Genomic DNA, 72,089 nt, shown 5'->3' on the forward strand with positions numbered 1-72,089 from the left:
CATTCCACCGGTGATGGACATCTGGGTTGTTTCCAGGTTCTGGCTATTACAAATAGAGCTGCTATAAACATGGTTGAGCAAGTGTCCTTTTTGTGTACTTGAACAAACTTTGGGTATATACCTAGCAGTGGTATAGCTGGGTCTGGAGGAAGCACTATTCCTATTTGTCTTAGAAAGCGCCAGATAGCTTTCCAGAGTGGTTGTACCAGTTTACATTCCCACCAGCAGTGGAGCAGGGTTCCCCTTTCTCCACAACCTCTCCAGCATGTGTTATTGCTTGAGTTTTTCATCTTGGCCATTCTGATGGGTGTAAGGTGATATCTCAGGGTCGTTTTTATTTGCATTTCCCTGATGGCTAATGAGGATGAGCATTTCTTTAAGTGTTTTTCTGCCATTCGATATTCCTCTGTCGAGAATTCTCTGTTTAGCTCTGTTCCCCATTTTTTAAGTGGATTACTTGGATTGCTGCTTTTCAGCTTCTTTAGTTCTTTGTATATACTGGATATTAGTCCTCTGTCAGATAAAGGGTTAGTGAAGATTCTTTCCCAATCTGTAGGCAGTCGTTTTGTTTTGATGACGGTATCCTTTGCTTTACAGAAACTTTTCAGTTTCATGAGTTCCCATTTATTGATTGTTGCTCTTAGAGCCTGTGCTGTTGGTGTTCTGTTCAGGAAGTTGTCTCCTGTTCCAATGAGTTCTAGGCTGTTCCCTACTTTTTTTTCTAATTGATTTAGGGTATCTGATTTTATGTTGAGGTCCTTGATCCACTTTGACTTTAGTTTTGTGCAGGGTGATAAATATGGATCTATTTTCATTTTTCTGCATGTAGACATCCAGTTGGTCCAGCACCATTTGTTGAAGATGCTGTCTTTTTTCCATTGAATGGATTTGGCTTCTTTGTCAAATATCGAGTATTCATAGGTGTGTGGATTTATTTCTGGGTCTTCTATGCGGTTCCATTGATCCTCCTTTCTGTTTCTATGCCAGTACCATGCAGTTTTTATTACTGTTGCCCTGTAGTACAGCTTGAGATCAGGAATGGAGATACCTCCAGATGATCTGTTGTTGTACAGGATCGTTTTGGAGATTCTGGGTTTTTTGTTTCTCCATATGAAGCTGAGAATCTTTTTTTCAAGGTCTGTAAAGAATTGAGTTGGTATTTTGATGGGAATTGCATTGAATCTGTAGATTGCTTTTGGCAGTATGGCCATTTTCACAATGTTAATCCTACCAATCCATGAGCACGGGAGATCTTTCCATCTTCTGATATCTTCTTCGATTTCTTTCTTCAGAGACTTGAAGTTTTTCTCAAACAGGTCTTTCACTTGCTTGGTTAGGGTCACACCAAGGTACATTATGTTATTAGTGGCTATTGTGAAGGGTGTTGTTTCCCTAATTTCTTTCTCAGCCTTTTTGTCTTTGGTATATAGGAGGGCTTCTGATTTTTTTGAGTTGATTTTGTATCCTGCCACTTTGCTGAAGGTGTTTATCAGCTGAAGGAGTTCTCTGGTTGAATTTTTGGGGTCGCTCATGTATACTATCATATCATCTGCAAATAGTGACATTTGACCTCTTCCTTTCCGATTTGTATCCCCTTGATCTCCTTTAGTTGTCTTATTGCTCTGGCTAGGACTTCAAGTACTATGTTGAAGAGATATGGGGACAATGGACAGCCTTGTCTTGTCCCTGATTTCAGTGGGATTGATTTAAGTTTCTCTCCATTAGGTTTGATGTTAGCTATAGGCTTGCTATATATTGCCTTTACTATGTTTAGGTATGTGCCTTGTATCCCTGATCTCTCCAAGACTTTAAACATGAATGGGTGTTGGACTTTGTCAAATGCTTTTTCGGCGTCTAAGGAGATGATCATGTGGTTTTTCTCCTTAAGTTTGTTTATGTAGTGGATTACATTGATGGATTTTCGTATGTTGAACCACCCTTGCATGCCTGGGATGAAGCCTACTTGGTCATGGTGGATGATATCTTTGATGTGTTCTTGGATTCGGTTTGCAAGTATTTTATTGAGTATTTTTGAGTCAATGTTCATAAGAGAGATAGGCCTAAAGTTCTCTTTTTTTGTTGGGTCTTTGTGTGGTTTAGGTATTAAGGTGACTGTGGCTTCATAGAATGAGTTTGGTAGTGTTCCTTCTGTTTCTATTTTGTGGAATAGCTTGAGGAGAATTGGAGTTAGCACTTCTTTGAAGGTCTTGTAGAATTCTGCGCTGAAGCCATCTGGTCCAGGGCTTTTTTCTGGAGGGGAGACTGTTAATGACTGCTTCGATTTCCTTGGGAGATATAGGGCTATTCAGTCTTTCTACCTGATCTTGACTTAGTTTTGGTAGATGGAATCTTTCAAGAAAATTATCCATTTCATTTAGATTTTCAAATTTTGTGGCATATAGGCTTTTGTAGTATGACCTAATAATTGTTTGGATTTCCTCAATGTCTGTGGTTATTTCCCCATTTTCATTTCTGATTTTGCTGATCTGGATAGTTTCTCTCTGCTTTTTAGTTAGTTTGGCTAAGGGTTTGTCTATCTTGTTGATTTTCTCAAAGAACCAGCTTTTTGTTTCATTGATTCTTTGGATAGTTTTATTTGTTTCTAGTTGATTGATTTCAGCCCTTAGTTTGATTATTTCCAGCCGTCTGCTCCTTTTGGGTGTATCTGCTTCTTTTTGTTCTAGGGTTTTCAGTTGGGCCATTAAGTTGTTTGTATGTGATGTTACGAATTTCTTCTTGCAGGCACTTAGTGCTATAAATTTTCCTCTGAGCACTGCTTTCAGTGTGTCCCATAAATTTGGGTATGTTGTGCCTTCCTTTTCATTAAATTTTAGGAAGTCTTTAATTTCTTTCTTTATTTCTTCCTTAACCCAGCTGTCATTGAGTAGTAAGTTGTTCAGTTTCCATGTGCGTGTCGGCTTTTTGTTGTTTCTGTTGTTGTTGAGGTCGAGCTTTAGTCCATGGTGGTCAGATAGTATACAAGGGATTATTTCAATCCTTTTGTATCTGTTGAGGCTTGCTTTGTGGCCCACTATATGGTCTATTTTGGAAAAGGTTCCATGGGGTGCTGAAAAGAAGGTGTACTCTTTTGAGTTTGGGTGAAATGATCTGTAGACGTCTATTAGGTCCATTTGATTTAGGGATTCTGTGAGTGCTTTTATTTCCCTATTTGGTGTCTGTCTAGTTGATCTGTCCCTTGGTGAGAGTGGAGTGTTGAAGTCTCCCACTATTAAGGTATTAGGATCAATGTATGATTTAAGCTTTAATAATGTTTCATTTACGAATGTCGGTGCTCTTGTATTTGGGGCATAGATATTCAAGATTGTGATGTCCTCTTGGTGGATTTTTCCTTTGATGAGAATATAGTGGCCCTCCTTATCTTTTTTGATTAACTTGGGTTGAAAGTCTATTTTATTAGATATTAGGATGGCTACTCCAGCTTGTTTTCTGGAACCGTTTGCTTGAAAAACAGTTTTCCAGCCCTTTACTCTGAGGTAGTGTTTGTCTTTGTTGCATAGGTGTGTTTCTTGGATGCAACAGAATGTTGGATCCTGTTTCCTTAACCATTCTGTTAGCCTGTGTCTTTTTATTGGTGAGTTGAGTCCATTGATATTGATAGATAATAGTGACCAATGCATGTTAATTCCTTTTGTAATGGAGTCGATGATCTAACCCTGATTCATTGCTTGTTTTCTTTTCATTTTTGTTGGGACATTATCTGTATGCCCTGTTTTCTTGGGTGAATTTGTTTTCATTGGATTGGAGTTTTCCTTCTAGTATCTTCTGTAGGGATGGTTTGCTGTGTAGATATTGTATAAATTTAGTTTTGTCATGGAATATTTTGTTTTCTCCATCTATGTTGATTGAAAGCTTTGCAGGGTATAGTAGTCTGGGTTGACATTTGTGATATCTTAGAGTCTCCATGATACTTGCCCAGGCCCTTCTGGCTTTCATAGTTTCTGATGAGAAGTCTGGCGTGATTCTGATAGGTCTACCTTCATATGTTACTTGGCCTTTTTCCCTTGCTGCTTTTAATATCTTTTCTTTGTTCTGTAGATTTAGTGTTTTGACTATGATGTGACGTAATGTGTTTCTTTTCTGGTCTAGTCTATTTGGAGTTCTGGAGGCCTCTTGTATATTTATGGACATCTCTTTCTTTAAGTTCGGAAAATTTTCTTCTATGATTTTCTTGAAAATATTTTCTGGACCTTGGAGTCTGGAGTCTTCTTTTTCATGAATTCCTATTATGCTTAGATTTTGTCTTTTCATAGCATCCTTGATTTCTTAGATATTTTGTGATTGGAACTTTTCTGATTTTACTTTTTCTTTGAGAGAAGTATCCATTTCTGCAAGTGTGTCTTCACCTCCAGAGATTCTCTCTTCCATCTCTTGTATTCTGTTGGTGATGCTTACTTTTGTGGTTCCTGATCTTTTCTCCAAGTTCTCCAGCTCAAGGGTTTTCTCATTTTGTGTTTTCTTTATTGATTCTAATTCTGTTTTAATGCCTTGCACCATTTCTTTCATGTGTTTGAATTTAGATTCCCGTCTCTCTACGATGGCCTCTATTTCTTTTTTCATTTCCTTCTTATATGCCACTAATTTATCCTCTACTTGTGTATCTATTTGTTTGGCTATGTTTGCCTGTGTTTCTTTAAGGATATTGTCTATTTCTTCTTTCTTTGCCTCCAATTGACTGGCCATCTCTTTGAAAGACTTGTTCATTTCCTCCTTATGAGCCTCAAATAATTGGGCAAGCATGGCTTTAAAATCATTTTCCTGTGCTTCTGCTGAATTGGTGTATCCATCGATTTGGGGGTTTGCTGGTGAAGTCATGATGTCCTGATTTATGTTGGAAGTGTTCTTTCGCCTACCTCTGGCCATTGGCTTATCTGAAACCTTTCCTGTTTGTTTTTGGATTCTGCAGATCAGACTGGTGCTGTCTCTCTCTGGTGTCTGGAGAGTTCTTCAGGAAGCTGAGCACTCTCAGCGTGTGCTGAGGACTAGCTGTACCTGTGGGAGGAAAGTACACAGGCGCAAACGGGGCAAATGCAAGCGTGTGTGTGTGTGCGCGCGTGTGTGTCTGTGTGTGGATGAGTTTCTCGAGGGACAGAGTGATGGCTAATGTTGAACCCTTGAGTGTGTGGGAGGGGCTCTGTACTGTATATGTCGCAGGCGCTAATGATGATCGCAGCGCAATTTCTGGTATTAACTGTCTTAGCTCCTCAATCAGGCCCACAGGGCAGGAACTTCAATGTCCCTAGTGCCACTCTGTTTTCCAAAGTGGGTATTTGGGTGGGAGGGGGGTTCGATGCCTGGCTTCTGATTTAGAAGGACCCAGGATCTGGGGAACTGCAGATTCTCAAGGGTGCACTCACAGGCAGGTCTCTTGGCCAAGATCGTGGTATCCGGGGCTCTCTGCTCTCTGGTTTGGCCCTGCTTCTTTGATGTGTTCCGCCAGTTCTGTGCTGCTGTCACTGCCAGGTTCTGAGGTCTTGCTGCAGCTGGAGATTTCAGGATGGTCACTTCAGCAGGGATGGGGTAATCAGGCTCTCTGTTCTCTGGTTTGGCCCTGGTTAGTCTTAAACTGGAGGGCTGTGGTGCCCAGCCAGTTCAGTACTGCTCCGCTGCCATGTCCTGCTGTAACTGGAGACTGGCTTGCTAGTCCCAATGCTTTCTGGGAAGTCCTGGGATCTCTTCGTTGTGCTCTCCAAGCTTGGGAGGCCCAGTGCCTGGTGTGTCCAGGTTGTATGACGTTTCTGCCTGGTTTTGGTGAGTATATAGCGTATTCTCTGTCACTGTGGGATTGGGCGGGTCGTACCGTCAGTGATGGCGATCCTGCGGAGCTAGTATGGTGTCTAGCAGATTCGCGCCCTGGGAGGATGGTGCAGCCGCTGCGCGAATCTGGGACTCTGGGGTACGTACTGCTGGCTTTTGTCTGCCGCTAAAGTGGTTGGGGCTCCGTCTCAGCGGTTGTATACCCCAGGCAGTTAGGTCTGCGCTGAGAAAGATGAGTCCGCTGTGCCGCTGTGCCCAGGAGGATGGAGGTCTGGGGGAAGGGAGTGCAGCAAGAACAAAGGATCTTTTCTCTCCCTCCCCAAGCAAGTTTCCGGGTGACCGGAGGCCAAAGTTTTCACCTCCTGCGATGTTCTCTGGTGTTCAGAAAGCCTCGCTGTGGTTTTCCTGGGTTGGGGGTCCTTCCATTCTCCAACTCAGAAGATCAGGTATCCCACTGCTCAGAAACTGTGTGTGCTAGTCGCCATCTTGGCTCCGCCCGAGAACATTATTTTTAAGAAAATCAAGGTAACAAGAACCTGGCTCTTTGAAAAAAAATCAAGAAGATGGACAAACCCTTATCCAAACTAACTAAAAGACAAAGGGAGAATATACAAATTAACAAAATCAAAAATGAAAAGACATAACAGACACTGAAGAAATCCATAAAATAATCAGATCATACTTTAAAAAATTGTATACCATAAAATTGAAAAAAATAAAAGAAATGGATAGATTTCCCAATAGATGCCATTTACCAAAGCTACGTCTCAATCAGACACACACACACACACACACACACACACATGCACACACACGCACACACACAAAATTTAAATAGATCTATAATCTGTAACAGAGGCAGTCATTAAAATCTGTACCCTTTGATTTTCCAAAACCCTAGTTTATTTAGGGTTTTTAAATTCTTCTACCTACCTTCTATCCCACTGATCATAGGAAGGGGAGAAAGAAAGTTCTTAGAATAAAGGATTTTGTGGACCTTTTTTAGCAGTATTTCCTTGGGGCAAATACACTCTATGCTTTCCAGATACCAGCATTCCTATCCAATAGACAACACCCAACAACAACATGAATTGGCACAATTCAGCAAAGAAAACAAGACTCCCAAAAAAAACAGAGTCATCAAAATCTGCAAGACTCAGCTGGATTGCTACAAGAAGTTGTCTGCTCTGCAGTGTTTCTCTTTGAAAAGTTTAGAAAAATGAAGACCAGCAATGAGTAGCAATACAAATGCATGTCTCCCTGTCTGTGGGCTTCTGTTTATCATAGCCCACACAAAGCTGTTTTACAACCTGAACATGCCATGCCCCTTGCACAGGACAGCTTCTAGCAAAACATCACTGGCTCTCTCATGTGTCGGTTTTCAGCTGGCCAAGACGATGTGTCCCTTCATGAGTTTGTTTTTAACTGAGGATAAACTACAAACATTTCAACACAAAAATTTCCAAACCCAGAGACTTGCACATTCACATGGTTTTAGTGCAGAATTTTATTAGACATTCAAAGAAGAGCCAATACCAACACTTCTCAAATTATTCCAAAATATTACAAATGTATATTTCCAAATTCTTTTATGAGGCCAGAGTCATCCTGATATTCAAACCACAAAGATTACACGAAGATTCCATAAAGATTACATAAAGACAGAGGATTATAAAAAAACTTCCCTTATAAATATACATAAAATATACTCAATAAAATAATTTCAAATCAATTTTACAAACACATCAAAAAAGATTATTCACCATATTCAAGTAGGCTTCATCCCAGAAATTCAGGGGTGGTACAAAATATAAAATCTGTCAGTGCAATCTACCATGTAAATATATTGAAAGAAAAAAGTACATTATCAAATCATTATATGCTGAAAAAGGCTTTGAGAAAGTCCAATGCCCCTTCATGATAAAAGTCTTGTGGAGAGTAGAAATACACAGAGTATACATAAACATAATTAGGGAAATTTACAGCAAGCCTATAGCCAACAGCAAATTAAATGGTGAGAAACTCAAAGCAATTCCTCTAAAATCAGGAACAAGACAAGTTTGTCTCCTCTGTCCATATCTATTTAATATTGTACTTGTAGTTCTAGCTTGGACAGTAAGAAAACTGCAAGAGATCAAAGAAATACAAATTGAAAAATAGTAATCAAAATATCAATAATTGCAAAAGATATGATAATATATATGAGAGATTCCAAAAATTCTGTCAGGGAACTCCTACAGTTGATAAATACCTTCTGCAAAATGGCTGGGTACAAAATTACCTAAAAACAAACAAAATAAAAACCAGTAGCTCTCCTATAAACAAATGAAAAATAGGCTGAGGAATATATCAGGAAAACAACACAGTTGTTCACAATAGCCACAATTAATATAAAATATCTTGGGGTAACTCTAACTAAGCAAGCAAAATAATTCTATGACAAAAATGTTACAGAACTTTTCTTTATCTTTAGCAAATGAAATTTAAAGAAATATCAGAAGACAGAAAGATCTCTCATGCTCATGAATGGATAGGATTAACATAGTAAAAATGGCCATCCTTTTAAAAGCAATGTATAGATTCAACATAGTTCCTATCAAAACTTCAACACAATTCTTTTCAAAACTTGGAAGGTCAATACTTAATTTCATATGGAAAAGCAAAAAACAAAACAAAACAAAACAAAAAAAACAGGATAGCTAAATGCATTCCTGAGCAATATTAAAATTTATGGAGTTATTGCCCTCCCTGATTTCAAATTGCACTACAAAGTCATAGTCATAAAAATCTCATGGCATTTGCATAAAAACAGCCATGTCAATTAAATAAAATTAAATCATCGACCCACACATAAATCCACACACCTAAGGACAGTTGCTTTTTTATTATGAAGCTAGAAAGAAACAATGAGAAAAGAAAGCATCTTCAAGAAATTTTGCTGATATAACTGGATATATATATATATATATATATATATATATATATATATGTATGTAGAAGAATTCAAAGAGATCAATATTTGCACAAACTTATGTCCAGGTGGAACAAAATCTCAACATATAAACAGACACATTGAACCTGACAGAAGAGCAAATACGGAACAGCCTTGAACACATTGACACAGGAGACAACTTCTTAAACAGAATACTGATCAGGCAGGCACTAAGATCAACAATTAATAAATGGTACCTAGAATACTGAAATGCAAAGGACACCATCAATTAGAAAACATGGCAGCCTACAAAAGATTTTCATCAAATGTGCATGCAATGAAGGGCTAATATACAAATTTTAAAAAAGAACTCAATAAATTAGACAACCAGTAACTAAACAATCCAATTAAAAATGGGGCAAAGAAATAAACAGGGAATTCTCAGAAGAGAAATCTAAATGGACAAGAAACATCCTTAGCCTTCAGGGAAATGCCAATCAAAACTAGTTGAAATTCCATCTTGCACCTGTCAGAACAGCCAAGATCAACAAAACAAGTGACAGGCAAGGATGTAGAAAAAGGCAAACACCTATTCATTTTTGTTGGGAAAGCAAACTTTACAACCACTATGTAAATCAATTTGGTGGTTCCTTAGAAATTTTGGTAATTGAGACCTCAAGATACAGCTATACCACTATTGGGCATATAGCCAAAAGACACTCCATCTTACCACAGGGACACTTGCTCAACCATATTCATAATGGCTTTAATTCATAATAGCCAGAATCTGGAAACATCCTAGATATTCCTCAATGGAAGAACGGATAAAGAAAATGTGGTATATTTTAAAAATGGAGTATTACTCAGGTTTTAGAAAAAAAATAGGATCATGAAATAGGCAGGAAAATATATGGAACTGAAAAAAATCTTCCTGAGTTATGAATTATATAAAGTTGATGGGCTGCTTGATCTTTCTGTGGGTTCTCTAGCAACTAGAGGTGGGGCATCTCTAAATTAGGCTCTGTTGCCTGCCTTTGAATCCTTTTCCCCTAGCAGGGCCTTGTCTTGCCTCAAGAGAAGAGGAGGCACTTAGTCCTGATGAGACTTGATGTGCCAATGCAGATTGGTATGCTGTGCAGGGAGACTCCATTCTCTGAGTAAGAAGGGGGAGGGGGATAGTGAAAGTGGATGGGAGGGTTGGAATGGGGAAGAGGTAGTAGACCTGTAATTGTGATGTACAATGAACAAATAAATTAGTGGAATAAAATAAGGACCATGAAATTCACACACAAATGAATTAAACTAGGAAAAAAATTATCCTGAATGTGGTAACCCATACACAGAAAGACAAACATGATATGTATTTAGAAGAAGATATTAGCTGTCAAGTGTAGGATAATCACACTGCAATCCACACAATAAGAGAAGCTGAGTAAAAGGAAGCGTTCTAGGTTGGATAGCATGGATATCTTTGGAAAGTGGAAATAAAATAAATATTGAGGGTAGACAGGTAATGGGGCGCATGGTGCGGATAGAAACAGAAAGTGAGAAAGAAGCAGAGGGAGAGAGTATAATGAGAGACAACTTGAGTCTCTGAACATTTAGGCGGTAACATAGAATCCTGGTGCAATGGGATCTTCTGGGAACCTATGAGGGTGAACCTAAAAAACCCTCCTAGTAATAGAGTATATAGAACCTGAACATAAACAGGTAAACAGGTTAAGTTCCCACTTGTGGGACTGGGACACTAACTCAGCCACAAAACCTTCTAGCCACAACCTATTCTCTGTAAGATGTGCTGCAGCAGTGGTGGCAGAGTTTGTGGTTATGGGTAACCAATGACTGGCCTAACTTGAGGACCAAGCCATAAGAGAGTGCCCATGCCTGAAACTTCCTGGATGACCAGGAACCCAAAGGTAGATGCCTCAAAGATCTAGTGTTAAACTATGTAATACTGATTTTTTAAAAAAAGTCAATGAGGTGTCCCGGAGTCCCAGATTCATGCAGCGGCTGCACCATCCTCCCAGGGCGCGAATCTGCTAGACACCATACTAGCTCTGCAGGATCGCCATCACTGACGGTACTGCCCGCCCAATCCCACAGTGACAGAGAATACACTATATACTCACCAAAACCAGGCAGAAACATCATACAACCTGGACACACCAGGCGCTGGGCCTCCCAGTCTTGGAGAGCACAGTGAAGAGACCCCAGGACTTCCCAGAAAGCATTGGGACTAGCTACCCAGTCTCCAGTTACAGCAGGACTTGGCAGTGGAGCAGCACTGAACTGGAGGGGCACCACAACCCTCCAGTTTAAGACTAACCAGGGCCAAACCAGAGAACAGAGAGCCTGGGTACCCCATCCCTGCTAAAGTGACCACCCTGAAATCTCCAGCTTCAGCAAGACCTCAGAACCTGGCAGTGACAGCAGCACAGAACAGGCGGAGCACATCAAAGAAGCAGGGCCAAACCAGAGAGCAGAGAGCCCAGGATACCAGGATCTATGCCAAGAGACCTGCCTGTAAGTGAGTGCACCCTTGAGAATCTGCAGTTCCCCAGATCCTGGGTCCTTCTAAATCAGAAGCCAGGCATCGAACCCCCCTCCCACCCACATACCCACTTTGGGAAACAGAGGGGCACTAGGGACATTGAAGTTCCTGCCCTGTGGGCCTCATTGAGGAGTTTAGGCAGTTAATGACAGAAATTGCGCCGCTATCATCTTTAGCACCTGCGACATATACAGTGCAGAGCCCCTCCCACACACTCAAGGGTTCAACATTAGCCATCACTCTGTCCCTCGAGAAACACTTCCACGCACACTTACACACACAGACACACACACGCGCGCGCACACACGCTTGCATTTGCCCTGTTTGTGCCTGCGTACTTTCCTCCCACAGGTACAGCTAGTCCTCAGCACACGCTGAGAGTGCTCAGCTTCCTGAAGAACTCTCCAGACACCAGAGAGAGACAGCACCAGTCTGATCTGCAGAATCCAAAAACAAACAGGGAAGGTTTCAGATAAGCCAATGGCCAGGGGTAGGCAAAGAACACTTCCAACATAAATCAGGACATCATGACTTCACCAGCAAACCCCCAAATCGATGGATACTCCAATTCGGCAGAAGCACAGGAAAATGATTTTAAAGCCATGTTTGCCCAATTATTTGAGGCTCATAAGGAGGAAATGAACAAGACTTTCAAAGAGATGGCCAGTCAATTGGAGGCAAAGAAAGAAGAAATAGACAATATCCTTAAAGAAACACAGGCAAACATAGTCAAACAAATAGATACACAAGTAGAGGAAAAATTAGTGGCATATAAGAAGGAAATGAAAAAAGAAATAGAGGCCATCGTAGAGAGACAGGAATCCAAATTCAAACACATGAAAGAAATGGTGCAAGGCCTGAAAACAGAATTAGAATCAATAAAGAAAACACAAAAATGAGAAAACCCTTCAGCTGGAGAACTTGGAGAAAAGATCAGGAACCACAAAAGTAAGCATCACCAACAGAATACAAGAGATAGAAGAGAGAATCTCTGGAGGTGAAGACACACTTGAAGAAATGGATACTTCTCTCAAAGAAAAAGTAAAATCAGAAAAGTTACAATCACAAAATATCCAAGAAATCAAGGATGCTATGAAAAGACAAAATCTAAGAATAATAGGAATTCACGAAAAAGAAGACTCCAGACTCCAAGGTCCAGAAAATATTTTCAAGAAAATCATAGACGAAAATTTTCCCAACTTAAAGAAATAGATGTCTATAAATATACAAGACACCTACAGAACTCCAAATAGACTAGACCAGAAAAGAAACACATCACGTCACATCATAGTCAAAACACTAAATCTACAGAACAAAGAAAAGATATTAAAAGCAGCAAGGAAAAAGGCCAAGTAACATATGAAGGTAGACCTATCAGAATCACACCAGACTTCTCATCAGAAACTATGAAAGCCAGAAGGGCCTGGGCAAGTATCATGGAGACTAAGAGATCACAAATGTCAACCCAGACTATTATACCCTGCAAAGCTTTCAATCAACATAGATGGAGAAAACAAAATATTCCATGAAAAACTAAATTTACACAATATCTACACAGCAAACCATCCCTACAGAAGATACTAGAAAGAAAACTCCAATCCAATGAAAACAAATTCACCCAAGAAAACAGGGCATACAGATAATATCCCAACAAAAATGAAAAGAAAACAAGCAATGAAACAGGGGTTAGATCACCGACTCCTTTACAAAAGGAACTAACATGCATTGGTCACTATTATCTATCAATATCAATGGACTCAACTCACCAATAAAAAGACACAGGCTAACAGAATGGTTAAGGAAACAGGATCCAACATTCTGTTGCATCCAAGAAACACACCTATGCAACAAAGACAAACACTACCTCAGAGTAAAGGGCTGGAAAACTGTTTTTCAAGCAAACGGTTCCAGAAAACAAGCTGGAGTAGCCATTCTAATATCTAATAAAATAGACTTTCAACCCAAGTTAATCAAAAAAGATAAGGAGGGCCACTATATTCTCATCAAAGGAAAAATCCACCAAGAGGACATCACAATCTTGAATATCTATGCCCCAAATACAAGAGCACCGACATTCATAAATGAAACATTATTAAAGCTTAAATCATACATTGATCCTAATACCTTAATAGTGGGAGACTGCAACACTCCACTCTCACCAAGGGACAGATCAACTAGACAGACACCAAATAGGGAAATAAAAGCACTCACAGAATCCCTAAATCAAATGGACCTAATAGACGTCTACAGATCGTTTCACCCAAACTCAAAAGAGTACACCTTCTTTTCAACACCGCATGGAACCTTTTCCAAAATAGACCATATAGTGGGTCACAACCTCAACAGATACAAAAGGATTGAAATAATCCCTTGTATACTATCTGACCACCATGGAATAAAGCTAGACATCAACAACAAGAGAAACAACAAAAAGCCGACACGCACATGGAAACTGAACAACTTACTACTCAATGACAGCTGGGTTAAGGAAGAAATAAAGAAAGAAATTAAAGACTTCCTAAAATTTAATGAAAAGGAAGGCACAACATACCCAAATTTATGGGACACATTGAAAGCAGTGCTCAGAGGAAAATTTTTAGCACTAAGTGCCTGCAAGAAGAAATTCGTAACATCACATACAAACAACTTAATGGCCCAACTGAAAACCCTCGAAAAAAAAAGAAGCAGATACACCCAAGAGGAGCAGACGGCTGGAAATAATCAAACTAAGGGATGAAATCAATCAACTAGAAACAAATAAAACTATCCAAAGAATCAATGAAACAAAAAGCTGGTTCTTTGAGAAAATCAACAAGATAGACAAACCCTTAGCCAAACTAACTAAAAAGCAGAAACTATCCAGATCAGCAAAATCAGAAATGAAAATGGGGACATAACCACAGACACTGAGGAAATCCAAACAATTATTAGGTCATACTACAAAAGCTAATATGCCACAAAATTTGAAATTCTAAATGAAATGGATAATTTTCTTGAAAGATTCCATCTGCCAAAACTAAGTCAAGATCAGGTAGAAAGACTGAATAGCCCTATATCTCCCAAGGAAATCGAAGCAGTCATTAACAGTCTCCCCTCCAAAAAAAGCCCTGGACCAGATGGCTTCAGCGCAGAATTCTACAAGACCTTCAAAGAAGTGCTAACTCCAATTCTCCTCAAGCTATTCCACAAAATAGAAACAGAAGGAACACTACCAAACTCATTCTATGAAGGCACAGTCACCTTAATACCTAAACCACACAAAGACCCAACAAAAAAGAGAACTCCGGGCCTATCTCTATAATGAACATTGACGCAAAAATACTCAATAAAATACTTGCAAACCGAATCCAAGAACATATCAAAGATATCATCCACCATGACCTAGTAGGCTTCATCCCAGGCATGCAAGGGTGGTTCAACATACAGAAATCCATCAATGTAATCCACTACATAAACAAACTGAAGGAGAAAAAAACACATACTCATCTCCTTTGATGTCGAAAAAGCATTTGAAAAACTCCAACACCCATTCATGTTTAAAGTCTTGGAGAGATCAGCGATACAAGGCACATACCTAAACATAGTAAAGGCAATATACAGCAAGCCTCTAGTCAACATCAAACTCAATGGAGAGAAAATTAAATCAATCCCACTGAAATCGGGGACAAGAAAAGGCTGTCCGTTTTCCCCATATCTCTTCAACATAGTACTTGAAATCCTAGCCAGAGCAATAAGACGACTAAAGGAGATCAACGGGATACAAATCAGAAAGGAAGAGGGCAAAGTGTCACTATTTGCAGATGATAGGATAGTATACATGAGCGACCCCAATAATTCAATGAGAGAACTCCTTCAGCTGATAAACACCTTCAGCAAAGTGGCAGGATACAAAATCAACTCAAAAAAATCAGAAGCCCTCCTATATACCAAAAACAAAAAGGCTGAGGAAGAAATTAGGGAAACAACACCCTTCACAATAGCCACTAATAACATAAAGTACCTTGGTGTGACTGTAACCAAACAAGTGAAAGACCTGTTTGAGAAAATCTTCAAGTCTCTGAAGAAAGAAATTGAAGAAGATATCAGAAGATGGAAAGATCTCCCGTGCTCATGGATTGGTAGGATTAACATTGTGAAAATGGCCATACTGCCAAAAGCAGTCTACAGATTCAATGCAATTCCCATCAAAATACCAACTCAATTCTTTACAGACCTTGAAAAAAAGATTCTCAGCTTCATATGGAGAAATAAAAAACCCAGAATCTCCAAAAAGTTCCTGTACAACAACAGATCATCTGGAGGTATCTCCATCCCTGATCTCAAGCTGTACTACAGGGCAATAGTAATAAAAACTGCATGGTATTGGCGTAGAAACAGAAAGGAGGATCAATGGAACCACATAGAAGACCCAGAAATCAATCCACATACATATGAATACTCGATATTTGACAAAGAAGCCAAATCCATTCAATGGAAAAAAGACAGCATCTTCAACAAATGGTGCTGGACCAACTGGATGTCTATATGCAGAAAAATGAAAATAGATCCATATTTATCACCCTGCAGAAAACCAAAGTTAAAGTGGATCAAAGACCTCAACATAAAACCAGATACCCTAAATCAAGTGGAAATAAAAGTGGGGAACAGCCTAGAACTCATTGGCACAGGAGACAACTTCCTGAACAGAACACCAACAGCACAGGCTCTAAGAGCAACAATCAATAAATGGGACCTTATGAAACTGAAAAGTTTCTGTAAAGCAAAGGATACCGTCATCAAAACAAAATGACTGCCTACAGATTGGGCAAAAATCTTCACTAACCCTGTATCTGACAGAGGACTAATATCCAGTATATACAAAGAACTAAAGAAGCTGAAAAGCAGCAAACCAAGTAATCCACTTAAAAATGGGGAACAGAGCTATATAGAGAATTCTCGACAGAGGAATATCGAATGGCAGAAAAACACTTAAAGAAATGCTCATCCTCATTAGTCATCAGGGAACTGCAAATCAAAACAACCCTGAGATATCACCTTACACCCATCAGAATGGCCAAGATGAAAAACTCAAGTGATAACACATGCTGGAGTGGTTGTGGAGAAAGGGGAACCCTCCTCCACTGCTGGTGGGAATGTAAACTGTTACAACCACTCTGGGAAGCTATCTGGCACTTTCTAAGACAATTAGGAATAGTGCTTCCTCAAGACCCAGCTATACCACTGCTAGGTATATACCCAAATTCATTCAAGTACACAAAAGGGATGCTTGCTCAACCATGTTTATAGCAGCTTTATTTGTAATAGCCAGAACCTGGAAACAACCCAAATGTCCATCAACGGAGGAATGGGTACAGAAATTGTGGTATTTTTACACAATGGAATACTGCTCAGCAATCAAAAAGGAGGAAATCATGAAATTTGCAGGCAAATGGTGGGATCTAGAAAAGATCATTCTGAGTGAAATATCCCAGAAGGAGAAAAACAAACATGGGATATACTCACTCATCTAGACCTATAAGATATGATAAACATAATGAAATCTATACACCTAAAAAAGATAATCAATTGAGCAGACATGGGGTAAGATGATCAATCCTCATTTAGAAAGACAGATGGGATGTGCATTGAATGTATGACAGGAGTCTACTGAGCGCATCTGAAAGACTCTAACTAGCAGTGTTTTCAAAGCAAAGACTCATGACCAAACCTTTGGCAGAGTACAGGGAATCATAAGAAAGAAGGGGAGTTAGTCTGATGGGGAAAGGATAGGAGCTCCACAAGGACCAAATATATCTGGGCACAGGGTCTTTTCTGAGACTGACATTCAACCAAGGACCATGTATGGATATAACCTAGAACCTCCACTCAGATGTAGCCTGTGGTAGCTCAGTAACCAATTGGTTTCCCAAAGTGAGGGGAACAAGGACTATTTCTAACAGGAACTCAATGACTGGCTCTTTGGTCTCCCCACCCCCGAAGGGAGGAGCAGTCCTGTTAGGCCACAGAGGAGGGCTTTGCAGCCAGTCCTGAAGATACCTGATAAAACAGGATCAGATGAATGGGGAGGAGGTCCCCCCTATCAGTGGACTTGGAAAGGGGCACGGTGGAGATGAGAGAGGGAGGGAGGGACTGGGAGGGAATGAGGGATCAGGACACGGCTGGGATACAGAGTTAATAAAATGTAACTGATAAAAAAAATAATAATAAAATAAAAAAGTCAATGAAATGATAGCTTACAATATTCTGCTATATTCATAGATGCTGCCTAGTTCAATAGTGATCAGAGGGGGAGCCCCCATAGTGAAGGGAGCAAATACAGTAATCTACATCCAAACATTATGGTTAACTCAGGGAGCCGGGAGAAAGAGGAGGAGGACGGAGGATTGTTGGAGCCAAAAAGTTCAAGGACACCACGAGAACATGGCCTAATAAGTCAACTAAGGAGAATTCATAAGGAGGGCAATGAAATACTCCAAAAGACACAGACTGAAGTGTTGTATAAAGTTATTAATATTTATTATGGGTTTAACTTCTGGTATTGCTGCTGTTAATCCTCAGCAGCTGTAAAACCAAATCACCACACAGAGACTGGGTTTTTAGTTAACCTAGAACACAATGATGGGCAATATTTACTCCCTCCTAAACCTCCATGCCCTCCGTTTCCTAACATTTAGATTTCCCACATTTTACTTGCTTTTTGTGAAATCTTAGGTCTGGTTCATGCTCCAAGTCCTCCAAGCTCTCCTCCCGCTCTGCTCTCCTAGTGCACCCCTCTCCTCGAGCTCCTCCTCGTTCTCTAGCTCCTCCCATCTTTCCTGTCCTCTGGCTCCTCCCATTGCACAACATTGTATCCAGCTGCTTTATTTGTGTCCTGTTTACACAAGAGCTGGGACAGGATGCTTATAGTGAGTATCACAATGCAATATCCAAATTGAAACCAGAGAGATGTGGGTGGGGAAATCAGCATTTGAATTAACAAGGGTAAGGCATATACATTTTAAAAGAACATTATACCAACATTTCCCCTTTAAGTCCAATAAAGGCTCTTTTTCTTTCAATACAACAATAATTATGAAATTATGAAAACTGTTAGGTAAGATCTACACATGCAATGTCTAGTCCATGTGTAGTTAGCACATGGAGAGGGTATCTTAGGAGAAAGTGTCTGATTATCCTATCTATCTTGATAAGTTTAAAATTCTATACTTAAATTAACTTTTATCCTTATTGGTATTAAATATATATAAAGATTTCTTAATTTCTAAGCAACTTAAGCTTAAATGTGGTACTGTAATTATTTGTTCTTCAACCCCATCAGAGACTTGAGACGGAATAAAATTAGTTATGAGAGTAAATAGGAAGTGCATGTTAGCAGCTTCCAAAAAATAAAAAAATTGACAGAGACAGTTTGCTGCTGAACAGTTAGTCACCCATAACTCTATATAACATTGGAGCATCATCTTCAGCCTTCTGGCTCAGAATATTTTGACAGACATTTACGTGAAGCAGGAACTTTTTAGGACTTGCTTACCCTGTCTTGGCAGAGTTTGGCAGTTGACTTGTCCTGCATTTAAGCTTGCCCATTTTAGGCAGAATTTGTCTGTTGTGAAGCGAGGGTATTTTCTTTACCTGAGTGGCTTGTTTGCCACATTTGAAGCCATCTCCATATGGAGGTTCTTTGATGCTCATTATCTTCTTTCAGGTAGGTGGGGTGCTGCCAGGAAATGACTTGTCTCATTGTCAAAGAATCTTTAAAATAATAAGAACATTTTAAATGCCATATTCTGTAGGTCTCCGAAGTTTTTGAAGACTACCTATCTTTATGTAATCGCTTTGTATACAAAATCATATTTATCTGTCAAACCTACAAGATATACTCCTGTGACAAATTAAACTAGTGTCTGACATGACTTTGAGTTGAATAACTAACAATTAACTTGTATACCTAATATCCTAACCAACTTTTAATAGTAGTTTAAAAATATTGGAAGTAACCTTGACTTTTTATCAATATACTAAAGCTTATACCAATGTATTAAAAATACTTATTTTTGCATCAATATGCAAAATCCTATACCAGAGTTAAAATTAACCTTATTTGTGAATAACAAATAAAACCTTAAGTTGAGTAGATTCAATAATCTACCCTTTTTCTATTTCTATAAAATATCCCTGTATATTCCTTGTTTCACTTGGAATAAGACCATTAATAATAAACATCTCCCAATGACAATAAAATTTTGTAGCCATATCAAACAACCAAAAACATACCCAACCCCCTTTAAAGGAAATTGGACGCCATTCTCATGAGTTTCTTCTAGCTGACATTGTGGACATGTAGAAATCCTATAGGGGGCCCAAATAAAAATGGTTAATTAAGCAAGTAATAACATTTGTGGTCCAATAACATTTGAATGTTGAGAAATTTCAGGCTTAATAAAAGTCTTTTTTGGAACAGTCCACAATGCTGGACCAGTTAAAATTAGTGGCTTTCTTCAAAGTTCTTTTGGGAGCAGGCTTTGATGTGAAACGGCAGTTGAAGAAGTTGAGGCAGGTACAAGCAGAATGCTGGAACGTGCAAGATGCTGGAACAGATGTGTCAGTTTCTCAACATGCTGAAGAATGATTCTGTTAGGTTTGCTCTAGCATCTCTGTTGTCTAGTTCTTTTGTTCTGCAAACATATAATTTCTCACAAGCATTATAGAGTTCTAAAATTATAAATGTATGAGAGGTGCAGGATGAAACTAAAATGTAAGCCAATTTTATCTATGCAAATTAAAAGGTTAGCATAATACATTTTGAGGATATTATAGCCAAGAATTACTGGCCAAGTATTGATGGAGTTCTGACTGGAGACATTTTTTATGTCTGTCCGTTTCAGAGGTATTTCCAGGTAAAGGGATTATCAATTTATGTTACCTGTTCTGTTTGATCTTGATTTCTCTCCTCTTCTGAGTGGCTAAGGTCTTCCGGTGGTCTTCCACTGTCATTTCTGATTTTTATTAGTTTTGAAGGAACCCATAATTTCTCTTCTCCTGCATGAACATAAGCAAAACCTCTTCCCCAGCGTAACACATTCCCCACTCTCCACTGTGAAGTTAGGGTATCTTTGAAATATATAGGCTGACATAATTCAGCAGTTTTTTCTATAACCCAGTGTCTCTCCGCAGCTGTTGTTTGTTGTTCATTAACATTTAAGAAATTTAAGGTCAACAAAGCATTATGTAATCTGTCTCTGGGGGTTTTTAATACCCCTCTCTGTTTGTTAAGCATGTCCCTTAAAGTACGATTGGATCTTTCAATAACTGCTTGACCAGTAGGATTGTGAGGTATACCTGTGACATGCTTCATCTTGTAATATGTAAAAAATCCTTCCATTTTATTAGAGACATATGCTGTAGCATTATCAGTCTTAAATTGTTTAGGTATGCCCATAATTGCCATCACTTCTAATAAATGGGTAATAACTGAATCAGCCTTTTCAGAGCTTAAGGCTGTTGCCCACTGAAACCCTGAATATGTGTCTATAGTATGGTGCACATATTTCAATTTACCAAACTCTGTAAAATAAAGCACGTCCATGTGCCAAATTTCATTTCTTTGGTTACCTTTAGGGTTACTTCCTGCAGGGAGTGGAGTTTGGCTATATAAAGAACAAGCTGGGCATTTTCTCACAATGTCTTTGGCCTGTTGCCAAGTGATAGAAAAGTCTCTTTTTAAACCTTTGCTGTTAACATGGTGTTTTTTATGAAATTCTGAGGCCTCTAACACGCTTCCTATCAATAGTTCATCAATTTCATCATTGCCTTGTGCTAGAGGACCTGGTAAACCTGTATGAGATCTGACATGTGTTATATACAATTGATTATTTCTATTTCTGATTACTGGTTGTAATTGAAGAAAGAGTGAAGTTAAGTCTGAATTATCCTGAATTAGATCAGCAGTTTCTATATGCAGAACAACTCTTTCTGCATATTGAGAGTCAGTGACTATATTAAGAGAGTCCTGAAAATCTGATAACACCAAGAGAATTGCATATCATTCTGATTTTTGAACTGAATCATATGGACTCTCCACCACTTTACTCAGATTTTCTGACTTATAACCTGCCTTTTTTGATTTATTGGCATCTGTATAAAATGTGGGAGCTCCAGAAATTGGAGTTCCTTTTACTATATGAGGGAGAATCCAATTGGTTTTTTTATAAACTGAAGTCGCTTGCTTTTTGGGTATTTGTTGTTGATTTCTCCCACAAATTCACACCAAGCTCTTTGCCAATATTCGTTGTCTGCCCATAATGACAAAATCTCAGCATTGGTAAAGGGCACCACAATTTCAGCTGGATCTATTCCAGCCAGTTGACGAAGTCTCATTTTTCCTTTTAGGATCAATTCAGAAACCTTTTCTATATAGGTTTTTAGTTTTTTGTTTTGTTTGTGTGCCAAAAATATCCATTCTAAAATATAGTCCTCCCTCTGCATAAGAATTCCTGTGGGAGAATGAGTGGAGGGCAAAATAACCAAAATACAGGCCCTCTTTGGATCAATACGGTCTATACATGCATCTTGTAATTTCCTTTCTACCAGAGCCAATTCCTTTTCAGCTTCAGCTGGTAACGTTCTTGGACTATTTAAGTCCTTATCACCCTGTAAGGTTTGAAATAAGTTACTTATCTCTTGAGTAGCTAAAGCAAGGGTAGGCCGTAGCCAGTTAATATCTCCCAGCAATTTTTGAAAATCATTAAGAGTTCTTAGCTGTTTTTTTCTAATTTGTACTTTTTGTGGTCGAATTTTCTGTAGACCTATTTTATATCCTAGGTAATTAATAGAATCTCCTCTTTGTATTTTTTCGGGAGCAATCTGTAATCCCCAACAAGGCAAAGTTCTATTTATTTTATCAAAAATATTTTCTAAGGTTTTCATATCTGAATCAGCTAATAAAATATCATCCATATAGTGGTAAATTATGGATTGAGGAAACTGCTTACGAATTACCTCCAACGGTTGTTGTACAAAATATTGGCACAAAGCAGGACTGTTTAACATCCCCTGTGGTAAGATCCTCCAGTGATACCTCTTTATTGGACATCTTCTATTCAAAGTGGGTACTGAGAAAGCAAACCTTTCCCTATCATGTTCATGTAAAGGAATTGTGAAAAAGCAATCCTTTAAATCAATCACTATAATAGGCCATTCTTTAGGTAACAAGGAAGGCAGTGGGATTCCAGATTGTAACGATCCCATTGGCTGAATAATTTTGTTAATTGCTCTTAGATCTGTTAACATCCTTCATTTGTCAGATTTCTTTTTGATGACAAATACCGGAGAATTACAAGGGCTGTTGGAATCCTCTATATGTTGAGCCTCCAGCTGTTCCAGGACTAGCTGTTCTAGTGCCAGTAATTTTTCTTTACTCATAGACCATTGTTCAATCCATATAGGTTGGTTAGCCAACCACCTCAGTGGTAAGGCTGTGGGAATTTTATTAGCAGTGGCTTCCCAACAGGCAGTTGAAGAGACGGCCTCTGCTGTATTTTGTTTATGGACAGCCTGGACAGTCTGAAACTGTTTTTGATGACATTTTTTTAATAATTTTAGCTTCTTTATCAGGAGTATTACCTCTTTTTTGGCTTGTCTCAGAACTTGGGGGGATGTTAATCTGGGTCTTCCATTGTTGTAACAGATCTCTTCCCCATAAGTTTATGGCTATCTCAGCCACGTATCGTTTTAGTTTTCCTATTTGACCTCCTGGTCCTATACATTTAAGCCGTTTAACACCTAACACTTTGTTTCACTTTAGATAAATTCCCAACTCCTTGGAATTGAATATCCACCTCCTGAAGTGGCCAATTTGGAGGCCAGGATTTACAAGTAAGAATTGTGACATCAGCCCCAGTATCTACCAAGCCTTCAATTTCAATATTATTTAAAATTATCTTTAACTTTGGCCTTTGATCATTTATAGAGGTTTGCCAATATATTTGTTTTTTGTTCTCCTGGTTTTTTGATTTATCTATAGAATCTGGTTTGGCCTCACTGTCCAAGTTTTTAATGTTTATTCCCAGAGCAGTGGTGTTTAATTTTCTTGTGGAGGAGTATCCCTGTCCTGTTCTGGGGCCTGATAAAGGATTACCCCATTTATCTATGAATGCTCTAATTCACTAGGCCAGTGACGACCCTTGCCACATCTTCTGCATATTCTAGGAAGCATAGGCTCCCTTCTTGAATTATATTGGTTTTCCTGGTAATTTCTTCTGTAGTAATCTCGCCCATCACAATTACAACATCTCCCAAGGTCTTTTGAGGTAGCTTCTCTTACCAAGGTCAAATTGGGTGAATGAGGTCTAATATCAATCATATTTCTAATCCATTCGTCTATTGGAGCAGATCTTGCTCTTAATGGCCTTATTGCCTCTTTGCATTCAGTATTAGCATTTTCAAAAGCTAAAGATTCTATTAGTGCTTTTCTAGCTAGTGGATCTGATATACTTCTATCCACAGCTGAAGTCAATCTTTGTGAAAAGTTAGTAAATGTTTCACTTGGACCTTGTATGACCTGGGAGAATGGCTCAAGCCTTTTTCCTGATTCCTCAACCTTGTCCCAAGCATTTCAGGCTGCTAAGCGACATAATGCTAAGGTTTCTTCGTTATATACAGCTTGTATCTCTGTGTCAGCATATTGGCCATCACCAAGCAGCTGTTCCTTAGAAACACCAACACCTCTGGCTCTATTTTTGGGTGCTATCTCTCTAGCCTCTTCTCTCCACCATGATAGCCACTGTAAATATGGCCCAGGTTCTAATATTGCCTTTGCCATATCCTCCCAATCCTTGGGGATTACTCTACTTTTGATTGACCAGGAAGTCAACATTTGTTTTACAAATGGTGAATGCATTCCAAAATTAGTAACACTTTCCTTAAATTTCCTCAGATCTAGCACTTCCACAGGGCGCCATTCAGCTTCATGATAATTCAGTGGATGATCATCATCTGCTGGTTTCTGCTGTATAGTGACTGGATAAGCCAACGTTGGTTTTCTAAACACCTTTGGTTGGCTTTCTTTATTTTTGTCTTTTGCCTCTACCTGAGTATTTTCTTTACTTAGTATTCTAAACTCTTCTCTTAAGGTCTGCACCCATATTTCATACCTATCTCCCTGTTGTTTGTTTTGTTCAATAATCTCTTGAATCTCTTGTTTTATGCTTCTCTTCCAACTTTTAATTTTTTCTTTATATTGTTCTAGTTGTTCTTTGTGCTGTTCCAGTATCTTTTCTAAAACCTCTGCCCTATCTTCCTGTAGTTGATTGCGTTCTGTAAGTTTTTGTATCTCTTGTTTTTGGTCCTGTTTCCAGTCTTCATTTTTTTCCTTTATGTTGTTCTAGTTGTTCTTTGTGCTGTTCCAGTATCTTTTCTAAAGCCTTTGCCTTCGAGAAGACATAAAAGGCTAATGCAATGATTAAGGTTAAATTGAGGACTATGAATGTAAGCATAGTTACAATTTCTAGACTTTCCTTTATTTCAGTCTTAAAACCATAGAATAGATTATCAGCCAAGCTCCAAGAAATCTGTTTTATTGTTTCTTCCATCCTGTTAGACTGTAGTGGCAGCTAGTTTTGTTAGGGAAGTCTCAGGTCTGCCCACAGTAGGCTGCCTTTTGCTCCAAGGCCTGTTTAAGAGTCTCTCTTAAAGAGACAGTAACTGACCTGAGAGTTTTTAGATTTTAAGTTTGGTTTACATCACTGGGAGCTTATTCCCCCCACCAAATTATGATAAAGTATGATTTAAAGGGTGTGGATTCTTAGATTAGTTGGGCGCCATTTGTTGTATAAAGTTATTAATATTTACTATGGGTTTAACTTCTGGTATTGCTGCTGTTAATCCTCAGCAGCTGTAAAACCAAATCACCACACAGAGACTGGGTTTTTAGTTAACCTAGAACACAATGCTGGGCAATATTTACTCCCTCCTAAACCTCCATGCCCTCCGTTTCCTAACATTTAGATTTCCCACATTATACTTGCTTTTTGTGAAATCTTAGGTCTGGTTCATGCTCCAAGTCCTCCAAGCTCTCCTCCCACTCTGCTCTCCTAGTGCACCCCTCTCCTCGAGCTCCTCCTCGTTCTCTAGCTCCTCCCCTCTTTCCTGTCCTCTGGCTCCTCCCATTGCACAACATTGTATCCAGCTGCTTTATTTGTGTCCTGTTTACACAAGAGCTGGGACAGGATGCTTATAGTGAGTATCACAATGCAATATCCAAATTGAAACCAGAGAGTTGTGGGTGGAGAAATCAGCATTTGAATTAACAAGGGTAAGGCATATACTTTTTAAAAGAACATTATACCAACACTGAAGCAACATCATGGAGCCTGCATGGGTCTGAGCTTGGTCTTCTGTGTACATGCTGTGGTTGTTTGATTTGGGGGTTTTTGTGGAACTCCTAAGAGTTGGAGTAGGGTATCTCTGACTCTTTTGGATGTCAACTTTTTTTTCCTCCAACTGAGTTGCTTTGTCCAACCTTGATACGATGGTTTATGCATAGTCTTATAGAATTTTGGTATGCCTTGTTCAGCTAATATCACTGAAGATTTGCTCTTTTCTCAAGGGAAATGGAGGAGCAATGAATATTGCAGAGAAGGGATGGGGGTTGAAAAAAGAGGAAGAAAAGGAGGAATCAGTCAAGATGTATTGTAAGAGTGAAGAATAAAGAACAAGGAAAAAAAGAAATTATAGACAAACTTTAAAACTCCCACAAAATTAACTCAAAGTGACCTCTCAAGTGTAAGTGTTTTGGAACCAACAGATACTAATATTTCTTTTGAACAAAGAAGTTCCATGGTCTAGATTTATCTCTCAAATGGATATGATCAGAAAGGTCTGCCTTGGCTCTGTAGTCATTCATATTCCGTTTTGGTTTCTGGCAAAACTAGAATCAGTGAAGTGCACACACAAAATGACATTGAAGAATAATTTAATGTCTGCTTCCTGCCACAAAAACTATGTCACAAGTTGTGGAAAATGCCTTATCCACTCTCTCAATTCCACGAACACCTGCAGAACCTCTGCAGCTGAGAAACTCCTTTCGTCCTTGGGACTGAAGCTAAGTAACAAGTAGTACTCAAGGTAGGAAGCTTGAATCTCATTGAGAAGGTAGAATAAAAGAGACATCTGATATCTGTGGTGGATATGGATGGGGAATCCAGTGGAAGAAGGGGTTGAAAGGAGAATAGGAGAGAAGTGTGTGGAGGATGGCTGAAAAGAAAACTGGAGTTAGTGGATTGTGGATGGAGGAGTAGCACTGGCACAGGCAGTAATCTAGTACAGTGGAAAATTCCGGGAATCTATGAGGGTGACTCTGGCTAAGATTCCCTTGTGATAGGACCTATGGAGCCTAAACAAGCTATCTCCTCTAAGCAGGCAAGATGTCATCCTGCCTATAAGCTGTACAGAGACAAGAACCTAGCATAACTGTCATCAGAGTGGCTTCACCCCCTAACTCATGGAAACAGATGCAAAAACATGCAGACAAACATTAGGTGGAGTTGGGAATTCCTATGGAAAAAAAGGAAGAAGAATTGTAGGAGGCAGAGGGGTCAAAGACACCGCAAGAAAACCTATAGAATCAACTAACCTGGGCCAATAAAAGCTCAAAGAGAGTATGCCTTGGAAGGACCAAGACCCGCTGCACACATGCAACAGTTGTGTAGCAAGGTCTTCATGTCAGACTCCTAATAGTTAGAGCAGGAACTGTCTCTGACTCTGTTGCCTGCCTTTGAATCTCTTTACCTAACTGGATCACATTGACTGGCCTCAATAGGAGAAGCTGTGCCTAGGCAACTGCAACTTGAAATGCCAAGGTTGCTTGTTGTCATTAGGAGGCCTTCCCTTTTCTGAAGAATAGGAGAGGAGGAATTACTGGGGAAAGGTGAGAGAGAAGGACTAAGAGGTGAAGAAGAAAGAAAATCTGTGCTTGGGATGTAAAGAAAATTAACTAATTAATTAATTAATTAAAAACATATCAGAATGCCTCAATAACACTTAAACAGCACTACATAAAAGTATATACAAATGAATAATGGAGAGAGGGCATCTGCAAACAGAACTTAAAACATGGAGTTATTTCCTATATCATAGAAGCAGAATGTGAAATCAGAGAGAGAAATTAGGGCTGTAGAGATATTATAGAGAATGAAAACTTTAAATAAATAAACAAAATATATATCCAAAATTATTTCTTAAGTACATGAGTGTCCTGAAACAGCACATCATTCTTCAGTGACGGGGTCCAGAAGGGAATGTACCAGGGGATGAGAAAGACTGGTAAAATACAAGGAAGAAAAGATAAAAGCTTGGGTAGAGAGGTCTCATGCCATGCAAGCTTCTTAAGAAGAACATTGTGTCCACTACTTCCAGGTAAAAAATAGAAGGAAATGGGGGATGTTTATGAAGACAGCAGAAACAAGCATACTGTAGAATAAACACACAAGGAAGTTAAACAGTGCTGCTTAAGGGGAACACACAGGGTATTTCAAAAACTTTCTGATCTAGCCCACTGCAGCCTTGGAATTGAAAACAACAGCCCTATGTGGAGAGAAGAGTTGGAGGTCTCAGGAACAGAAGTGAACCCTCCCCAAATGTCCTGGCACCAGAGCATGACCAATTCTCCCAAACATATTCTTGGTTTTGGAGAAGGAGCTCTCTTAATTTCACTGTAACTCAGAGCCCTACAAAAAGTGTCGAAGGCCTAGGCCCCAGGCTGTTACTAGAAAAGCAGGATCCTAAGTTTGAGAAGGAGCTATGTTCCTCCTCTACATATGAAGGATTCAGGGAAAGCCTTGCTTGATCAGGCAGTTGGGTCAGAGAAGAAATAAAGAAAGAAATTAAACACTTCCTAGAAATCAATGAAAATGAAGGCACAACATACTCAAACTTATGGGACACAATGAAAGCAGTGCCAAGAGGAAAGTACATAGCACTCTGTGCCTTTAAGAAGAAATTCAAAACATCTCATTCAAGCAACTTAATGGCTCACGTAAAAGCCCTAGAATAGAAAGAAGCAGACACACCAAAGAGGAGTAGACGGCTGGAAATTATCAAACACATGGTTGAAATCAATAAATTAGAAACAAATAATACAATTCAAAGAATCAATGAAACCAAGAGCTGTACCTTTGAGAAAATAAAAAAGATATACAAACCCTTAGCCAAGCTAACTAAAAGGCAGAGAGACACTATCCAAATCAACAAAATCAGAAATGAAAAGGGGGACATAACCACAGACACCAAAGAAATCCAAACAATAGTTATGTCTTACTTCAAAAGCCTATATGCCACAAAATTTGAAAATCTAAATGAAATGTGCAATTTTCTTGACCAATTCCACATGCCAAAGCTGAATCAAGACCAGGTAAATCAGTTGAATAGCCCTTCCCCTAAGGAAATAGAAAATGTCAACAGAAGTCCCCCATGCAAAAAAAAAAAAAAAAAAAAAAAAAAAGCCCAGGGCAAGATGGTTCCAGACCTTCAAAGAAGAGCAAACACCAATACTCTTCAAACTATTCCACAAAATAGAAACAGAAGGAACACTACCAAACTTATTCTATGAAGCCACAGTCACCTTGGTACCTAAACCTCTTGAAGACCCAACAAAGAAAGAGAATTTCAGGCCAATCTCCCTCATGAACATTGATGCAAAAATACTCAACAAAATACTTGCAAACCGAATCCATGAACACATCAAACATCATCGACTATGACCAAGTAGGCTTCATCCCAGGCATGCAGGGGTGATTCAATATATGGAAATCCATCAATGTGATCCACCAAATAAACTGAAAGAAAAAAATGCATGGTAGTCTCTTTAGATGCTGAAAAGGCATTTGACAAAATCCCACATCCATTCATGTTGAAAGTCTTGGAGAGATCAGGGATACAAGGCACATACCTGAACATAGTAAAGACAACACACAGCAAGCCTATAGCCAACAATAAACTCAATGGAGAGAAACTTAAATCAATCCCACTGAAATCCAGGACAAGGCAAGACTGCCCACTCTCTCCATATCCCTTCAACATTGTTCGTAAAATCCTTCCTAGAGCATTTAGACAATTAAAAGAGAACAAGGAAATACACGATGATATGATAGTACACCTGAGTGACTCCAAAAATTCTACTAGGGAACTCCTACAGCTGATTCACAGCTTCAGCGAAGTGGCTGGATATAAAATTAACTCAAAAAAATCAGTAGCCTTCCTGTATACAAAAGACAAAAGGTCTGAGAAAGAAATTAGAGAAACAACACCCTTCACAATAGCCACAAAGGACATAAAGTACCTTGGTCTGAAACTAACCAAGCAAGTCAAAGACTTGTATGAAAAATATTTTCAGTCTCTGAAGAAAGAATTGGAAGAAGATATCAGAAGATGGAAAGATCTCCCATACTCATGGCTTGGCAGGATTAATATATTAAAAATGGCCATTTTACCAAAAGCAATCTACAGATTCAATGCAATTCCGATCAAATTACCGACACAATTCTTTACATCCTTAAAATAAAAATTCTCACCTTCATTTGGAACAACAGGAATCCCAGAATTGCTAAAATAATTCTCTACAATAAAAGATTTTCAGGAGGTATCTCCATCCCTGATCTCAAGCTGTACTATAGAGCAATAATAAAACCTGCATGGTACAGGCACAGAAACAGATTGGTGGATCAATTGAATTGAATAGAAGACCCTGAAATAAACTCACACATTTACGGATACCTGATTTTTGACAAAAATGACCTCATTGGCACAGAAGACAACTTCCTGAACAGAATACCAACAGCACAGGCTCTAAGAGCAACTATCAATAACTGGGACCTCATGAAACAGAAAAGCTTCTGTAAAGCAAAGGACAATGTCCTCAGAACAAAATGACTGCCTACAGATTGGGAAAGGATCTTCACTATCCCTTTATCTGACAGAAGACTAATTTCCAGTATATATAAGTACCTCAAGAAGTTAAACAGGATTTCCTCCTTTTTGATTGCTGAGTAGTATTCCATCATGTAAAAATACCACAATTTCTCTATCCATTCCTCCATTGATGGACATCTGGGTTGTTTCCAAGTTCTGGCTATTACAAATAAAGCTGCTACAAACATTGTTGAACAAATGTCCTTGTTGTGTACTTGAGTAAATTTTGGGTATATACCTAGGAGTGGTAGAGCTGGTTCTTGAGGTTGCACTACTCCTAATTGTCTAAGAAAGCACCAGATTGACTTCCAAAGTGGTTGAACCAGTTTACATTGCCACCAGCAGTGGAGGAGGGTTCCCCTTTCTCCACAACCTCTTCAGAATGTTTTATCACTTGAGTTTTTCATCTTGGCCATTCTGATGCGTGTAAGGTAAAATCTCAGGGTCGTTTTGATTTGCATTTCCATAATGGCTAATGAGGTTGAGCATTTCTTTAACTGTTTCTCTGCCATTCAATGTTCCTCTTTCGAGAATTCTCTGTTTAGCTCCATTCTCCATTTTTTTAATGGGATTATTTGGTTTGTTGTTTTTTTGCTTCTTTAGTTCTTTATATATGCTGGATATTAGCCCTCTGTCAGATAAAGGGTTGGTGAAGATTCTTTCCCAATCTGTAGGCAGTCATTTTGTTTTGATGACAGTGTCTTTTGCTTTACAGAAGCTTTTCAGTTTCATGAGGTCCCATTTATTGATTGTTGCTCTTAGAGCCTGTGCTGTTGGTGTTCTTTTCAGGAGGAGTAGCCCTGTTAGGCCATAGAGGAGGTCTTTGCAGCCAGTCCTGAAGATACCTGAAAAAAAAACTGGATAGGATGAATGTGGAGGAGGTCCCCCCTATCAGTGGACATGGAAAGGGGCATGGTGGAGATGAGAGAGGGAGGGTGGGATTGGGAAGGTATGAGGGAACAGGACACAGCTGGGATACAGAGTTAATAAAATGTAACTGATAAGAAAAAAAGAAATTAAAAAAAAGAAGATGTTGAACAGGAACAAATCAAGTAATCCAATTAAAAAATGGAGTACAGAGCTAAACACAGAATTCTCAAGTGAGGATTATCGAATGGCAGAGAAAAACTTAATGAAATGCTTAACCTCATTAGCCATCAGAGAAAGGCAAATCAAAAGGACACTAACACTTCACCTTACACCCATCAACATGGTTAAGAGGAAAAACTCAAATAACAACACATGCTGCAGAGGTTGTGGAGAAAGGGGAACCCTCCTCCACTGCTCTTGGGAATGTAAAATTGTACAACCACTCTGGAAAGCAATCTTGCACTTCCTCAGAAAACTAGGAATAGTACTTCCTCAAGATCCAGCTATACCACTCCTCAGTATATACACAAAGAGGATCAAGTACACAATAAGAACATTTGCTCAACCATGTTTGTAGCAGCTTTATTTGTAATAGACAGAAGCTGGAAACATCCCAGATCCCCCTCAGTGGAGGAATGGATACAGAAATTGTGGTACATCTAAACAATGGAATATTACTATGCAATAAAAAAGAAGGAAATCATGAAATTTTCAGGTAAATGGTGAGATCTAGAAAAGATCATCCTGAGTGAGCTATCCCCCAAACAGTAAGACACACACACACACACACACGGTATATACTCACTCATATAGACATATAATATAGAATAAACCTACTAGAATCTGTATATCTAAAGAAACTAATCAAGAGGGAGGACTCTTGATAAATTGCTCAAGCCCTATCCAGAAAGGCAAAGAGAATGGACATCAGTAGAAGGAGAAAAGAGGGAATAAGTCAGGAGCCTGACACAGAGGACCTCTGAAAGGTTCTGCCCTGCAGACTATCAAAGCAGATGTTGAGACTTATGGCCAACCTTTGGACAGAGTGTAGGTAAGCTTAGGAAAAGAAGTGGTACACAATAAGATATGGAGAGGACAGGAACTCCACAAGGAGACCAACACAATCAAAAAATCTAGGCACAGGGGTCTTTCCTGAGACTGATACTCCAACCAAGGACCATGTATGGAGATAACCTAAGACCCCTGCACAGATGTACTCCATGGCAGTTCAGGGTCCAAATTGGTTCCATAGTAATAGGAACAGGGACTGTCTCTGACATGAACTGAATTTTCTGCTTTCTAATTCCCTCCCCCTGAAGGGGAACCAGCATCACAATGCCGCAGAAGACAATTCAGCCACTCCTGATGAGACCTAATTGACTAGAATCAGAAGGAAGAAAAAGAAGACCTCCCCTATCAATGGACTTGGGGAGGGGCATCCTTGCAGAGGGAGGAGGAAGGGAGGGATTGTGGTGGGGTGGAGGGAGCTTAAGGGGCATAAAAGTGAATAAAGTGAAAGAAAGAAAGAAAAAATAAAGAAAGAAAGAAAGAAAGAAAGAAAGAAAGAAAGAAAGAAAGAAAGAAAGAAAGAAAGAAGAAAGAAAGAACATTGTGTCCACTACTTCCAGGTAAAAGTTGAAGGAAATGGTGGACATCTATGAAGACAGCAGAAACAATCATACAGTGGCATAATCACGCAAGGAAGTTAAAGAGTGCTGCTTAAGGGGAACACGCAGGGTATTTCAAATACATTCCTGATGTAGCCCATTGCAGCCTTGGAATTGAAAACAACAGCCCCATGTAGAGGGAAGAGTTGGAGGTCTCAGTAACAGAAGTGACCCCACCCCAAATGTCCTGGCACCAGAGCATGTCCAACTCTCCCAAACATATTCCTGGTTTTGGAGAAGGAGCTCTGTTAATTTCGCTGTAACTCAGGGCCCTACAAATAGTTCTCTAGGCCTAGGCCCCAGGGTGTTACTGGATCTGAAAAGCAGGTTCCTAAGTGTGAGAAAGAGCTGTTTCTTTTCTACACATGAAGGACTCAGGGAAAGCCTTGCTTGATCAAGCGAGTTCAAGATCAAGCTTGATCAAGAACAGCAGTGTTCGTCTTTCTCAAATAGTTGTCACCTGGGATCTTCTTGACTACCTGGCAGATCTATGCTTTTCTCAGGAAGAAAAATTGACCTTTAGGGCACACCAGGTCTTAATGTTGGTTGTGACCCTGTAATGCCCCTTTGAGAAGCTTGTTGAGTCTCCTTCTCATTTAACATGGGGATTTGCTAGTGGTGGGTTGTAAATCAGTTGTCTGCTTTTCCTATGGTTGGGGCAGTCTTAGTGAATGAACATATTTTCTAGGACCTAATCTTTAACAAGCCTGGTTAGCCTACCACATATTTTGGAGTGTTGTAGAAGCAACCCTCCTTTAGGTAATTTCCCCTTTGTGTGACTATCCCTAAGCATTGGTAAATCCTTTCCATCATCAATTCTAATCTTGCACATCACAGCTTAGTAGTAAAGATTTCTACCTCCACAAAATGAAGTCCAAATGGATCTCACCCCCTTCTCCAGGAGCAAAGACATGACAACATAGGTCCTTGGAGGGTGAGGGGGATGAATTCCTCTTTTCATTGCTGTTGAACAGGGATGCCAGGGTGGAGATGGTGACCTGCTTCCTTTCCCATGGCTGATGATACTCATTAGCCATCCTATCATCATAATGGGGCAGCTGGCTCATCTGCAGGTAAAACTCACACAGTGCTCTGAGTCAGAGTCCATGCTCTGGCCTTTGGGCTCACAAGTGGAGTCATACAACTGGATGCCTTTGTGTTGGGACCATACACTCTCTTACCTCTTGAATTCTGTCAGAATCCTTTGGGCTACATAGGACTCCCTGTTGCCAGTACTTTGCCCCTTTCCTGATTAGCTCTTCAGCTCATTTTTGGCATCAAAGGGATCTGAGTAGTCATCAGCTATGGTCATCTTGTCTTTCTAGCCCACTCAGCTCTCCCCTGCAGCTAACAGCAGGTCACTGGGCTCCAGTTATAGCCAACACAGCTCACACCTCTCAGTCCCCACCCCAAGGGCCTGAACTCAGGCCACTTTGATAAGCTAGTACTACCAGGATATGTAGTGCACCACTTCTGGGGTAGTGGGCTTCCATTTGCTGCTGCTAGAGTAGAGGTGCTGAGCATTGTGGGATGAGCACAAGCACAGGGCCTAGGACGCTGATGTGGATGGTCTGCAGCCCTGATCCTTGCAGCAGCAGCAGCAGCAGTAGTGAAGACATGCTGCCCCTAACAGGACTCCACGCCACCAGTGCAGTAGTTGAGATGGCACAGGGTGCACATTTTGTGCAGTCAGGAGCCCAGCACCATTGTACAGGTCCTCATCTGAGCATGGTAGGCACGGATAGGATACCCGTGCTGCAACTGTGCTGTCTTAGGGCAGAAATCCCGACAATGCCGAGAAGCAGGCCCCAGTGGACCCTCAGGATGCCTAGGATGCGGATCAGCCCTGCTGTAAGGCCTAGGGAGGAGGATAGTTGTGCTTCTCTCCCATGTGCCTCTGCTTGGGGTTGTCGGGCCTTGGCTCTTGGTCTTGCTGTTACCAAAACTTAAGTATCTTTTACAAGAAGCCTCCTAGGGCTATGGCTTGCCAGCCTGATCCAATGCTGCAGCCAATTGAGGATCAACGCCCCTGCCCAGTCCTGCCAAATTCAAGTTCTTGTGGCTACCACCTGGCTAGGGCCTCTACTGCACAGCCCTCAGCTCCATGCTCCATCACCTGAGCTTGGAATCAACAGCTTCTCACAGGTGGGTCTCATAGGAGCCCCAGATGCCAAGAGCAGAAAGCTGGGCACCCCTGCTGTGTTCCTTCCTGTGGCCAACTGCAAACTTCTCCAGTTTGCCTGGGCTAGGCCAGCTGCTTATTGGAGGGGAACACCAGCTAGGATGTTAGCACCCAACACCAGGCAGGACATGCCCCTGCAAGTCCCAGCAGCACCTGCTGCTGCAGCTGCTGCCTACCTAACCGCCATGTGTGTCACACCACAAGCATTGTAATGTGGAGTACTAGGATATGTCTACACACAGCCCTGTTGCCAACACACAGAGGCAATGCACAGAATGAAATTATTCAGAGTACAACGTGTGGGTCCTGATAGTTGCTCAGACCACATTGGGCCACTACTTCACATGGAGCCACTAGGAGGGTCCACCGCAGAAGCTCCCAAGGCTCATCAGCCCACTCCTCCCCACATGGTGGTCCCTCACTTACCATGTTGAGGTTTCCAAGCTCATACTCAGAGCCCTTGCAGCTCCAGGCAGAAGCTCAGGATCACAAGCACTTACTCAGCTACAGAATCCAGCCTTGGAGGATGTTGTCCAGGAAATCCTGCCGTCTTGTCTGACTGGCAGTTCACCTACACATTCTGATTGGCTAGTGAGGGCTGAAACAAGAGCACTTACCTTAGGATTGCTAAAGGCACATAGCACAGTGTTTCCTGGCACTGGTTTCAGGCCCAGGCACAGTATTTTCCTAGATCTGCAGAGACTTGCATTTCAGTAGCACTAGCACCCGAACTCCAATAGCTGGCCCTTCTGCCTTCTTGTACTCAGTAGGTGTTGGTTTCTAGGAGGAAGCCTAGAAAACCCACATCAGAGACATAAACTTGAAAAAGTAGGCTTTATTTTCTGCCTGCAAAAGGAGGTGGTCTGCATGGGATCAAAACAGCGTCCCTGAGGAGATGATGTGTTGCATAATTAAAGGGTGAATACCTCAAGGTGAGGGGTATTTTGCTGTGTGGTGTGGTCATTCAATCAAATTTTAACATTATGGGTTAAGCAAGCCAGTATATGTTAGAGACTGGACCTGATCCAATACTTCTTGCCTCAATGCCCCTTATTAGTACACTAGACATTGGGTTCTGAATCCAAAGAAAGAAAGAAAGAAAGAAAGAAAGAAAGAAAGAAAGAAAGAAAGAAAGAAAGAAAGAAAGAAAGAAAGAAAGAAAGAAAACAATACACTACCCTAACAAGTGTACCTACGTGTGAAGGTGTTAGTTATTTCCAGATGGAGTCAGTTGAATTAGCAAACTTTGCCATTACAACAGCCAAGACAGAAGGGCTGAGACTTAGTTCTTTCATGAAACAGGCAAGGAAAGCCTGGAATCATTTCTAAAGCAACAGTTTGACTCAAAAAAGGAAGCATGGGGAGTCTTGACAAATTCATGTAGAGCTCTCCTATCACTATTTGAAGATGACATGATAGTGTATGCAAGGGACACCAAAAATTCTACCAAACAACACTGAAAACTGATAAACAGTGGCTGGATAAAAAAAAAAAATCAAAAAAACCAGTAGCCATCCTATACAAAAGCAACAAACGGATGGAGAAAGAAATTAGGGCAACTACTCCCTTCACAATAGTAACAAATAATATAAGTTATCTTGGTGTAACTCTAACCAAGCAAATGAAAGGCCTGTCTGACAAGAACTTTAGGTGTCTGAAGTATGAAACTGAAAAAGATATTAGAAGATAGAATGATATCACATGCTTGTAGACTGGTGGGATTAATATAGTAAAATTGGCCATCTTATCAAAAGCAATCGACAAATTCAATGCAATCCCCATCAAAATACCAGCGCAATTTTTAATAGACCTTGAAAGAACACTCTAAACTTCATATGGTAAAACAAATATAGATTCTTATTTATGCCCCTCTACAAAACTCAAATTCAAGTTGATTGAAACCCCAATATAACACCAAATACAATAAATCTATAAAAAGAGAAAGTGGAGAAGCACCCGGAACTCATTGGTACAGGAGACAACTTCCTGATCAGAATATCAGCAGCACAGAATCTAAGGTCAATAACTCAAAATTGGCACTTCTTGAAACTGGAAATCTTCTATGAGGCAAAGGACACTGTCAATAAAAGGAAACAACAGTCTGTAGATTAGGTAAGGATTTTCACCAATCCTACATCCTACAAAGGGTTAATATCCAAAATACATAATAAACTCAAGAAATCAAACACCAATAAAGAAATAACCTATTTAAAAAATGGGGTACAGAACTAAACAGAAAGTTCTCAACAGAGGATTCTCATGGCTGAAAAGCACTTAAAGAAATGTTCAACATTCTTGGTCAACAGGGAAATGCAAATCAAAATGACCCTGAGATTCCCTCTCACACCTGTCAGAATGGCTAAGATCAAATTCTCAAGCAACAGCACATACTAGCAAGAGTGTGGAGAAAGGGGAACACTGCTCCATTGCTGGTGGGAGTGTAAACTTGTAAAACCACTTTGGAAATCAATCTGGCAATTTCTCAGAAAACTGGGAATAGCTTTACCTCAAGACCCATCTATAGCACTCCTGGATATATACCTGAAAGACAATCCACCAGACAAGGATACTTGCTCAACTATGTTCACAGCAACTTTATGTGTAATATCCAGAATCTGGAAACAACCCAGGTGTGCCTCCACCAAACAATGGATAAAGAAATTGGTAAGTTTACACAATGGAATACAACTCAGCTATAAAAAAAAAAAGAAACCATGACATTTGCAGGGAAATGGATAGAACTCGAAAAGATCATTCTCAGTGAGATATGTCAGATCTGGAAATACATACATGGTATGTAATCACTTACAGGTGGATTTTAGCCATAGAGTACATGATAAGCATACTGTAAGGCACTGAACCAAAGACAGTAAGTAGCACAGAAGATTCAAGAAGGGATGCATAAATTCCACTCAGGAATTTATTTGCAATCGACAGAGGTTATAGGCTAAAGACAAGAACAAGGTGGCAGAGGGGTCGCAGTGAAAAGAGGAGGAGGTCAGACCTGGAAAGAGCAAAGGCGAGAGTAAAGAAGGCCTGTAGAGAAAAGAAAATCTGAGCATGGGATGTGTCTGTGACAAGCTGGAAACCTAAGTCAGGGTAGGCTCCTGGGAGGATATGAGGGGTACACAAGCAGAGACTCCTAATGGCAGAGGCAATAGGGACTAAAGAGGACACCCACTAACTAGACTAGTCTCCTAGCAGAGTGAAGGGAACACCAACCCACTCACAAAAACGTTGAACAAAAATTTACCCTGCCTATAATATGTGCAGCAAAGAAGATAAGCAGAGAGAGCAGAGACTGAGGGAATGCCCAACCAATGCCTAGCCCAACCAAAGACCCAACCTACCAGAGAGTGCCAACACATGACACTATGAATGATACTCTGCTAAACTTGCAGACAGGAACCTGACAGCATTGTCCTCTGAGAGGTGTTAACCAGCAGCACCTCAAAACACATGCAGTCTCAAAACCAAACATTGGGTGATGCATAGGGACATTTGTGGAAAAGAGGGAGGAAAGAGAAAAAGACCTGGAAAGGACAGGAACTCCACAAGAAGACCAACACTGCCAACTAACTAAGGCCAAGAGGTGCCTGCTGAGACTGAAGCATCAATCAAGGATTATGAATGAATTGGACCTAGGCCTTTAAAACAGTGTGTCAGTTAGCTTGAGTCTACAACAAGAAGGCAAAATGAATATAAATTTAAAAGAATTAAAACCACTCACAGGTATATCCAACTGTGTGAGTTAATTCCAGATGTAGGCTGTTTTACTACTAAGCTTGGCTATCACAAGAGCCAAGTCAGAACAGCTGAGACATTTCCTACCTGAAATAAGCAAGAAATGCATAGAGACATTCCCAAAGAAATGCTTTTTCTCAAAAAAAAAAAAAAGAAAGAAAAGAAAGTGGGGGGAGCATTGTATAGATGAGATAAAAAGTTAATAAACTATAACTCATATTAATTGAAATAAAAATTAATTGAAAAAACGCAAGTGTGGTGATTTTACTTTGAGAATCTGGGTACCTTCATGTAGAGTTCTAGTTATTTCTACACATGCTAAGTTAACAGTTCCACATTTGAACATGGTCACAATGTAAAAGCTAGTATTTGGGGAAATTTTACTCAAAGTCATGCATAAAGGTGATAGAAAGACATATCTCTGCCATTTTCGTCTCGTACTGTAACATCTAAATGATGATCAAGTAGTAATCGCCTCAGGAAAGAATAAGGCCACTACCACAATTTTGCACATTATTTGAAGCAAGCTTGATTATACTGGTTTGTAGCCAAAGGATGGCTAAGACTGCTCCTAATTCCAGTTTAAGAGTGCAGCAATGGATTCATTTCCTGGGACACTTTTAAGGAGTAAAATCACAGATAGTTACAAAAGTGAAAAATTTCACTTTTAGAAAGGTTTACTAAAGTGAAAAAAATGGGGCAGTAAAGTCATACAGTAAAATCTCAAATTAACACCAATTTTTCGCTATGTGATTAAAGGGTAATGAGGGGGAATCAGGGTGTTCTCAAAAACAAGTCAAGGTCAAGATTTGGGGCAAGGATGGCTCCAGAAAATGGACTTAAAAGCAGCAACTCAGCTCATACAATAAATGTAACCATATATTTACAAATACGGGGGTCATATCTTCTGTATTGAAAATGGAGACAGACAGATTCCTTACAAGTCAATGACACTGAGACAGTAGATTGCTTTTGAGCCAGTGCTATTTCTTAACCATGACTTATGATCGAAATGTAGAGATATCAATGTCACAATTTTCACAAATAGGAAGAACCAAAACCACAAATACAAAAATCATCTAGGAATAGTCACCTATTAATTAGCACCATAGACATTGTTCAACAATGCATGGCTGTGATGAGCCAGTGTGTCCTCAGAACAAAGATGCTTTTGCCACTGAGCAGGCTGGCTCAGAAGGTCACAGCTGCTTCCATGCAAGACCAGACAGAGTTCATTTTCAGTAGCCCTGGCTGCTGTGTCAGGAGTGTGACATCACTGTAGAAAATTCGTTCTACTTCGTGTTTTACCCTTTATTTTTATTTTAGTTATATGGGTGTTTGCCTGCATGTGTCTCTGTGAAGTACCCACAGAGGCAAGAGCAGGGTGGAAGATTCCAGCAAATGATCTTACAGCACATATGTGTTCTGGAAATAAAACCAGGGCCCTCTGGACAGCACCCCAGGCTGTTAACTGCTGAGACATTTCTAGACCAACTTTCTAAATTTAAATTGACTTTTATAATCTTTGATTAAAACATAGTACATCACTTTCCCCCTTTCTTGTCTTCCATCCATGCCTTCCAAATCCTTCACTTCAGACTTCTTCCTTCTTCTGTATGAAGAAGTATGTTGTAATACATGATGACAACCTGCTAAGTTTGGTTTTGTTGATTGTGTGTATATGGTTTAAGGACTGATTCAATGCTTTATATCTTGTATAAATAATGATGGCTGAAGCTGTTACAGGCCCCTTGCTTGAATGAGAACTGGTGGTTAGTGTCTTCATTCTCACAAACTGCACACAAATGTCCATGGTTAGACAACAATGCTGGAGCAGGACATCTGCAGACATCACCTAAAGTGGGGCAGCACATAGTGACCATCAAACTGTGACCATCATATTTTTAGTCATCAAAAGTAACCATCATGTATTAGCAATCACAGAGTGGCCATCACATAATTCCGATCACATAGTGTCCCTCAGTATGATCATTTCACAGCTGGACATTAACATAGGACCTTTAATAAATTGAGCATCATTAAGGCTATCACACAGAGAGCATCAAACAATGCCCATCATGGAGAATAAATCACAGAGTTGGCCCTTAAACAGTGGACATCACACAATGGCCATCAGTCACTGGACTTCCCATTGTATCCATAGAAGAGAGTCCATTAGAGTGGCTATCAAATAGTGATGCTCACTTAGTGTTCACCATATATTTCAATTAAAGAGTGACAGTCCAAAAGCAAACATCGAATACTGGGGATCAGACAGTGTTCACAGTGTGGCCATTGCAGAGTGACCATCAGAGAGTTGGCTATCTCATTGTGTCTATATCACATTGGGCATCCTATAGGGGTTATGATCCTCAACCATCACACAGAGGATATAAAACTTTGGTCAACACATTATGTTGATTACTAGTGACCTCCATATGGAAGCCATCGCATAGTGATGATAAAAAGAGAACATTACATACTTTCCACTCCAAGGTGGCCATCACACAGTGACCATCACACTATGTCCATCACAAAATGATGATCACTCAGTGAATTACTCACAGCGGTTCATCACAATGACTATCACAAATTGGGCATCATTTGTGGCCATCACATGCTGGTCACAACATAGTGGATTTTACAGTATCCATCACCCAGATATGACCACAGAGATGCCATTACAGAGTGACCATTATGCTGTAGCCAGAAAACAACAGCTATCAATCTACTTTCATATTGCAATGATAATGAAAATGTGGAGAGTATAAAATGATAAGCATATGTTGACCAACACAGTGACCATCACATCATGGCCTTCACACAGTGTCTCTCACACTGTGACCATCAGAGAGTTGGCCATCACCATGTACATTAACATTGGCCAACACTCGGTGTCCATCACATGCCGTCTTTAACACTCTGGGCATCACCATGTTTATGACATAATCACTATCACACAGTGGCCATCATATAATGAATATTACACAGTGACAATAAAACAGTATCAATCAAAATGTTCATCACATATCAGTGATTACAGAGTGACCATTATGCAATTAAATCATACAGCTAACCATCAATTATTAGCCAGCACAGAATGGCCATTACAAAACAACCGTCAGTCACAGGCCATGGTAGTGAAAATCATGTATTGGTGATGAAGCACTGATCTTTGCACAGTGAACAAAACTCAATGTCAATCACACATTGTCCAACACAAGGTCAAATTTACACAGTGACCATCACACCATATAAATCACATAGTGGGATATCAAACAGTGAGCATCAGATAATGGCCATCACAGGGTGACCATCACAGTGTCTATCAAACTTTGACCATCACATAGTGGGATCCCACAGAATTTATAATTCAGTGACCAACACACACAGGCCATCATTAAGTGGCCAGCATACAGTGACCATCAACAGTGTCAAAAAACACATTACTGTCAATCAGAGGCCCTCAAAAAGTGGCCATAACACAGTAACCATCACAGAGTAACCATCACACAGTGAACACAACACAGTAGCCATTAATTATGACCATTTCACAGTGGCCATTACATTGTAGCCCTCACAAAATGATAATTAAACAGAGTTCTCACCCAAACGTCACATGGATTAAATTAGAGTGAACAGCACAAAGTTGAATATCATGACAAGTCCATCTCATAGTGTAAATCAACTCATGGTCATACATTGTCTCCATTAGATAGGGAAGACTACATTGAATATCAAACAGAGATCACATATACAGTGGGATCATACAGAGGGATATATATATGTATAATTTATGATAATTTAAACAGAACATTATATATATACATATATATATATGTATATATATATATATATATATCACAGCAGGCATCACACAGGTGCAAGTAACCTGTGATATATATATATATATATATATATATATATATATATATATGGGTACATTTATATATACATTTAAATATATGAATGTATATCACATATATATATGGTTGAGAATATATATGTATATATCAAGGTACATTTATATATACATATAAATATATGAATGTATATCACATATATATATATATATATATATATATATATATATATATATATATATATATGGTTGAGAAGCCTGAACCTGGGCACTCAGAAGAGAAGTCCCAGCTTGGGAAACTATCCCAGAGCCAGATTAAGAGCAAGACACACTTGAAAATGAAGGAGTCACAAGAGCTGAGGCTGCAAACCCTGAGAGCCTGCATACAGAGCACACAAGCCAAGAAGCTGCAAGGATGCAGACAAATCAAGTTGGTCACTTTCCAAATCCAGGCAAAAAGACCAATGCAGAAAAGGAGACTGAACCTCAGGTGAGAGGTGTTGACTTTTCTGACAAGCACTTCCTCCATGAAGCCTCTACCCACAGCACATGCCAGAGGGATCCTTGCCTGACTATTGGGAAGGCTACAGAACCATCATCCAGGCTAAGAAGAGACAAGGTCCTCTAATGACCTCAAAGCTGGAGAACCACAGTGGTGAGCAGGGTAACCAAAAAGACCATGCAGAAAAACACAGTTGACCTGAGCACATTTGGAGGCAAGGAAGGGCTGTGAACCCCATGGAGTCAGCTAGAGTGGGCTCTGGGTTCCAAGAACAGGCTTCATGAGCTATGGAGGAGGCATGGCTTTCCAGCACTTTAACTTGGGATCCCACTACTACCTGATGGGCAAACATTCTGGAGACACTCTCTGCAGGCCTCTCTGCCTGATCTCCACACTCTTTGGGTGCGTTCCTCCAGCCATCTTCCCAGATCAAGCACTGTGTCTTCCATTGGCCCACCAGATTCCCACTACTCAAGGACTCTGGCGAAGGCTCAAGGTCTAGGCTTCAGGAAGAAAGACCAGCACCAAAAACTCACAAAATGTCCTTCACCTTCCTGAGGGACTCACTGGCAGACCCGCCCATGCATGCTACTTCCTGATGCACACCTGTCTGAACTGGAAAGGAAGGATGGATTTACTGGAATTCTCACCCCTCTTCTGGAGGGTTGTGCCGAACCAATCATTGACGTCACTTCCCATTTCCAGCTCTCCTCTGCTTGGACAGATCATCTTTTCAGAGTTAGTTTTATATCCCTTAGGGCTTCGTCCATGCCAAGTTACAGAAATTCCTGGGGTAGGACTACTTAGGATAAGTGCCAGGTGTGTTTGTTTCAGCACTAATGAATATTGTGTTCATTTCTCTCCTCTGTATAACAAGCTGTTCATGAATAATCATCTGTGTGTATATACATATGATTGGAAAGAGAGAGTCATTCATGGGCATGGACATAGAGAACTGATAGCCTCTGTGTGAGTATGCATGTGTGTGCAAGTGTGTTTATGTGTGTGTGTGAGGGGAGTAGTGGGAAATAAACCAGAGAAAAAAAGGGATCCATTTGCAACCCAGAAAACCAAGACCCAGTTGCCCAGGATCAGAATGGAAATGAAAAGCTCTGGGCGGGCTTTTGGGATCTGCACCAGTGTGAACACCTGTGAATGCCTAGCTCCTGGGCTGAAGGAGCCAGGGCAGAAAGGTGGTGTGATAGGTGTGCAAGACAGGACATCCAGGCACCAAGCAGAAATCCACTTGACCCAAGGAGGCTCCACTCACTAGGGTGAAAGAAATCTGTCCCCTCCAAACTCCCCCCACAATGCACTGACTAAAATCGGAGCTCAGAGCAGTTACTAAGCTTTTTTTTCCCTTCCCCCTGCTGTTGTGTGAGCATGAGCAGTGTCTGGCAGGCACCCGAAGCTGGTGTCCCCCACTGGGGAACCGGCTATACCGAGAGAGCCAGCAAAGACTTTACCGAAGCCCCCATTTGCCAGAGCTTGCTTAAAAGCCAAGCAGGGCTGTGAATCCCCTGGAGACCTCCAGTGTGGGCTCTGGGGTCAGAGAACAGGGTTCCTGAGCTGTGGACGGGGCGTGGCCCAGGGAAGCAGAAGTCAGAAGGGGCTGACTCAGATCCAGGAGCCTCAGCTGCTGACTGGGCAGATTTGATCCCAAGGCGTGGTCCAGCAACTCTATATATATCTAGGGGAGGGATGAGCCCCTCTACAGTGAGGCAAAGTGAGGCTGCAGGCTGGAAGACTGCCAGCAGCCTATCCCAGAATCTGCTGCAGAGACACTGGTAGCCACCGCCAGAGGAAGAGGACAAGATCAGTCTGACATGCTGTTTGCTAGGTGGGGCCCAGTCCTGTCCTCAGGATGGAGGCTGGCTGTTCCCAGGGAGCCCTGAATTAGCTGTGTGATCACCTGTGCAAGGACACAGAGCCACGCAAGCTCTACAAGGCCCTGAAGAAACTCGCCTCCGTACCCATCCTGTCTGAACGTCTGGCAGAGATAGGCTTCAGGCAGACCATCAAAGTCTTGAGGAAACAGCAGCTCCTAGTGCCCTACCCAGGAACCTGGAGGCCAGATTGTGGGAGAGTTCCCTGCTGTTGTCCTGGTCTGGCTCAGACCAGGACTCCCCTGACTCTGCCTTGGTGCTGAGCATGAAGACAGAGCAAGGAAGAACATCTCTGGCAGAGGAGCACCGAGTATCCACGTCCAGCGAAGCCCAAGACAAGCATACAGAGGCCTTGCAGCTGAGCAGGTGAAGGCCCAGCCCGAGCAAGAGGCGAAGCACATGCCAGAGGCCAGAGGCAAGTGACACAGGCCATGGAAGCCTGGGACCAGCAGCCAAGAGGATCCAAAGGTGAAGACAGTGGCCCTCCTCTGGCCCAGGAGGATGGTCGCGCTGACTCTTTGGGGGCTTGCCTCAACTCTGACCAAGCCCGCTACCCCCTGGGTGTCCCGGGTCCCTCTTAGGGCCAAAATGATGGGGAAGTGCAGCTGTGGCCTGTCAAGTTGGATTCCAAGACACTGGTCTACTCAGGTCCCAGGAGTCCCGTTCACCAGCAGGAATCGCCAGGAGGTCTCCTCCTTGCAAAAGATCCCAAGGGCACGTGGGATGCTCAGTGCCAAGCCACGGAAGCCACTGCAGCCCATGCAGCTGATGCAGCCGAACAATCTGCTCTCCAGGGAATCTCCCAAGCCAAGGATGCCTTCAAAGCCAACACAGCCCAAGCAGCCCAAGGAGCAGGACATGGGCAAGCAGGGGACGAGCCTGAGACCCACAGCCATACTGTGACCAAGACACAGTGGCAGATGGAGGAGGCAGACCAAGAGCTGAGGCTGCAAGCCCTCACAGCCCGCATCCGGACGCCGACAAACCCAGATGGCCACCTTCTTCACCCAGACCAGGAGCCGAGGCGAGCCAGAGGAGCCCGGACTCCCGGTGAGGGGGCCCTCCTCCGAAACGCACCTCCTCCTGGAGGCCTCTGGCCACGGCCCAATCCAGCGAGCTCTCTGCACCTCGACCCAGGCTAAAAAAAGAACTGCCCCCCTCATGGCCAAGGCTCTCCGGGATAATTGCACCCAGTTCTCTTGCAGATGAACCCCAGAAGGACACTGTCTGCTCAGGCATGCCTTGAGATTCCCTGGGACTGTACACACCCACTTGTCCCTCACAAAAAAAGTCAGGCTTTCCAGAGCTTGCACCTGGCATCCCACTTGGAGCTCTAGAGACACTCTTTGGAGGCCTCTCTGCCTGATCTCCATACTGTTTTGGCAGGTTCCACCCACCCGGTGGAGAGCCTGGGCTGCAGCCATCTTCCCAGATCAAGCACTCTGTCTTCCATTGGCCCACCAGTCTCCCACTACCCAAGGACTCTGGCGAAGGCTCAAGATCTAGGCTTCAGGAAGGAAGACCAGCACCAACATCTCACACCTTGGCCTTCACCTCCCCGACGGACTCACTGGCAGATAAGCCCACCAGTGCCACGTCCTGATGCACACCTGCGTGAATTGTAAAGTAAGGATGGATTTCCTGGAATTCTCACCCCCTCTCCTGGAGGGCTGTGCCAAACCAATCATTGACCTCACTTCCCATTTCCAGCTCTGTAGTCCTTGGACAGATCTTTTTCCCAGAGTTAGTTTTCCATCCCTTAGGGCTTTGCCCATGCCAAGGTACACAAGTGCCTGGGGGAGGACTGCTTAGGATAAGAGCCAGATGTGTGTGTTTGAACACTAATGTTTTTATTTTCCTCTTTGTATTCACAGTCTTTTAAGCATGATTATGTTTAGAATGATAAATTTTAATTTGATAACCATTCAGAGATATTTGCATTGTATTTGTACATATCGTTCCAATATTTTTGAATGATGAGCATGCGTTCATATAATTTAACAGAGTAACCTATGGATTCATGTAATTAAAGAGGCATAGGGGAGTAACACATCAAAATGTGATCAAATTTTGGCATGCAAACATCTATTCCGTTCCGAATAACGTTTCAATAAGTTCACCTTCTCGATATCTGTAATAACATTAAAGGTAAAACCAAAAACCATAAAATAAAATGTGTGAATATGTCTGTTTTTTAAAAGAGCTGGGGGAATTGATGCAGAAAAAAAATGAGGCCAAAATAGACCAGACCTATGACAACCCACACTTTTGGGATGCCCTGTGTTTCATGGCCACAGTGATCAGGTGAGAAAACCTGATGAGAAAAACAGAGGAATATGCCTTAATTTATAAAGGAAGTTGGGAGGGTCCACAGACAGACAGTGAAGAGGTGAAAGATATGGAAGAAATAAAATAATAGTGAAACACTGACAGTTACAAAAGGAGAAAGAGAGAGGAAAAGAATGGGGGGACTTAAAATGTCATGGATAAGCTGCAGCAAGGATCCAATGTCCCAATATCAGAAAAGCAGTGAAAAGCCATAGATGGGCTTGAGGTTTTGCTTCTCTGTGGATGGGCTCCTAGCTATGTGCAAACAGTGGGAAGAAAGAGTTGGTGAGCATCAGCCAGCAAGGTGGTGAAGCAGGCTTGCAAGTTATGATATCCAATCCCATTTAGGAAAACCCCTTTCACTGAGGATGCCTATCATAGATGCCTGGTGTGAGTGTGTTTGAACACTATTGTTTTCTTTTCTGTACTTTGTCTTCAAACCTGTTGATATATATTTGCACAAAATTAATTGACAGTAATATGCATAGTTATTTAATTGGTACTTGTACTTATTGACAGATGATATATCATTGTATGTATATTTACATATAGATTAATAAACAAATAAATACATAGCTTGATAGATACAATGAAAATTGACACACTAAAATGTAATGGTAGTTCAGCATGCATCATGCAGACCGTGGACAACATAAGTAAAGATTAAACAAGTAAATGTAATAGAGGATAAATATTAAAGTAAATGAAGAACAACAAAATACCTCCAAATAGTGTGTGTGAGATAGAGATGAGGGAGAGAGAGGAACAGAGACAGACAAAGGGAGGTGGGCAGACATGAAGGAATGAAGACAAGTTAATAGGACATAAATTTTCCTTTTAGGGCTTTATTTGTAAACTGAGAATGTAAATGTGTAATTCTCTTACAGCACATTTGATGTAACTGAAGTAAACATTCAGGTAAAGAAATAGACATTTCCTCAAAATCACAACACAATATGAAAGTTGAATGAGTTGTCCATTGCATATACATTTTAAGCTTTGGACTGTCTGCAAATAGAAATTCATGGAATTTTATCATTTGTGCATGAATGACAGAGACCTGTGTTCTTCATCAGCAAGAAAGAAACTATCCGAATGCAGAAGGATGCATCTGAGCTCTTGTCTGGCCTTTAATGCTTTACTGAAAATGAATGCTAATATTCTCTAAATTACCATGGCCATACAGTTTCAACTATTTCTATAGACACATTTTTTTTTTCTAAGAATTTCCGTAAATTTATAAAAAGTACATAAGATTTGATTTTTTTTCCTATATTACAGGTGACAGTGAAGATTTCTTTTCAGAATGATTTAATGTTACCTGATTATCCTGTATGGATTTTAAGCACCTTTAAATGATCAAGTATTGATTATAAAATGTTGTAATATACTTTGGTGGTTCATTACACAGTTTTTAGAAGAACTGTTTTGAGTTTATTATTGTAATCACAACCAAAAAGTGAGAAAAGTGATATTGGAAGAAAAGGACTTCAATCTTCTAGTTGATACATGAACATACTAAACATGCACAGTTATATATATATACACAGCACAGACTGTATATATATGTAGAACATATAGGATGACATTTCTGTTCCTATAGCAAGTAATAATTGAAATAATGGCTGAAAACAGGCTACAGAAAATTAATTACTTATTTTTTTATGAGTTACAGAATTATTGTAAACATCATATGATTTCCTGCTTAATGGCAAAACCTGAGTCATAAAGAGAAGTTTAAAACACTCATCAATCCCCAGGGTCCGAGGATTGTTCAAGGTTCCTGAATAAACTGCATTCAAAAAAAAAACACATGGCTGAGAAACACTTAAAAAAAAACACTCATCAAGTCCATGTTCATACCACCCAGAATGTGCCTTATCTTGTCTGATCCTGGAAGCTAAAACACTCATCAATGGACACCTTCAAACTCAGCGTTACATACTCCATAACTCACAAAAGATATGAGAGAAAGAATGGGAGAGAAAGAGAGAGAGAGAGAGAGAGAGAGAGAGAGAGAGAGAGAGGGAGATGGAGAGAATAATTTATGGGGAGCATAGAGATGTTAGATGGAAGAGCTCTGCTGGGTGTGAGAGTAGTCATCAGGGCTAGTTTAATTGCTATGCACACCTAAACAATTACCAGAGCATCTGAACCAATCCAGGCAGATCACAGATTCTTGGTGCTATTTTTCCCTTACCTCAACCCAGCAGATGGAAAAAGTATTCGCTTAAAGATCAAGTTTAAAAATTCCATTCCCATAGTGTAACCATTCCTATGCAATAACAAAACAATCCTCAAAAGGTATTGTTTTTTTTTTTTTTTTTATTCTTTTTTTTTTCAATGCAGTTTATTCAGGAACCTTGAACAATCATCTGACCCTGGGGAAAGCCAGCCCACAGCTTAAATAGCCTCTGGGTAGCCAACCCAGGTGTGCCACGTGTGCAATGCAGATAGGTCCACATACATGGAAGCAAGCCAAATCCTCAGCCTTAGCCAAATGTGGAATTGTTCGTGACAGAGAGCACTCACCATCGGGAAGGTGGAAGGAAAAGGTATTGTTAACCCTCTATTTTTCCTATGTTAGGTATTTTTTTTTCTTTTTCTGTTTTTTTCCCTCTTTCTTTCTGTTTCTTTCATATTTCCTTCCTTTCTTTCTTTGTCACAAAACAAAAAGAACAAATGTAATTAATACAAGTAAATTTTAAGCCTTTTCCAGAAAATTATAAAATGCTGACATCTAGTGGAGGTGAAAATATAGGCCTAGAAGGAGTTTTAGTAATGCAGTGTCCTAAGTGTAAGCTAAATGCTTCCAGATCCAAATGCAGAAATAAGCACAGGTGGATATGTCTTGTTTATATTTTTACCCTTACTATTATTATTTACAATTTATTTACATCCCAGATGTAGCCCCTTCCCTCTTCTGCTTATTGTCCCACCCTCTCTCCCTCTTCCTTCGCTATCCCTCTTCCCTAGTCCACAGATAGGGGAAGTCCTTCTCCTTTACTGTCTGACCCTAGAATATTAGGTCCCATCATGACTGCCTGGATCCTCTTCCTCAGTGGGCTAGCTAGGTCTTCCAAGCAGGGAAAAGCGCTCAGGGAACAGGCAACCTAGTTCATGACAGAGACTTTGTCTTCTCTACTTATCCAAGTAAGGGTACTCGCTTGGAGACTGAGCTAACTATGGGCTACGACTGAGCAGGGGTTCTAGGTCCTCCCTATGCATAGCCTTTGGTTGATGCATCAATCTCTACAGTCCCCCACTGGGCCCAGGTTTTTGTTGTTTTGTTGGACTCTGTGTAAGGCTCCTGTCTCCTCCATGTCTTTCTATCTCCCTCTTATTCATAAGATTCCCTGCACTCTGCCCAAGTTTGGCTATGTGTCTCAGCATTCACTTTAATATCCTGCTTGGTACTGAAAGGGTCAAACTAACTTTGTAACCTATATGTCTTTTAAAGCCTATAGTTTTGAGTTTTAGGTCTAGGTTAAGCAAAAAACAAACAACAACAACAACAAAAAGCAACAATCAATGACCTTCACTCAGCAAAAAGAATGACCAGACCCTTGTTTTTGAGATAGTGTTTCTTAGCAACCAAACCAGATGACCTCAATCTTTCTTCTGAGTAGCTTCTGACCTCCAGCCAAAAGCCCACAACCCTGATCTTCAAGGATGGGCTAACCAAACCCACCTTCAATTGCAACTGCATCCACACTTGGCCAAGCTTGAGCACCTAAGACTAACCAATTATCTTAATTTATAGCTTCCTCATCCAATCCTAAATTGCCAAAACTGCAACTTCAAATTTCCCACACTTTTTCTTTTAAAAAACCTAAGGCCTTTGTCGCCTGGTGCCACTCTTTGCTGACAGGCAGGGGTGACCCCATTGCACAATGGTTAATTTAAACCTCTTGCTTTTCCATTGAGTTGTGGTCTGTGGGAGTTTCTGGGAAGGGAGTGATCTTGAACTCCTGAGCTGTGAGACCCCAGGTCTTACAGTCCAGTCTTTCAGAGGCCCTTTGTGGAAGGCTCCTGTCTTGTTCCTTGTTTTCACCCTCTTCCAATGTCTATCTTGTTTGCCTTTCTGAATGAGGATTGAGCATCTTGAGGACTCAAGAAGGGTCCTCCTTCTTGCTTGGCTGCTTTAGGTGTACAGATTTTAGTATTTTTATCCTATACTATGTGGCTAATATATATGTATGAGTGAATATACACCACCTGTGTCTTTCTGTATCTGGGTTACCTCACTCAAGATGATCTTTTCTAGTTCCCACCATTTGCCTGCAAATTTCATTGTGTCCTTGTTTTTAATAACTGAGTAATGTCCCACTGTGTAAATGTAACATTCTTCAGTTGAGGGACAGGTTATGGCTATAATGAGTAAAGAGGTCATGAACATAGTTGAGCAAATGACCTTGTATGGTTGAGCATCTTTTGGGTATATACCCACATGTAGTATAGCTGGCACTATTCCAATTTTTTTGAGAAAGCTCCAGATTGATTTTCAAGGTGGTTGTACAAGTTTACATTCCCTAAATCAATTGAGGGGGGGTTACCCTTTTTCCACATCCTCTCCAGCATATGTTGTAGCTTAAGTTTTTTATTTTAGCCATTATGATGGCTATGAGATGGAATTTCAGAGCCATTTGGATCTGCATTTTCTTGATGACTAAGGATGTTGAGCATTGTACTAAGTGCTTCTCTGTCATTCGATATTCCTTCTTTGAGAATTCTCTGTTTAGTTCTGTACCTCATTTTTATTTTGATTATTTGATTTGTTGGTGTTTAATTTCTTGAGTTGTTCATATATTCTAGATGTTAGCCTTCTGTCAAATATAGGGTTGGTGAAGATATTTTCCCAGTGTGAGGGCTGTCCTTTGCTTAACAGTAGCTTTTCCATTTCATGAGATCCCATTTATTGAATGTTTATCTTAGAGCCTGTGCTGTTGGCATTCTATTCAGGAAGTTGCCTCCTGTACCAATGAGTTCCAGGATCTTCACAAATTTTTCTTCTAACAGTTTTAGTGTGTCTAGTTTTATATTTTGGTCTTTGATCCACTTGGAGCTTACTTTGTGCAGGGTGACAAATATGGATCTATTTTCAGTTTTGTACATGTAGATATCCAGTTAGAGAGCATTATTTGTTGAAGGTGTTGTCTTTTTTCCCATTGTATGATTTTGGATTCTTTGTCAAAAATCAGGTGTACACAGTTGTATGGAATTATTTCTGGGTCTTCTATTTGATTGCATTGATTCTCCAGTCTGTTGTTTCTATTTTAGCACCATGCCATTTTTTATTATGGTTGCTCAAAAATACAACTTGAGGTCGGTGATGAAGATGCCTTCAGAAGGTATCCGTTCAGGATGGTTTTAGCTATCCAGTTGGTTTTTTTTTTTCTTTTTCCCCATATAAAGTTGAGAATTTTTCATTCAAAGTCTGTGAAGAATAATGTTGGTATTTTGATGAAACTGCATTGAACCTGTAGACTTCTTTTAGTAGGATGGCTATTTTTACTCTGCTAATCTGTCTTATCAATGAGCATGGTAGATCTTTCCATCTTCTGATATGTTCTTCAAATTCTTTCTTCAAAGATTTGAAGGTTTTTTTTTTTTTTTAACAGTTCTTTCACCTTCTTTGTTAGAGTTACAACGAGGTGTTTTATGTTATTTGTGGCTATTGTGAAGGGTGTTGTTTCCCTAATTTCTTTCTCAATCCATTTGTCTTTTGTATACAGGAGGGCTCCTGATATTTTGAGTTAATTTTGTACCCAGCCACTTTACTAAAGTTTTTTATCAGCTGTAGGAGTTCCCTGGTAGAATTTTTGGGGTCACTCATGTATAGTGTCATATTATCTGCAAATAGTGATACTTTGACTTCTTCCTTTCTATTTTGTACCTTTATCTCTTTTAGTTGTCTTATTGCTATTGCTAGGACTTCTGGTACAGTATCAAAGAAATATGGAGAGGGTGGGCAGCATTGCCTTGCTCCTAATTTCAGTGGAATTGACTTAAGTTATTCTCCATTTAATTTGATGTTGGCTATAGGCTTGCTGTGCATTGCCTTTTCTATGTTTAGGTATGTGCCTTGTGTCCATGATTTCTCAAGATTTCAAACATAAACAGGTGTGAGATTTTTGTCAAATGCCTTTTTCAGCATCTAAGGAGATGATTATGTTTTTTTTTTGTTTGTTTGTTTGGTAGATTGATGTATTTCCTTATGTTGAACGACCCTTACATGCCTGGAATGATGCCTCCTTGTTCATAGGGGATGATATCTTTGATGTGTTCTTGGATTCGGTTAGCGAGTATTTTATTGAATATTTTTGTGTCAGTGTTCGTATGAGAGATTGGTCTGAAATTCTCTTTCTTTGTTGGGTCTTTGTGTTGTTTAGGTATCAAGTTGATTGTGTCCTCATAGAATAAATTTGGTAATGTTCCTTCTGTTTGTGTTTTGTGAAATAGTTCGAAGAGTATTGGAACTAGGTCTTCTTTGAATGTCTGGTATAATCCTGCAGTGAAACCATCTGGCCCTGGGCTTTATGTTGATGTGAGACTTTTGATGACCTCTTCTTTTTCTATAGGGGAAGTGGACTATTTAATTTAGTTTTTGGATCTTGATTCAGCTTTTTAAATGGAAGCTACCAAGAAAATTTTCCATTTCACTTAGATTTTCGAATTTTGTGGCATATAGGCTTTTAAAGTAGGACATAATGAATCTTTGGATTTCCTCAGTGTCTGTTGTTATGACCTCCATTTCATTTCTGATTTTGTTGATTTGGATAGTATCTCTCCTCCCTTTAGTTAGTTTTGCAAAGGGTTTGTCTGTCTTGTTGATTTTCTCAAAGAAACAGCTCTTGGTTTCTTTGAATTGTTTTGTTTCTAATTTATTGATTTCTTAGTTTGATAATTTCCAGCTGTCTACTCCTCCTGGTTATGTCTGCTTTTTTCCCTAGTGCTTTCAGATGTGCCAATAAGTTGCTTGTATGTGAAATCTTGTATTTTTCTACGAAGAAACGTAGTGCTATGAACTTTCCTCAGCACTGCTTTGATTGTGTCCCATAAGTTTGGGTAAGTTGTGTCTTCATTTTTGTTGAATTCTAGGAAGGCCTTAACTTTCTTCCCTGTCCCAGCTGCTGTTGAATATAAAGTTGCTCAGTTTCTATGCATGTGTAGGCTTTTTGCTATTTCTATTATTGTTGAGGTATAACATGGTGGTCTCATAGGATACAAGGGAGTATTTTAACTTTTCTTCTGTATCTTTTTTTGAGGCTTGCTTTGTGCCTTACTATATGGTCAGTTTTGGAGAAGGTTCCCTGAGCTGCTGAGAAAAAGAGATACTTCTTTGACTTTGGGTGAAACGTTCTGTAGACATCTATGTGGTCCATTTGATTTAGGATCTCTTAAGTGACATCATTTCTCTGTTTAGCTTCTGACTTGATAACTTAGCTTCTGACTTCTGTCCCTTGGTGAGAGTTGAATATTGAAGCCTCCTATCATTAAGGTCTTGGGATGGATGTGTGATTTAAGCTTTAATAATGTTTATTTTATAAATGCAGAAGAGCTTGTGTTTGGACATAAATGTTCATTATTGTGATATCCTCCTCATGGATTTTTTTCCTATAGTGAGAGTGAAGTGTTCCTCCCCCTCTCTTTTGGTTAATTTTGGTTGAAAGTCTATTTTGTTAGATATTAGGATGGCTAATTCAGCATGCTTCTTGTATCTGCTTGCTTAAAGAAACACTTTTCCTTCCCTTTATTCTGAGGGAGCATCCTTTTTTGCTGTAAAGTTGTGTTTCCTGAATGCAGCAGAGTGTTGTTTCCTGTTTCCACAACCATCCTGTTATTCTTTGTTTTTTTTTTTTTTTTGGAGAATCAAGTCCATTGGTGTTGTTAGATAATAGTGACCAATGATGTCTAGTTCCTTTTATTGTGGAATTGGTGGGGCTTGTGTGTTTGTGTGCCTGGTTTTTTTTTGTTTGTTTGTTTGCGTGGTTTTTTTTTGTTTGTTTTATTGTGAAGGTATTTTTTTCTCCTTTATTTCCTTTGTTCTTGTTGATTTTGTTTGATTGGGTTTTCCTTTTCCTTTTCAGCTGTAGGGCTGGGTTGTTGTGTATATATTGTTTAAATTTATTTATGTCATGGAATATTTTGTTTTTCCATCTGTGTTGATTTAAAATTTTGCTGGGCATAGTAGTCTGGGTAGGTATCTGTGGTCTCTTAGCTTTTTCATGATATCCACCCAGGCCTTTCTGGATCTCGTAATTTCTGTTGAGAATTCTGGTGTGGTTGTGATTGGTCTGTCTTTATGTGTTAGTTGTCCTTCTTACCTTGCCACTCTTGATATGTTTCTTTGTTCTGTAGATTTAGTGATTTGATTATTATGTGACAGGAGGAATTCCTTTTCCGGTCTAATCTATTTTGTGTTCTGTAAGCATCTTGTATGTTAAAGGGCATCTCTTTCTTAAGGTTGGGGAAATTTTCAACTATGATATTACTGAGAATATTTTCTGCACTTTGGAAACTGGAATTTTCTTTTTTACCTATTCCTATTATTCTTAGGTTTCTTCTTTTCATGGTATCCTTGATTTCTTCAACATTTTGTATCAGGAACTTTTCCACTTTTACGTTTTCTTCTAGAGACATATATATTTCTGCAATTCTACCTTTGGTGCCTGATAGTCTCTTCCCTGTCTCTTTCCTGTCTCCTGCATTCTGCTGAAGATGCTTACTTTTGTGGTTCCTGATCTGTTCTCTAAGTTCAGCAAGTCCAGGCTTTTCTCTGTTTGTGTTTTCTTTATTGATTCTAATTCCGTTTTCATGTCTTGAAAGATTTTATTCATTTTCTTCACCTGTTTGATTGTGGATTCATATCTGTCCATGATGGCCTCTATTTTTTTTGTTGTTTATTTTGACTTTATGATCCACAAATAATTTCATAATCACAGAATTAAGATAATTTTCCTATGTTTCCTCTGCATTAGAATATCTACTGGTTTGGGGGGATTCTGGTGTATCCATAGTGTCCTGATTTTTGCTGATCAGATTCTTTCCCCAGCCTCTAGTTTTCAGGATATCTGTAGCCTTGACTCTTTTTTCTTGGAGCCTGTACTGCCATGTGCACCTGTGTCTGAAGTCTGCACTAATATACAGGAAGCTGGGAGATTCCAAGGTCTTGAGAATGCATGCTGGAAATTCAGATGTGGCTAAGGAAGGGAGTTCTCTCTGCTGAGTTCATGCTCTCTACTGGCTCACTGTCTGTGATCCAGGTATGCCAGGTAGCTGTGGTGCAGGCAGAAAGATCTCCAAGTCTAGGGCTGCACCAATGCTCCATAGGCTTCCTCAACATGTACAATATGATGTGGTTCTCACATATAGTTCAGATTCACTGGGTTCACCGACTGTGCTGGGTTCCATGTTTCTGACCCAGGTAGGCCAGGAAGATGGCCCATTGAGCAAGCAGAATGGAGCCATGCTCCTTCCCAAATACAGGAGGTATCCACTCCATAAGACCATGAGAGTGAGCACCACTAGCTACTGTGACCAGGAAGGTGTTCCACTGGATGGTGAAAGTGTGCTCCAGGGTTTAAAGCTAGGAGCCACTGGTACCCAGAAGGTGTCCACAGGACTGTGAGAGTGGGCACCTGGGTTTGTAACCTCATCCCCAGTACCAGTGAGAGTGAGTGCCCAAAGTTGGAGATACCAACTACTGGTATCTGAAGGTATCTACAGACAGTGGGCTTCGCATGTAGCCTGGGGCTGTGTCAGTGCTGGACAGGAGCCCAATTATTTTTCTCAGTATTAGACTAAAGATGGACTCTCAAGTATCCCTGTGGATTCTCATCTCATCTGAGAAACAGAGAGATGTTGTGGTTTGGGTTTTCTACAGTATGGCCTGCCATTCATTCTGCTTTCACTGCTGAGCTGTTGTTCAGATACCATGCATAGTAGGCAATAACATCTTGGATGCTTCCCTCTATTCTTTTTTGAATTTCTTCATGCTTCAAACTGAAGATATTTTAAAAAACAATGTTCATTCTACCACATTTGTTTTTTTAGATTTTGTTTGTTTGTTGGTTAACAGCAGAAGAACTGAAGACAATCCACAGTTCTTTTGTTTTGGCTCTGACTCTGTCTCTCTTTTTCTCCTTTCTCTCTTTCAATTTCCTTTCTCTTATTTTTCCTATGATTTTTCTCTTTTATAATTTTATTTATTTACTTTTCATTATTACAGTTTATTCACTTCATATCCCAGTTGTAACCCCTTCCCTTGTCCTCTTCAATTCCACCCTACCTCTCTTATCTCCTCTCATGCCAATTCCCAAGTCCACCTCCCCTTCCATCTGGCCCTAGCCTATCAGGTGTCATCAGGACTGGCTGCATTGCTTTCCTCTGTGGTCTGGTACAGTTGCACTCCCTCTAGGGTGAGGTGATCAAAGAGCCAGACACTTAGTTCACATCAGAGACAGCCCCTGCTACTCCCCTTACTTGGGAACACACATGGAAGCTGAGCTGCCATTTGCAACATCTGTGCCAGAGGTCTAGGTAACATGCATGCATGGTCCTTGTTGGAGTATAAGACTTGGCAAATACCTATGGGCTCAGATATTTTGGTTCTGTTGCTCTCCTTGTAGAGCTCCTATCCTTTCCAGGTCTTTCTATTTCCTCTTTATTGCATAAGATTCCCTGAAATCTGCCCAAAGTTTGGCAAATAGTGTCAGCATCTGCTTCGATACCCTGCTAGTTAGAATCCTTCAGAGGCCCTCTGTGGTAGGCTCCTGTCCTATTCCCTGTTTTCTCCTACTCCCAATGTCTATCTCATTTGTTTTGAGTGAGGATTGAGCAAACTCCCTAGGGTCCTCCTTCTCATTTAGATTCTTTAGAATTATAGATTTTAGATGTTTATCCCATATTATATGAGTAATATATGCCTATAGTGAATATATACCATGTGTGTCCTTCTGCTTCTAGGTCACCTCATTCAGGATCATCTTTTCTAGTTCCCACCATAGCCCTGCAAAATTTCATGATTTCCCTGTTTTTAATTGCTGAGTAGTATTCCATTGTGTAAATGTACCACCATTTCTGTATCCATTCCTAAGTTTAGGGACATCTGGGTTATTTCCATATTCTGGTTATTATGAATAAAGCTGTTTTGAACATATTTGAGCAAATGTCCTTGCTCATATTTTTGATATATATTACTGGGAGTGTTGTAGATGGATCTTGAAGTGGCAATGTTTCTAAATTTCTGAGAAAGCAGCAGATTGATTCCCAAAGTGGTTGTAATTATTTACAGTCCCACCAACAATGGAGGACTTTACCCCTTTCTCCACATCCTCTCCAGCATGTGTTGTCACTTGATTTTTTTGTTCTTATCCATTCTGATGGATGTTAGATGAAAACTCATGGTCATTTTGATTTGCATTTCCCTGATAACTAACACATTCAGAATTTTTTTTTTGACATTTTAAAACTTTTCTTTATTCTTCATTAATTACACTTTATTTACTTTGTATCCCCCTTGTGGTTCCCTCCCTCCTCCAGTCCCAATCGCTTCCTTCTTCCACCCTCTGCATGCATGACCCTCCCCAAGTCTACTGATAGGGAAGATCTTCTTTTCCTTCCTTCTGATACTAGTCAATTAGGTCTCACCAGGAGTGGCTGCATTGTCTTCTTGTGTGGCCTGGTAATGCTGCTTCTCCCTCAGGGGGAGGTAATTAAAGAGCAGGCCAAACAGTTCATGTCAGAGACAGTCTCTGTTCCTAATAAAATGAAACCCACTTGGATATTCAATTGCTATGGGCTACATCTGTGCAAGGGTCTTAGGTTATCTCCATGCATAGTCCTTTGTTGGAGTATCAGTCTCAGGAAAGACCCCTGTGCTCAGAATTTCTGTTCTGTTGCTGTCTTTGTGGGGTTCCTGTCCTCTCCAGATCTTACTGTTTCCCACTTCTTTCCTAAGATTCCCTGCACTCTGCCCAAAGGTTGCCCATAAGTCTCAACACAAGCATGGATAGTCTGCAGGGCAGAGTCTTTCAGAGGTCCTCTGTGTCAGGCTCCTGACTTGTTACCTCTTTTATCCTTCTTCTGATATCCATCTTCTTTGCCTTTCTGAATAGGAATTGAGCAGTTTAGGAAGAGTCCTCCCTCTTAATTAGTTTCTTTAGGTGTACAGATTTTAGTAGGTTTATCTCATATATCTATATGAGTGAATATATACAGTGTGCATCTTTCTGCTTCTGAGATAGCTCACTCAGAATGATATTTTCCAGATTCCAGCATTTACCTGCAATTTTCATGATTTCCTTTTTTTATTGCTGAGTAATATTCCATTGTGTAGATATACCACAATTTGTGCATTCATTCCTCCACTGAGGGGCATCTGGACTGTTTCCAGCTACTGGCTATTAAAAATATGGCTACTACAAACATGGTTGAGCAAATGTCCTCATTTTGTACTTGAGACTCTTTTGGTTATATGCCTAGAAGTGGTATAGCTAGATCTTGAGGAAACACTATTCCTAGTTGTCTGAGAAAGTGTCAGGTTGCTTTCCAGAGTGGTTTTACAAGTTTACATTCCTACCAGCAGTGCAGGAGGGTTCCCCTTTCTCCACAACCTCTGCAGCATGTGTTGTCTCTTGTGATTTTGAACTTAGCCATTCTGAGGGTCGTAAGGTGAAATCTTAGGATGGTTTTGATTTGCATTTCCCTGATGGCTAATGACATTGAGCATTTCTTTAAGTGTTTCTCTGCCATTCTATATTCCTCTATTGAGAATTCTCTGTTTAGTGCTGTACTCCATTTTTTAATTGGATTTCTAGATTTTTTGCTGTTTAACTTCTTTACTCCTTTATATATACTGGGTATTAGTCCTCTGTCAGTTATGGAGTTGGTGAAGATCCTTTCCCAATCTGTAGGCTGTCCTTTTTTTGTGATGACAGTGCCCTTTGCTTTACAGAAGATTTTCAGTCCCATTTGTTGATTGTTGCTCTTAGAGCCTGTGCTGTTGGTGTTCTCTTCAGGAAGTCATTTCATGTGCCAATGAGTTCAAGGCTCTTTCCCATTTTTTCTTCTAAGCATTTTAGTATATCTGGTTTTATGTTGAGGTCTTCGAACCATTTGGACTTTAGTTTTGTGCAGGGTGATAAGGCTGGATTGATTTGCATTTTTCTACATGTAGACATCCAGTTAGACCAGCACCATTTGTTGAAGATACTGTCTTTTTTCCATTGAATGATTTTGGCATCTTTGTAAAAAAATCTTCGTAAGTTTGTGTATTTATGTCAGGATCTTCTATTCAATTCCATTGATCCACCAGTCTATTTCTATACCAGTACCATGCAGTTTTTAGTATTGTTGCTCTATAGTTGAGCTTGAGATGAGGGATGGAGATGCCTCCAGAAGATCTTTTATTGTAGAGGACTGTTTCAGAAATTCTGGGTTTCTTCTTGTTCCATATGAAGGTGAGAATATTTCTTTCAAGCTCTGTAAAGAAGTGTGTTGGTAATTTGATGGGAATTGCATTGAATGAGTAGATTGCTTTTGGTAAGATGGCAATTTTTACTGTGTTAATTCTGTCAATCCATGGGCATGGGAGATCTTTCCATCTTCTGATATCTTCTAATTCTTTCTTCAGAGACTTGAAATCTTTTTCATACAAGTCTTTGACTTGCTTGGTTAGGGTTACACCAAGGTACTTTATGTCGTTTGTGGCTATTTTGAAGATGTAGATGGCTGGGAATAATGAAAATCATGGCTGAAATCAATAAATTAGAAACAAAGAAAACACTTCAAAGAATCAATGAAACCAAGAGCTTGTTCTTCGAGAAAATCGACAAGATAGACAACCCATTAGCCAAGCTAACTAAAAGGCAGAGAGACACCATCCAAATCAAGAAAATCAGAAATGAAAAGGGGACATTACTACAGATACAAAGGAAACCCAAACAATCATTAGAACTTACTTCAAAGTCTGTATGCCACAAAATTTGAAAATATAAATGAAATTGGCAATTTTCTCGATCGATTCCACTTACCAAAGCTGAATCAAGATCAGGTAAATCAATTAAATAATCCTACATGCCCTAAGAAAATAGAAGTGGTCATCAAAATTCTCCCATCCAAAAAAAGCCCAGGACCAGATGGTTTCAGTACAGAATTCTACCAGACCTTTAAAGAAGAGTTAACTCTAGTTCTCTTCAAACTAAATAGAAACAGCAGGAACACTACCAAACTCATTCTATGAAGCCATAGTCACCTTGGTACCTAACCCTTACAAAGACCCAACAAGAAAAAAGAATTTCAGGCCAATCTCACTTATGAACATTGATGCAAAAATACTCAACAAAATACTTGCAAACCGAATACAAGAACACATCAAAGATATCATCCACTATGACTAAGTCTGCTTCAATGAAGGCATGCAGGGGTGGTTCAATATATAGAAATTCATCAGTGTGATCCACCATATAAACAAACTGAAGGAGAAAAACCACATGATCATCTCCTTAGATGCTGAAAAGGCATTTGACAAAATCCAACATACATTCATGTTTAAAGTCTTGGAGATATCAGGGATACCAGACACATAAATGAACATAGTAAAGGCAATATACAGCAAGCCTATAGCCAATATCAAACTCAATGTAGAGAAACTTAAAACAATCCCACTGAAATCAGGGACAAGGCAAGGCTGCCCACTCTCTCCATATCTATTCTGGAAATCTTTGCTAGAGCAATATGCAGTTGAAGATCAAGCAGATACATATTGAAAAGGAAGAAGCCAAAGTGTCACTATTTGTAGATGATAGGATAGCATACCTGAGTGACCCCAAAAATTCTGCCAGTGAACTCCTATAGCTGATAAACACCTTCAGCAACGTGGCCAGTTACAACATTAACTCAAAAAAAAAAAAAAAAAAAAAAAAAAGAATAGTGCTTCTGTATACAAAAGTCAAAAGGGCTGAGAAAGAAATTAGGAGAGCATTTCTTTAAGTCTTTCTCTGCCATTAGATATTCCTCTACAGAGAATTCTCTGTTTAACTCTGTACCTCATTTTTTATTTGGATTACTTGGTGTGTTAGTGTTTAAATTCTTCAATTCTTTATATATTCCAGATATTAGCCTATGTTTAATGTAGGGTTGGTGATGATACTTTCCCAGTCTCTATGCTGTTGTTTTGTTCTTTTTTTCTGTATCTTTTTTTAATTTTTATTAATTACATGTTATTCAGTTTGTATCCCCTATTAGCTCCTCCCTCATCCCCTCCTGATCCAATCTCCCTACCCCCTACTTCATGCATGCCCCTCCCCAAGTCCACTGATAGGGGAGGTCCTCCTTTCCTACCTTCTGATCTTAGTTTATCAGATCTCATCAGAACTGGCTGCATTGTCTGCTTCTGCTGCCTGCTAAGGCTGCTACCCCCTCAGGGGGAGGTGATCAAAGTGCGGTCCAATCAGATCATGTCAGTTGCAGTCCCTCTTCCCATTACTATGAAACCCACTTGGACACTAAACTGCCATGGGTTACATCTTTGCTGGAGTTCTAGGTTATCTCCATCCCTGATACTTGGTTGGAGTATGGACTCTGGGAAGACCCCTGTGTTCAAATTTCTTGTTCTGTTTCTCTCCTTGTGGAGTTCCTGTCCTCTCCAGATCTTACTATTTCCCACTTCTTACATAAGATTCCATGCTAATTGCCCAACAGTTTGGCCATAAGCCTCAGCATCTGCTTTGACAGTCTGCAGGGCAGAGCCTTACAGAGGCCCTCCATGGCGGGTTTCTAGCTTGATTCCTGTTTTCTTCTTCTTCTGATGTCCATCCTCTTTGCCTTTGGGATAGGGATTGAGCATTTTAGTCAGTGTCTTCTCTCTTGATTAGTTTCTTTAAAGGTACAGATTTCTGTAGGTTTATCCTATATTACATGTCTATATGAGTGAGTATATACTGTGTGTGTCTTTCTGCTTCTGGGACAGCTCACTGAGGATGATCCTTTCCAGGTTCCACCATTTACCTGCAAATTTCAAGATTTCCTTATTTTTCATTGATGAGTAATATTCCATTGTGTAGTTATACCAGAATTTCTGCTTCCATTCTTCAGTTGAGGGGCATCTGGGCTGTTTCCAGCTTCTGGCTATTACAAATAAGGCTGCTAAAAACACGGTTGTGAAAATGTCTTTAATGTGTACTTGAGCCTTTTTTTGGATAACAAAAGCAAACGCCAGATTGAATGCAATTCTCATCAAATTACCAACACAATTCTTCACCGACTTTGAAAGAAAAATTCTCAACATCATATAGAATAACAAGAAACCCAGAATTGCTAAAACAACCCTCTACAACAAAAGATCTTCTGGGGGTATCTCCATCCCTTATCTTAAGCTCTATCATAGAGCAACAGTAACAAAAACTGCATGGTACTGGCTTAGAAACACAATGGTGGATCAATGGAACCAAAAAGAAGATCCAGAAATAAACCCACACACTTATGGACACCTGATCATATAATGGAAAAGATATGGCATCTTCAACAAATGGTTCTGGTCTAACTGGATGTCTACATGTAGAAAAATGCAAATAGATCCATCCTTATCACCCTGCACAAAACTGAAGTCCAAGTGGATCAAAGACCTCAACATAAATCCAGACATTAAATCACTTAGAAGAAAAACTGAGCAAGACCCTAGAACACATTGGTACAGGAGACAACTTCCTGAACAGAACACCAACAGCACAGGCTCTAAGAGCAACAATTAATAAATGGGACCTCATGAAACTGAAAAGCTTCTGTAAAGCCAAGGACACTGTCATCAAAACAAAAGGAATACCTACAGATTGGAAAAAAATCTTCAGCAAAACTTCTTCTGACAGAGGGCTAATATCCAGTACATATAAAGAACTAAAGAAGTTGAAAAGCAGCAAACAAAGTAATCCAATTAAAAAATGGGGAACAGAGCTAAACAGAGAATTCTTAGTAGAGGAATACAGAATGGCAGAGAAACACTTAAAGAAATGCTCAACATCATTAGCCATATGGGAAATGCAAATCAAAATGACCCTGAGATTTCACCTTATACTAATCAGAATGGTAAAGATGAAAAACTTGAATGACAACACATACTGGAGATAGGGGAACCCTCCTCCACTGCTGGTGGGAATGTAAACTTGTAAAATCACTCTGTAAATCAATCTGGCACTTTCTCAGACAACTAGTAATACTGCTTCCTCAAGATCCAGCCATGTTATTTTGTTCTTACGACAGTATCCTTTGCTTTTTAGAAGCTTTGAGAATCATGAGGTCCCATTTATTGATTGTTGATCTTAGAGCCTGTGCTGTTGGTGTTCTGTTTAGGAAGTTGTTTCCTGTGGCTATGAGTTCTAGGCTCTTCCCCACGTAGCTAATGACTTTGTAAATACCTTTGACACCTCATGGATTTTAGACTTTCCTTTCATTTAAGTTTAATACCTCCCTTTTTTTTTGACAGTTTTCAGTGCTTTTAAAAATTATTTGTATCTCTTTCCACTTAGACAGGTAAATTTACCTGCTGACAACTGAGTCCATGACTCAGGTCACAGATAGTGTGAGAAGAGAAGGAAGCTCCACAAATTGTACACACATACACAGAGTCATCCCACATACTCATCTCCACTCAGGCATGCATGATTTCCTTACATACTTTCAATTTAAAGCAATTTCACACTCTCTCTCACACACAAGCACATTAAAATGTAATAAAAATTTTTATGCTTTACCCAGAGTAGCTGTAGATACCACAATATTTTTCACTCATGATTTTATTGTATCATTGATATTTTTCATTTATACTAAGAGTTTGTATTTTTGAAAGGTATATATCCTAGCATTTGCATTTTAGCTTGATGCACTCTTTCTTTTCCCCCCTTAATTCTTCTCTTCTTCCTCTATCTTCCTTCTTACTTTTCTTTTTGTTTTACTTCCTTTCCCACTCCCCATACCTTATAATAGGAATATAACACATACCACTTTCTCCACCAATTACTGAAGTTTCTCATAGCATCTTAATTAGAAAGAGTATTACATTTAATAATTTATTTTATTCCAGTTATGTATTATTGCTCAATCTTTGTTCAAAGCCATCAGATTCATTTCACAAAGGGCCCTCTAAGCATGAACTTCCTACATTTTAAAATTTACACTAATTTTTTAGGACATTTCTCAGGCAAGAATTCTGGGGCAAGAGAACTGCAAGGTAATAATTGCTTGGCTACTTTGAATTGTGTCAAGAAAGAGCCTGACACAGAGGACCTCTTAAAGTCTCTGCCCTGCAGACTATCAATGCAGATGCTGAGACTTATGGGAAACCTTTGGGCAGAGTGCAGGGAATCTTAGGAAAGAAATGGGAAACAGTAAGATCTGGAGAGGACAGGAACTCCACAAGGAGAGCAACAGAACCAAAAAAAAAAGCTGAGCACAAGGGTCTTTCCTGAGAGTGATACTCCAACCAAGGCCTATGTATGGAGATAACCTAAGATCCCTGTATATATGTAGCCCATGGCAGTTCAGTATTCAAGTATGTTCTATTGTTATAGGAAAAGGGACTGTCTCTGACATGAACTGATTTTTCTGCCCTTTAATTAACTCCCCTGAGGGGGAAGCAGCATTACCAAGCCACACAAGAAGACAATGCAGCCACTCCTGATGAGACCTAATTGACTAGGATCAAAAGGAAGGAAAAGAAGACCTCCTCTATCAGTGGACTTGGGGAGGAATAAAATGTAATAAATAAAGAATTTTAAAAATTTATATAAGTGGGGAAAAGGGAAAGGGTAAAGACAGATGGTAGCTGTAATGGTAATGAAGAATTTGTTGTGAGGCATGCATACATTGCCACCACGGATTGTTGCATAGAGCTAGAGTGAGGTGGAGACATTCATACCTTGGACATCTCATTCTTGATATGGGTAGGTGGAAGCATTGCTACTTCCCTGTTCTGTGCCAGCATGCATTGGCACTTGTAGTCTTGACCCCCTACCTCTGCTATTCTTGGAGTAATCAAGTAGCCTGGGCACCTGGAATTCTTCCCGATATAAATTGGCAACATCCCAGACCAAGCCAATAATATGTGCCCATCCTGGGAAGCTCTCCCAACCCCAAGGGTCCTGCTTTTCAATGATGGCTTCTATTTTTTTGTTTGTTTCCTCTCTATATTCCGCTAATTGTGCCTCTACTTGTTTGGTTCTATTTGCCTGTATTTCTTTGGGAGCTATGTTCATTACTACCCAATGGCTTGAGTGCCATTCCAGAAACTGTTTCCTGTGTAAAGTTGCATTTGAAGGTGTCTTTACTCTGCCGCCGTTCAATTACCTCCATAGTTTAACCTCATAATTATTAGCTCAGATAGTTTATGGTACCTTTCCCACAATATTTAAATAGCATGTCCTTAATGTTTTAGTATTTAGTATGTAGAATCCATTTTTATTCTCAAAGAGTAGCAATGTCCTGCCTAAATTTGCCTTGTTTCTTCTTCTGCAGTGTAAAATTTTCATGCTTATGACAAGTTGGGGAAGTGACATGTTTTCAAGGAAATATGAAGACTGGCTTCATGGTATCCTAAAAAAGATAGTGGAAGGTAACTTTCCAAAAGTGTTGGTTTGAAAACAAGTGGGTCCACAGAAGAAGAATAGGTTCCTGCCAATTATATTCAACATGGAAAAGAAGAAAATTCCAAGAGATTTCACCGGATTTCTCTGACAATCCTATCACTATTTAAGTAGTTTCTAACTTTTGTCTGAAAACTGAGAATAAGATATTGAATCCAATTCGTTTTAGGCATAAATTTGAATCCATGAAAAAAAGTTGTTTTTTTTTTTTATTTTTATAGACAGCCAAAAAAAAAAAAAAGAAAAAAGAAAAACTGAAAGTTGTGTATTTGAAACAAACATCAAAAATAATCCCCGAAGAGGTGCAGTTGCACATAACTTTAATCCCACCACTCTGGAGGCAGAGACAGATGGATCTTTGTGATCAAGACCAACCAGATCTACATATCCAGTTCCAAGACATCCAGGGCTACTTAAACAGATTCCACTAAAAAAAAATCCTTGGATCAGAAAAACTTGGCAAGCATAGGAAGAAATAAGACTCATGATCTAGCCAGATTTGGAGGCACAGACCTGTAATCTAAGCTACTCAGGATGTTCCATCGGGACCATAAACTCAAGACTCAGCTAGGCTACACAGTGAGCTAAAGGCCAACATGGACAAATTAGTAAGATTCTCTCTCACAACAACAACAACAAAAAATTTAAGAAGTCTCTAGCTCAAGGAGAGAGAACACTAGACTTGCAAACATGATGCCCTTTAATCCATCCCAAATGGAAAAATAGAGATAAGAGTAACCAAATAATGACCAAGGCTTGAAAGTCCTTGAAGTATTGAAATACATATTCAAAACCCTGGGAGTGGAGGAGAGAGGGGCTTATGGGGGATACAAAGTGAATAAACTGTAATTAATAAAAAAAAAATGTTACTATTTCCATAGGGTAAAGCGTTTTTTATTTCATTATCTATAAACATTAAATTTATTTTTATTAACTATATTGTTTCTCTTAAGATAAATACTGCTTCTTTCAAATGTGTAAGAGTTTGTATGTAAAAGAATAATCGATAAGTACTTGCTCAATACACTTGGCAATTCTGTCTGAGAAACTTGATTATTTACTTATCTTCAAAATAACAGTTGATCACTATTTCAATGTCTTGTTTTTTTATTTGATTAATTAGCCTTTTGTTTCTATGTTTTGACATAATCACTACAAAGACAAAGAAGTGCACACACACACATGCACACACACTCACATACACACAAATTTACATTACTAACAATAAGCCTTATCCAGAATATTTTAGAGACATTTTTTTATTCTTTTTCTACATTACACAAATTTATATAATAAAGAATAAAGCATGTGATTTATATTGTATCTGCATAAATCCTGGCTCTATGGTCCTATGTTGATGACATACCCATTTCTCCTTTAATAGCTCAAAAAATTTAATTACAGTTCATTCACTTTGTATCCCAGAGGTAGCCCTCTCCCCTCATTCCCTCCAAGTCCCACCTCCCCTCTCTCATCTCCTCCTGTGCCCCTTTCTAAGTCCACTGATAGGGGAGGTCCTCCTCCTCTTGCATCTGATCCTAGCTTACCAGGTCTCATCAGGCCTGGTTGCATTGTCTTACTCTGTGGTCTGGTAAGGCTGCTCCCACCTCAGGGGGAGGTGATCAAGGGGCCAGCCACTGAGTTCATGTCAGAGATAGTCCCTGGGAACCCAATTGGATACTGAGCTGCCATAGGCTACATCTGAGCAGGGGTTCTATGTTATATCATGAATGGTCTTTGGTTGGAGTATCAGTCTCAGAAAAGACCCCTGTGTCCAGGTTTTTTGCTTGTGTTGCTCTCCTTTTGGAGCTCCTGTTTAATATCATGCTATGAAATATGCAAAGAGTAAAAAAAGTTCAACTTTTTTCATCTGTACTCATGATGTTCCCTCTTTGATTCAAAGGCCACCTAACAACAACAACAAAAAATCAGACATAAGAAACACTCTTCTTTGTTGTTGGCCAGGGAAGTTAAAAAACAACAACAACAACAACAACAAAAACAGATTACTACTATTGCCCTTAGCCATCTGCTAAGAAGTGAAAGATAAGTCTTTCATCCTGAAGATACCACTTACTTTAGAAATAGGACCCAGAGACCTATTATCTGGCCCTGAATAAATTTTCCTTTGTGAGAATTAGCTTTCCAGAAGACACCATGCCAGCTTCCAAATGAGGGAAGTAACTAACATTCCTTCATAGCTTTGGTGCCTATGAACCATATCAACGATGAACATGGCAAGGTAAACATAAGGCTGGAATATAGCACTCATACCTTGGCAGTGAGCAACAGCTTTCTAATTGGACTTAAAAACCCACTCAATGAGAAGGATACCATGCCTCATATTAAAAACCTAGCTCACGTCCCAGTTCTAGTGAAGTTGTGGGTTTTGGGAAAATATCTACAGTCATTAATTTACCAATAGCGCAAACTATAAATATTTGTCCTTATTATCAGAAATCGGTGTAGTATTCACTTCTCATTGAGAAAATGTTTCTTTGAGCAGATTCAGACTACTACAGAAAACCATGATCTATCAAAATGCAGCAGTATGGAGCCCAGTCCCAATGAATACCTATACAGAACAATCCAGCACTTAAGGTTCAGGGAACATTGTAGAAGAGGACACTGTAAGACTGTAAGAACCAGAGGATCAGGGAGCTTTCTATAATTGTTTTTCCTTATAAAACCGGGGACTACAGCCATCATTTCTCATCAACATGACTGCCCAAATGTGAGATGAAATTGGATAACACCAAGGGACAGGCCACCATGGATAGAGAAAAGTCTAGAAGGCTTCAACCCTACATAGAAATGTGGGCAACTGAAAAAAGCTGGAGCAGGAGAGGTGATTTTTTCCACAGAGAAGAGTATGGCAATTGGTTGTCCCATGCCAGACCTGCAAAAAATACATACAAGTAACTGTATGTGTACTGAACAAGTTAAATTAAAGAATATATATGTATGTGTGTTCCATTATATATATATGTGTGTGTATGTGTGTGTGTGTGTGTGTGCTTTCCAAGTATATAGGTAGGTGTGTATGTGTGTCTGTGCAATAACCATTATTGAAAAACAAGGCAATTAATTTGGACCTCGGGGAGGAGTATATTGGAGGGTTTGGAGGGAGGAAAGAAAAGAGAAACATTTTAAGTATATTATAATCTCAAAATTTTTGAAGAATAAACTTCATTACCAAATTGTACTTTAAATTATGTGCAAGAGATAGAACTCCTTGATAGTTTTTCTTATGATAAACCAAGTAGCTAATTAATGTAATAGGTTATGGAGTAGTGCAACAAAAGATTCAGGTAAAGAAAGAGGCATTTCCATAAAGGCATAATATAATGTTAAGGCAAATTGAGTTTGAATTGTCCTTTGAATATGTTCTTTGAGGAGATCTTCAGAGCTGTCTGTACATAAAAATATTTTATTCCATCTGTTCATGCTGCCTGAGTGACAGACCTGTTTCTCAGCATTCATTTTACCACCAAGAGAGAGAAAAGAAATTCAGGTACACATTAATGCAAAAAGTGTTAACTTCACCACCATTCTATTAATGTTAAGTGTAAGCAGAAGAAAACCCTACATATTTTCTGAGATAAGCTGAAATGAAGCCTCTTCCACTAAACATTAAATTCCCAGCAGCCAACTCACATTGTTAACCTGCTAACAGTGATATTGATTGAAAACATACTCATTAATTCATATTTTGTGTTTTACTGTTGTTTGACCAATTGGTTTCAATCAAGATTTTATAGGACTTAGTACAGAATATTACCAGGATGCTATTGAAACTAGTTATGTAATCACAGTCTCTTCAATAGCCTTTAGCAAATCATTAAGTCTAAGAATTTTAAGTACTTTAACTAAAACAGAAATCTTGTCGGTATGATTTGATTTCTCTTTATGTAAAAATGTACCAGTGAGATTTTGTTATTTGCAAGGCGATTCAATGTCTTTTAACTAGCTGTGATTTCTGGGTATGGAGTACTAATAGAATATAAGACTATATGATACTGTGATTTACTTGCAGGATCCATTTCAATCTCTTAGAACAAGAATTCCTTTGAATACATCTTTGTGTACACCACAGAACCTGGCAAAACACCTCACAGAAAGATGGCATAAAATGATTTTTGTTAAAGGGATAGATTTTACAGTCAGTCTGTAACTACCTTTTTCCAGAGAAAGGACTGTATTTAAAACTGAGATAGAGAAAACACACAAAATTCCTAAAAGACAAAGGAATCTAAACTTCAGCCAGTTCAAAAGAGTAAATTATCGACTAACTAACGTTTAAGACATTTGTGTCCACAGTAGCCAGTTTTCTCTGTACCCTGCACAATACAGAGACTGTAAACCCTCCCACTGCCAACTGTAGGCAAAGTGTTCAGAAGATCTCTTTTGATTGTATGTGTCTTAGTTAGGATAAATATAGAATTACTCCTTACCTTCATTCATCCCCTTTGGCTCTGGGTACTTGGCAAAGATATTAGAGGAAAGGAAATATACATTTTAAAATTGTTATTCAAGTATCCTAAATAATTATTGTCTAAAAAAATTTAATTATACATATTATATTGTGAATTATAAATATATTTAATATATACATAGTAGGTATTCTCCATTGCTCCTCAAGAACTCAACACTTAGCTTAAGTGAAAAAAATTGATGCAAAAATTATTTTTTTATTATGAACAAGTCCATACAATTAACAAGGATATGAATTTACCTTTCATATACAATGCATAAGATATTTCTCTAGGGAACAAGAACTAATAGATATCCTGAAGCAGACCAGTATCTAAGTATAGCCACAGGAAAAGTAGAAAGAATTAAATTTGCAATATAGTAAAAGTGGCAAGGTAAGTTCACTCTTCATTTTTATTCATGAAACAGTATATGAAATAAGTCATAAAATACAGAAACATTTGCTGAGAGATTTAAGTGGAAAACACGATTTAGGCAGTTTTCTGCTGTCATGGAAATTTGAATTATATTTGTTTGCATGCATACACATACATAACCTGTTGTGGGGTGTGTGTGTGTGGGGGTGTGTGTGTGTGTGTGTGTGTGTGTGTGGGTGTGTGTTTGTGTGTGTGTGGGGTCAGACTGACATTGTTATTGATACCTCTGCCTAACATAATGTTAAACTCATGATCAGAAAATCAGTTACATCAAAAGATTGTC

The sequence above is a fragment of the Meriones unguiculatus genome, chromosome 5 (genome assembly GCF_030254825.1).
Source record: "Meriones unguiculatus strain TT.TT164.6M chromosome 5, Bangor_MerUng_6.1, whole genome shotgun sequence".
Taxonomy (NCBI): Eukaryota; Metazoa; Chordata; class Mammalia; order Rodentia; family Muridae; genus Meriones; species Meriones unguiculatus.